The sequence below is a fragment of the Equus asinus genome, unplaced genomic scaffold (assembly GCF_041296235.1).
Source record: "Equus asinus isolate D_3611 breed Donkey unplaced genomic scaffold, EquAss-T2T_v2 contig_655, whole genome shotgun sequence".
NCBI classification, from domain to species: Eukaryota; Metazoa; Chordata; class Mammalia; order Perissodactyla; family Equidae; genus Equus; species Equus asinus.
The window spans coordinates 161,542-233,630 of NW_027225355.1; the positions used below are offsets into that span (position 1 = coordinate 161,542).

Genomic DNA, 72,089 nt, shown 5'->3' on the forward strand with positions numbered 1-72,089 from the left:
AACTATATGCTAACAATTTAGATGATCTGGAAGAAATGGATGAATTTCCAGAAATGTAAAATCTACCAAGACTGTCATGAGGAAACAGAAATGATATCTACATATACAATGTAATATTATTCAGCCATAAAAAAGAGTGAAATCTTGCCATTTGTGACCATGTTGTTGGACCCTGAGAACATTATGCTAAATACAATAAGTCAGACAGAGAAAGACAAATACTGTAGGATCTCTCTTATATGTGGAATATATCTATACAAACACACACTATTTATACACACTATGTACTATACACCATGTATATACTCTATAATATGTCTGCTAGATATGTATGCTATATACTATAGATAGATAGATAAATAGATAGATATAAGCTCATGGATACAGAGACCAGACTGGTGGTTGCCAGGGGTGGGAGGAAGGAGATGGGAGAAATAGTTAAATTGCTGTTTGTTTTTGTCTCGTTTAAATGAATTGAACAAAAAAGTAGAAATAAAAAGAAGTAGAAAATCCAAACAGACTAATATCAAGGAATAAGATTGAATTAGTAATCAAAAATCCTCCAACAAATGAAAGTCCAGGATCAGATGGCTTCACTTGTGAATCTGACTAAACGATTAAAGAAGAATTAACACCAATCCCTCTCAAACTGTTTCAAAAAACGGAAGAGAAAGGAGCACTTCCGAACTCATTTTATAAGACCAGAATTATCCTGTTACCAAGCCAGATTAGCACGCTAGAAGAAAAGAAAATTACAGGCTAATATTGCTGATAAACATACATGCAAAAAGTCTCAAACAAAAATTAGCAAACTGAATTCAACAGCATATTAAAAGGATCATATACCATAATCGAGTAGGACATATCCCTGCGATGAAAGGATGTTTCAATATGTGGAAATCAATAAATGTGACATTAACAAAATGAAGAATAAAAATCATACAATCATTCCCATAGATACAGAGAAAGTATGTGAAAAACACTTACCATCATTTCAGGATCAAACATGATAACTATAGTTCCCACTGCTGTGTGATATATACGAATGTTGTTAAGAGAGTAAATTCTGAGTTATCACTACGAGAAAAAAATATTATTTTATTTCCATGTATTTTTATTGTATCTGTGTGAGATAATGAATGCTAGCTAAATTTATTGTGGTAATCACTTCTCAATATATGTGAGTCAAACATTTATGCTGTACACCTTAAACTCATACAGTGATGTATGTTAGTTATATCTCAATAAAACTGAAAAAAGACCTCTCAAACTAGATATAGAAAGAATGCAATTCAACATAATAGAGACTATGCATGACAAACCCACAGCTAACATCATACTCAACAGAAAAAGCTGAACACTTTCTCTCTGAGATTAAGAACAAGACAAGGGCACCACTCTTGCCACTTCTACTTAACATAGGACTAAAATCCTAGCCAAACAATTAGGAAAGAAAAATAAATAAGAGGCATCTGAATAAGAAAGGATGAAGTAAAATTTTTTCTGTTTGTAGTTGACATGATCTTACATATAGTAAACCCTAAAGACTCCACAAAAAACTGTTAAAACCAATAAATGAATTCAATAAACTTGCAGGATATAAAATTAATATGCAAAAATAAGTTACATTTCTATACACTAACAATATACTACCTGAAAAAGAAATTAAGATCTCATTTACAATAGCATCAAAAAGAATAAAATATTTAGGAATAAATTTACTAAAGGAGGTGAAAATCTGTACACTGAAAACTATGAAATATTGATAAAAGAAACTGAAGAAGACTCAAATAAGCTGAAAGATATCTTGTGCTCAAGCATGGAAAGAATCGATGCTGTTATAATGTCCATTATACCCTAAATGGTCTACAGATTCAAAGCAATGCTTATCAACATCCGATGGCATTTTTCCAAGAAAATAGAAAAAAAATCTTAAAATTTGCATGGAACCCATAAGACTCCAAATAGCTACAGCAATCTTGATCAAGAAGAACAAAGCCGATTCCAAGCTGGGTTACAAAGATATAGTAATCAAAACCATATGGTAATGGCATAAAAAAGACGTAGGACACTAAAAAAAGAAAAAAAGAGAACAGAAATAAACCTGACTAACATTTTTACAAAGGCACTAAGAAGGGGCTGGCTCCATGGCCGAGTCATTAAGCTTTGCCAGCTCAGGGTTCTGCCAGTTCGGATCCTGGTTGCAGACCTAGCACCACTCCTCAGGCCATGCTGAGGTGGCGGCCCACATAGCACAACCAGGGGACCTACAACTAGAGTACACAACTATGTACTGGGGGCTTTGGGGAGAAGAAAAAGAAGATTGGCCACAGATGTCAGCTCAGGTGCCAATCTTTAAAAAGAAAAAGGCACTAAGAATACACAGTGGGGAAGGGATTGTCACTTCAATAAATGATGTTGAGAAAACACAATATCTGCATGTAAAAGAATGAAATTAGACTCCATATTATACCATGTACAAAAATCAACTCAAAATGGATTAAAGACTTACAAGTAAGACTTGAAGCTAACAACTCTTAGATGAAAACAGAGAAAAACTCCTTGACATTGTTCTTGGCCATGACCTTGTGGTTTCGACACAAAAGTATAAGCAAAAACAGAAAAATATAAACAAATGGAACTACATCAAAGTGAAAAGTTTCTGCATGGCAAAAGAAACAATCAACAAATAAAAAAGTAATCTATTGAATGAGAGAAAATATTTGTGAACCATATATACCATAAGAGATTACTATCCAAAATATATAAGAAGCTCATACAACTCAAAAGTTAAGTAAATAAATAAATAACCTGATTAAAAAACACTCAAAAGACATAAATAGACATTTTTCCAAGGAAGATACACAAAAGGCGAACAGACATGTGAAAAGATGCTCAATTTCACCAATCATAGGGAAAATGAAAGTCCAAACCACAATTAGACATCACCTCAAATCTGCTAAGATGGCTACTATCAAAAAGTCCAAATACATCATATTGGTGAAGATCTAGAGAAACGTGACCACTTGAAGACTGTTGCTGGGGATGTAATTGATCAGCCGTTATGGGAAACACTATGAAGTTTCCTTAAAAAATTAAAAATGCAACTACTAGGGGCCAGCCCAGTGGTGCTGCAGTTAAGTTCACATGTTCTGCTTCAGCGGCTTGCGGTTTGCCAGATAGGATCCCAGTTGCGGACCTATACATTGCTTGTCAAGCCGTGCTGTGGCAGGCGTCCCACATATAAAGTAGAGGAAGATAGGTATGGATGTTAGCTCAGGGCCAGTCTTCCTCAGCAAAAAGAGGAAGATTGGCAGTAGTTAGCTCACGGGTAATATTCCTCAAAAGAAAAAAATCATTAAAACTCAAAAAAGTAGCACAAATCTCCCTGGTAATGGTAAATGTATAGCCATAGTTAAATCTGCAATATGGTAATGGTGGTGTATAACTCACAACTCTAGTTTACAAGGTAAAAAAGTCAACGTGGCAAAAATAACCAAAAATTCAATAATCTGTCATTAGTTACACAATACTAAAAAAATTTCAATTGTAGCAGCAAAAATCTAAAATTTGAGGAGGAGAAGAAACCAAAATATAAAGAATGTAAAATATATTGATGTTAAATTGTTAACAGTTCAAAACAGGATGTTATAAGTTTAAGGTATTTTATGTAAGCCTCATGGTAATCACAAAGAAAAATCTCATAGTAATTCTTCAAAAGAACATGATAAAAAGTCAAAGCATACAGTTACCAAAAACCTGAAAACACAAAAAAAGGACAGCAGGAAAAGGAAGAGAAACAAGGAACAATGGATATATAAAACAGCCAGAGAACAATTAATAAAATAGCAATAGTAAGTCCTACCTATATATAATTACTTAAAATTTAATCAAATTAAACTCTTCAATCAAAAGATAAAGAAAGGGTGAATGGATAAAAACAAGACCCAGTGATATGCTGCCTACAAAACACTCATCATAATTTTAAGGACACACATAGGCTGAGAGTGAAGGGATGAGAAAAGACATTTCAGCAAAAGTTAAACAAAAAAAGAAGTGGTAGCTATACTTATCACAGACAAAATAGACTTTAAACTAAACATGATCAAAAGAGATAAGATTATTACATAATGATAAAGGGATCAACACATCAAGAAGATAGAACAATTGTAAATATTTATGCACCCAAGATCTGAGTAGCTAAATATATAAAACAAAAACTAACAGACCTAAAAAGAGAAAGAAATAGCAATACAATAATTATTGGGGACTCTAATACCACATTCTCAACAGCAGATGGATCATTCAGACAGAATCAATAAGAAAACAGTAAATTTGAGCAACAGTATAGATCAAATGGACCTAACAAACATATAATGAACATTCTGTCCAGCAACAGCAGAATACACATTTTCTCAAGCTCATGTGAAATATTTTTCAACATATCATATGTTAGGCCACAAAATAAGTCATAGTAAATTTAGGAAGATTGCAATCATCCAACTATCTTCTCTGACCACAATGGCAAGAAACCAGCAATCAAAACAAGAGGAAAACTGGAAAATCCAAAATCCCATGGAAGTTAGATAACATTATCCTGAAGAACCAATGGATCAAAAAAGAAATCAAAGAGGAAATAAGAAAAGTTTCTTGAGACAAATGAAAATGGAAACACAACATACCAGAATTTATGGGAAGCAGCAAAAAGAGTTCTAAGAGGGAACTTCAAAGCAATGAGCCCCTACATTAAGAAGCAAGAAAGATCCCAAATAAATGACCTAATTCTACATCTTTAGGAACAAGAAAAAGAACAAATTGAGCCCAAAGTTAGCAGAAAAAAAGAAAATCATAAAGATTAGAGCAGAAATAAATTAAAGAGGACAGAAAAACAATACAAAAGATTAGCCAAACTGAGTTGATTCTTTAAAAAGATAAACAAGCTCTTAGCTAGATTAACCAAGGAGAAAAGAGAAAGAACCCAAATCAAGAAAATTATACATTAGAAAGGAGTTAGCCTAGATTCACCAAGAAAAAAAAGACTCAGATAATGAAAATCAGAATTAAAAGAGAAGACGTTACAACTGATACCACAGACATTCAAAGGATCAAAACAGGCTACTATGAATATCTATATGTCAACAAACTGGACAACCTAGAAGAAATAAAAAAAAATTCTTAGAAACATACAACTTACCAAGAACAAATCAGGAAGAATTAAAAAATATGAATAAACCAATTACTAGTGAGGACATTGAACCAGTAATCAAAAATCTCCCAGCAAAGAAAAGCCCAGGATCAGATAGTTTCACTGGTGAATGGTACCAAACTTTAAAAAAGTCCTTCTCAAATTCTTCCCCAAAACTGAAGAGAAGTAAACACTCTCAAACTCATTTTACAAGGTCAACATTAACCTGATACCAAAACCAGAAATAGATATTACTAGAAAAGAAAATTACAAGCCAATATCCTTGATGAATATCGATGCACGAATTATCAATACAATACTAGTAAACTGAATCCAGCAGCGCATTAAAAAGATCATTCACCGTGTTAAAGTTGGGTTTACCGCTGGGATGCAAGAGCGTTTCAACATATGCAAATCAATCAATGTGGTGCATCACATTAATAGAATGAAAGAAAAGAATCCTGTAATCATCTCAATAGACACAGAAAAAGCATTTGACAAAATTTAGCATCCATTCATAATAAAAACTCAACAATTTAAACATGGAACATATCTCAACATATTAAAGGCCATATATGACAAGTCCACAGCTAACATCATACTCAATAGCAAAAGGGTGAAAGATTTTTCTCTAAGATTAGAAACAGGACCAGAGTGCTCACTCTCACCACTCCTATTCAACAGAGTACTGGAAATCCTAGCTAGAGCAATCAGGCAAGAAGAAGACACAAAAATTATCAGAATTGGAAAGAATGAAATAAAATTGTTCCTAGTAGCAGATGACATGATTTTATATGGAGAATATTTTAAAGATCCAACCAAAAATCTGTTAAATCTAATCAATACATTGAGTAAAGTTATAGGATACAAAGTTAATATACAAAAATCAGTAGCATTTCTTACACAAACAGTAAAATTTCTGAAAAAGAAACAAAGACATTGATCCAATTCACAATAGCATCAAAAACAATAAAATACTCAAGAACAAATTTAACTAAGGAGGTGAAAGATCTCTGCTGAAAACTACAAAACATTGATGAAGGAAATCAAAGAATGCAAGTGGAAAAGTATTCTGTGTTCATGAATCTGAAGAATTAATATTGTTAAAATGTCAATAGTATCAAAAGCTATCTATAGATTCAGTGGAATCACTATCAAGTTTCTAATGGCGATTTTTACAGAAATAGAAATAATACTCCTAAAGTTTACATGGAATGACCAAAGACCCCAAATAGCCAAAGAAATTCTGAGAAAGAAGAACAAAGCTGGAAGAATCTCAGTTCCAGATTTCAAGATATAGTATAAAGCTATCGTCACCAAAATATTACAATACTGGCATAAAAACAGATGAGTAGAAGAGCTTTGAGAGCCCAGAATACACCCAAGCTTGTGTGGTCAACTAATATCTGACAAGGGAGTTGAGAATGCTCCATGGTGAAAAGACAGTCTCCTCAATCAATGGTGCTGGGATGATTGCATATTCACATTTAAAAGAATGGAACTGAGGTCATGTCTTACACCACTTGCAAAAATTAACTTGAAATGGATTAGGCTTAAATGTAGGACCTGAAACAAGGAGATTCCTAGAAGAAAACTTAGGAATAAAGCTCCTTGACACGGATCTTGCAATAAACTTTTGTATATGGATTTTTTTGACGCATAAAGCACAGGAACAAAATAAAAAATAAACAAGTGGGACTGCATCAAACAAAAAAGCTTTTGCATGGCAAAAGAAACCATCAACCAAGTGAAAAGACAACACTTGGAATTGGAAAAAATATTTGCAAACCATGTATCTGATAAAGCATTAATATCCAAAACATAAAAACTCATACAACTCAGTGGCAACAAACAACGAAATTAAAAAGTGGGCAAGGGATCTGAATAAACATTTGTCCCAAGATATACGAAAGGCCAACGTACATAAAAATATGCTGAACCTCACTTGTTATTAGGAAAATGCAAAGGAAAATCACAAGGAGATATTATCTCATGCCTGTTAGAATGACCATGGTCAAAAAGACAACAGTTAAGAGATACTGACCTGGATGTGGAGAAAAAGGAATGCCTGTGCCCTGTTAGTGAGATTGTAAATTGGTACAGTCGCTGTGAAAAACAGTATGGAGGAGTCTCAAAAATTAAAAATAGAACTACATTATAATTCAGCAATTTCACTTTTGATAATATATCCAGAAGAATAAAAGCATAAACCCAAAGTTAAAATAATACTCCAAAGTAACCCCATTGTTAGCCTCCAATATGGTTCTTTTTGCTTATCATCACCTAGAATATCAATACAGATTACAAGATATCCTGCTAAAACTGTATGCTGCTTAGTTTCATATTTGGAGATGTCTTATAAATGTCATGGCAATAAAGTATTCTTTTATATTTTGATTTTAATACTCAACTTCAAGTCTGTGTTCTTCGTTTAGGTTCATTAATGCTGCTCTGTTTGTGATTATCAATTTTATAGAATATTCCATTGCACGTTTTGCACTATTCCTTGTATTAAACTAAAAAGTCGAATCTAGTACACAGGGTATCAAGTCTTGAGGCACATTTTTCCCCAAAATAGTTCTCTCCAATTTACACAAACTCCAGCAGTGTTAGAATTTTAATTGTTGCCAAAGTAATGTGTGGGCATACTTGAATCCCTCGTTTGTTCAATTTGCATCACCTTGACCTCTAGTGAGCTTGACATGCTTTTAAAATGTCTGGTAACATTTTGATCTTCCTCTTCTGTGAATTGCATGTTGGTATCCATTTCTCTTTTCCTATTTATTTAGGTATTCATCTTTTCCTATTGAATTTTTTGGAGTTTTAAAAGGCTTGTTCTTTATACCAATCCTTTTTCCATCACGTATGTTGTCTATATTTTCTTCTGATATGTCTTTTGTGTTTTGACTTTGAATATGTTGTCTTAGTTGTTATTGCTGCTGATTGCAATAATTATGTTAATATGCACTTAAATATTGAGGGAAAACCTCCTCATCTTCAGCTCTCTGCCGGCACCATGAAGCCCATCATAAACATCACTCGGCCTACCTGGGACGGACACCATGACCTGAAAAAGAGATGGTGGTGGGGAGGGGGTGAGACGGGAAATGGAGTCCAGTTGTGTTACTAAGCCCCGACTTCTGAACCAGTCTTCTCTGTAGGGATTTTAATTCAACTTGGCAGTTTGGGCTCATTCATGCCCCTCTTCTCACTGGTCACACTCTGGCATACTGCCGTATGAGGTTCACTCTGTGGTGGAAGTTCCTTCTTTAGGTTTAGAGTGACACTTCTTCCATCCTGGGAAAAAATGAAGCCTATTAAAGGAAAATGCCACAGATAAAATTATTTTTGTGGCAAAAAGAGGGGAGATCATGCATGCATGTATGAATACCTGCTAATGTACTCCATTCACGTGTGGAGATTCTGCCCAAATCTGAGCCCTTTTGGTGAACTAAGTGCTATGGACTGAATATCTGTATCCCCTCAAATGAATATGTTGAAATCCTAGCTGCCAATATAATACTTTTGTAGATGATTATGTCATAAGGAGGCAACTCTTAAAAGGGATTAATGTTGTTGTAAACGAGATGCCAGAAAGCTCCCTTACCCCTTCCACCATGTGAGGACACAACAAGACTATGGTCATCGATGAACCCTCACCAGACATCAGATCTGCAAGACCTGATCTTGTAGTTTTAGCACCCAAAACTGTGAGAAATAAATTTTTGTTTTTTAAGCCACCCAGTCTGTGAATTCTTGTTATAGCAGCTGAATGGACTTACACCAAGGAAAGTATCCTTTGAGAAGTTGGAAAAGATCACAGCCCCCAGTACAAGGTAGACGTGCAGACAGGGAAACTGCGGAATGCAGAAATTATGCAATGTCGACAATTTGCTGCTTTGGGGCCTACTGTAGAAACAGTTCAGAGCTGGGAATGTCTGGGTCATAAGGAGAAGGTCTCTCTGATCGCTCACCAGGGGAAGCTGGTGATAACGGCCCCAAATATGACGGGACACTAGACAAGTTCTTTCCTATGCTAAGGAAGGAGAAGTCACCACAAACCTGGAAACTATTCAGTGTATACTCCAGCACAGCTCCAAATCCAAATCTTGTCTATGGTCTTGTTTCACTCTTCCTCAAAGCTTCTCTGAAGAACAAAAGGTTCCCTCAAGTTTTGAGGGGAGGGTGAAAGCAGGGTGGTAAGCATCTTATATAAGCTTCTCTCCCATAATCAACTTAAAAACTAGTCTCAGAAACACACCCAACCAGAGACAGTGGAGAAGGCAGACCCTAACCCCCCACACAGGCTCTCTGACCACACGTAGCAGCTTAACATCTGGTTGTCCTGGCCGCTCTCACATCACAGGACAAAGATAGTATGATAACAAGCAGGAGACACTGCTTCAAAGTCCATTCTGCAGACTGCAACTCGGTCTTCCTTATAATCTGGCTAAGGCATAATGGGAAGTGGGGGAGAAAGGTGATACATAGGTGGGGGGATGTTCCTGTTGTTGGATCTTTGCAAGCCAGCTGTTCCAGTCTGGTTCAAGCTCGCTATAAGCAGAGTATTCAGTCGGCAACCATATCCACCTGCACAATCATCTGGGCCACCCCTTGCCAGACCCCTTCCCTCCCATCCCCCAGGGACTTAGTGGAGGGCTCTCCCTTTTCCATACAAATGTGGCCCTCCTGGTTCAAGAAGTAATTGGCTGTGCCCCTCTTCCATGAAAAAATGAATTGTACACAGCAACTGCTCAGCCTTCTCTTGAAGGGTGTGAAAACACCACAGAGGACAAGTGAAGGAAACAGAGGGAGGCGTGAACTGTATGTGACTCCTTATGACAGGCCTGCTTCCCCTTGGCTGGCGAACTCTCCTATATGTGCTCCATTTAAAAATGATGTGACATGAAACATGGCAAACCACAGATAATCAATGTTAAAACTAATGCCAACAGTTCAAACATCCAATGAGGTAGCAGGATGTCAAACTAACATGCAACAGTCAGTAGCATTCATGTAACAAACAGTAGCCACAGCATATAATAGATGAATAGACCTTATTTACAATAGAAATAAGGAAAGATAAACTGAAAAAGCTACCAAGAAATGACCTGGACCTCTATACACAAAAGTACAAAATAACCTATAAATGCATAACAAACACAGAGACAGGATGGTCCTCTCTGCTAAGTTCAACCATAAAACCTGGACAACCATAAAAGAAGAAATTTAGTGAGAACTCTGAAAGGTGGTAAGAAGAAGGCAAACTGACTTGGGACTTCAGGACTGGAGGAACAACACAGTGACAGGGTGTCTTACCCCCCAACTTTAGAAGGAGACCCAGATTCAGTAATCTCAGATCCTGACCTGCCAACAGAACTCAGCGCAGGTAGGCTTGTCCTCCTCCAGATGTAATGAGTCTCAGGAATTGTTCCAAATTAGCACAGCAACACTCCCAAGGGGGTCTTTGGAAAGTGTCACTAACAAAGGAAACAAAGAGAAGATTCTCCTGCCCTGTCACCCATGAGACTTTCCTCCTTTCCCTGGAGGTACCAAGCCTGCTGGGCAGCAGCAAGAGGCACTTTGCCCACTGGAGGGGACAAAATGACTTCCTCCTAGGTTTTTAGGTTCTGTGGCTGCTCTGCAGATTAAGTTTGCGTGAGACAAATTAACAAAAGAAAATAAATTGATTACACAGTAATTTAACTATGGCTTGAATTTCATAAAATATAACACTCAAGAATGTAGCCAGATGACTCAGATTTTTTTCAATTTTTACCAATTTATTAAAGTAATGTTTCTCTAATAAACACTAACCGCCACTTGAGTGAGATTCATAATCATTCTTGTGATTGTGTTCACAAATTAGAGACAGTTTACTTACCCCTACTGCTGTGAATAAAATCAATTTTGTCAGTGCTGTTGGCACGTCATAACTGAAAATTCTGTAAAGTTGAGATTTGGGCCTACAAAACGCTATTTAAGAGAGCAGGTGGGTCTTGACAGTAAAGACAGTACCAAAAGCTGCATTAAGAACTTCATCCAGGCAGTTTGCTGTGACAAAACTTCAATGCTATCATACATTGTCTGGGATTTCTTCAAGGTCCTTTTCATTCCTCTGAGAAATGATGATTCACTTCCATCCTGCTCTGTGTGCTGCCAGCACTTTTTCTTTAATTCACTGGAAGATCAAGACCCCTCTGAAATTTCTCCAGTCATAACTACATTTGAATGTAAAAGCAGCCCACTAAAAGGTGAGGCAAGACAAGTCACTATGATAACTCCAGCATGGGGTCCATCTTTTGTGACAGCTCCAGCTGGAAAGTGCACATGGATGTCTGTGTTGTTAAGATCAAAACTTCCAGAAGCACAGGGCAGATGGTATTTCTCGGCATTGCTGCAGAGCCTACTAATAGCAAGATGGGTGGACTCTTCTCATGATATCCCCTAGCTGAGCAGTTAGAGTTAAATGACCTTCACCATCCATTCAACTTGCCTCCACAAATATGATTTCTCCACCTAAGGGAGTCCAAGCCAAACTTATTGCCATTCCTGGTTGACTCAAATGCCCATTTTATCTATCTGGAGCCCAAAGATGTCTTTTGGAGCATAGAAATCAATCAAAATTGGCATTTCAGGTGGTAGGGCCAAGTAAGTGCTGTCATTGATAGATTCAGATTTTGCGTCTTCTAAGATGTTTTCTCTGTAAATTTCTTTCTCATTCACATCAAAATGGTCCAACTTGACTTCCTTATATTGTTCTTTTCCCACCTTCACAGCAACAGCTGGGCAAATGGCCCCAAACCAGCTATCCAGAGAATGACCCCCTGCCTCTCTGGTACACCTGGTGAAGATGTGAAGAGGAGTAACCTGAGAGATCTGAATCTGCTGAGGACTCAGCCCATGCTGTTCCAGTTGCTTTGGGATCAAGTGCTTGCTGGCAATCTATCTTCTCTTGTGTATACCCTGGCACCTGAATGTCCTCATTCTGTCCAAGAAGACAGGTGGAGTAGTAGCAGTGGTATTGGCGATAGTCATTAAAATAACTTGGGAGAGGTTAAAGCCCACATTTAGAGACTGATTTGTGAAGCTATGGTTTTGTTCATGATCCAATACCTCAAGCAGAGCTGCTGCAGGATCACCTGGACACAACTTTTTCTAATTTGTGAACCTCATCTAATAGAAACACCAGATTGTTAACCTCAACGGTCTTCAAGTCATTGATTGTATGACCAGGTATACTGCCAACATAGGTGTGCCTGTGTCCTCCAATGTCAGACTATTCACGTTCTCATCCAAATACAATCTTGTGGAAATCTCGATCTAGAGTCTTGGCCACAGACTTTCCAACATTGTTTTACCAGCTCTAGGAGGGTCAGCAAAGCAAAGAGTGGGCCCTTCAGATTGGTTTTCAGCTGTTTGACAGCCTAATATTCCAAAATTCTGTCCTTCAATTTTTCAAGGCAAAATGCTTATTATCCAGAAGAATTTGGGCTTCTTGAATGTCTGGATGGTCGGTTGTACTTTTGTTCCAGAAAGTTCCACCATAAATTCTAAATAATTTCTAATCTGAACATATTCTGGCATTGCTTGAAGCATCTTTTTAGTCTTTTTCTCTTTTTGACACAGACCTAATGGGCTTCTTCTGACATATTGGATGCTCACTTTTTCTTCTAGCATGACAATATCATGATTATCTTCTTCCTCATGTTCATCTTTTAAAGTACCTAGGATGCGGGCCAGCCCGGTGGTGTAGCAGTTAAGTGCTCACGTTCCGCTTCAGCAGCACAGGGTTTGCAGGTTCGGATCCCAGGCATCGCTTGGCAAGCCATGCTGTGGTAGGCATCCCACATGTAAAGTGGAGGAAGATGGGCATGAAGGTTAGCTCAGGGCCAGTCTTCCTCAGCAAAAAGAGGACAATTGGCAGCAGATGTTAGCTCAGGACTCTTCTTCCTCAAAAAATAAAAAAAATAAATAAAGTACCTAGGATGTGTGAAATCCTATTGAGGCATATTCATATAATGCATTTATTATTATCTTTCTTGCTTTTTCTGTTTTATTATTATTATTATTATTATTATTATTATTTTTAGGAAGATTAGCCCTCATTAACATCTGCCACCAATCCTCCTCTTTTTGCTGAGGAAGACTGGCCCTGTGCTGACATCCATGCCCATCTTCCTCTACGTTATATGTGGGACTCCTGCCACAGCACGGCTTGATGAGCGGTGCATAGGTCTGCACCCAGGATCTGAACTGGTGAACCCCGGGCCACTGAAGGAGAACACGCAAACCTAACCACTGTGCAACCAGGCCGGCCCCAAGTTTTCTGTTTTTTTAAAGCAATTTCAATTCTTGCATTGGTTTCACAAGCAGTGGTATCATCATCTTGGACAGTTCCTCCAGAGTCACAGTATCTTAAATTTGGAGCATCATGAGTTTTACTTCCAGGAGCCCTACTAAGTTCTCACAGTGAAGAACCATGAAGAAACTCTGATGTTTCTGGCACGGGAGGGTGGGGGAGAAAGGTTACCATTTTGAAAGGATTTTGAAATATCCCCTGAGTGTGATCCGTAATAGAAGCCTCCACAGCAGGGGAAAAGAGTACCAAGCCTTATCCCACGTGGGTGAAGGGCAATTAACCAACTGCAGCCCCCTGTAGCCTTCCTGTCTCATCTAAAGAGTTCAAAGAAAAGAAAAAAAAAGCTTAGAAACACTTGTGAAGGTCACAACCCAGGGACACAGGCCCACTAAAAGATTTAATTATATCCCCTCCCTTAACACCTTCCTACCGTGTCCCCAGGGCTGCAGTATAGTGATGGGATCATAGCTGAAAGAGTTGCAAGGCATAGGCTCTGTTTAAGGAGGAGATTTAGGGGAACCTAAAGACACAGGAAACACAAAAACAAGGACACTAGAGGAAATTGAAGCCTCTGACATGCACAGCTACGGTAAATATTAAACACAGCCCAACACCTAGCCAGATGAGCATAAAACTTCACACTAAAGGTTTATTTATTTCAGTTCCTATTTCCTAATACAGCATGTGTGGCTTTCAACCAAAAATTACAAGGCATGCTAAAAGGCAAGAAAAAACAGTCTAAACAGACAAAGCAAGCATCAGATCCACATTCACATTGACACAGGTTTTGGAAGTATCACACATAGAATCCAAAATAACCATGATTAGTATGTTAAGGGCTCTGATGGAAAAAATAGATGGCACACAAGAACAGATGAGGAATGTCAACAGACAGAGGGGAATTCTAAGAAAGAATCAAAAAGGAATGTTAGAAACCAAAAACACTACAAGAAATGGAGAAGGCCTGTGATTGGCTCATCTGTAGATTGCATACGGCCAAGGAAGGAATATGTGAGTTTGAATATATGTCAATAGAAACTTTGCAAACTGAAATGCACAGAGAAAAAGAAAAAAAATTTTAAAGCCCAGACTATCCAAGAACTGTGAGACAGTTTCAAAATATGTCGCATGTGTAATTGGCATACCAGAAGGAGAAAAGAGAAAGAACAGAGTAGAAAAATATTTGAAGTAATAATGGCCAAGGATGTTCCAAAATTAATGACAGGTTAACCATAGATTGTAGAAGCTCAGAAAAGACCCCAACAAGATAAATACTAAAAAAGTCTATACTTGGACATATCGTCTTCAAACTGTAGGAAACCAAAAGATATATCTTGAAAGAATCCAGAGGAAAATAAACACCCTACATCTAGAGGAACAAGGATGAGAATTGTGGGATTCTCATCATAAACCACGCAAGCAAGAAGAGAGTGGAGTGAAATATTTAAAGTGTTGAAAGAAGAAAAAACACCACCCACCTAGAATTTTATATCTAGTGAGATTATCATTCAAAAGTGAAGGAGAAATAAAACCTTTCTCAGACAAACAAAAACTGAGGGAATTCATCAGCAGCAGACCTGCTCTGCAATAAATAGTTTTTAAAAGTTCCTCAGGGAGAAGGAAAATGATAACTTGGATCTTCATTAAAAAGAGGAAGAGAAGGAATAAATTAAGGTAAAATGAAACTTTTATTTTTCTTATTCTCAATTGAGCTAATAATAATAGTGACGATGTATTGGGTGATTATAGTATATGGATAAGTGAAAGGAATGAAAACAATGTTACAGAGGACTTACATTACTTATAAACGTATATTACAAACTCTACAGCAACCACTGAAATTTTTTTTAAAGAACAATTGATATAGTAAGAGATGAGAGAAAATGGAATCATAGAAAATGCTTGTCTAAAACCAGAAAACGCAGAAAAAGAGAAGAAAAAAGAATAGATATAATGAATAGTAAACAGTTATAGACATTGTAGATATGAGTCCTACCGTATTTTAAAAAAATCGCTAAATATAAATCGTGTAAATTCACCAATTAAAAAACAGAGACTGTCAGTGGATAAAAAAACAAGACCCAATTAAATGTTGTATACAAAATGCCCACTTTAAAAATAAAGATACAGATAGATTACAAATAAAGACAGAAAAAAATGTACCCTGCTAACACTAACCAAAAGAAAACAGGAGTAACTATATTAATTTCAGACAAAGCAGACTTCAGAACAAGGAAAACTATCAGGGATAAAGAGGGGTATTACATAACCATAAAGGGTCCATGCTCCAACAAGACACACAGTCCTCAACATGTATACATCGAACAACATAGTGTCAAAATATGAGGCAAAAACTGGTAGAACTGCAAAGAGAAATAGCTGAATCCATTGTTATGTTTGGAGATTTCACCCTCTCTCTCAGAAATGGACAGATTCAGCAGGCAGAAAATCAGTATAGATGCAGTTGACCTGAACAGCACCATCAGTCAACGTGGTCTAATTGACATTTTGTAGAGTACTTCATCCGATAATACTCATTCTTCTCAAACGCTCATGGAACATTCACCAAGATAGACCACGTTCTTGGCCACAAAACACACTTTAACAAAAATAAATAGAGATTGTACAAAGTATGTTTTCAGACCATAATGGAATTAAACTAGGAATCAATTACAGAAGGATAGCTGGAAATCCTAAAATGTTTGGAGATTAAACAACACGCTACTAAACACATTGGTCAAGGAAGAAGTCTCAAAGTATTTTAAACTAAATGAAAATTAAAATAGAACTTATTAAAATTTATAAGGTATAGCAAAAGCAGTACTTAGGGGGAAATTGATAGCATTGAATGCATCTATTTGAAAAGAAAGATTTGATATTTCTGAGGGACCTGATTTACTTACCTGATTGATGTCTCTCTCTTTCCGAAATATTGGGAAACATGGACTCCTCTTTAGGTAGCAGAGTGACAGAAGAAGGAGCCCCACCCCACACAGGAAGGCAGGGATGGGAATACCTAGGAACTCAAGCTGGAGCTCAGCCATGGTGCATTAACATTCCTCAGACAAAGAGGGTGATCTGCATCACCAGAAGTGCACTGCCACCTCAGGCAGCTGGGCGTTAAGAGTGCACATTCTAGACTAGAGTTCCAGGCCCACATCACAGAGCTTTAGCATAGACACCAAAGGTTCTTGAAGGTCGGGGAGGGGAAAACACAGAAGTGATGAACCCACAACCCTTCCCCCACCATCCAGGCCAGCAAATCAGTCCACCCCTCTGAGGCCCTTTAGATCCTTCCAACTTACCTTCCAACTCCACATGTTCACCATAGCATATATTTCACCTTGGTGAAATTTTCTATTTATTCTGTTACCCAGCTGTTACCTAAGAGCCTTTTATTGCTTGGTGATCTCCTTTTGGACCCCCACGTCATCTTTGAAAGTCGGTCCTGTGCCCAGGGATTTACATCCCCAAGATCTACTCGGCCTTCAACTAAAACTTCCCCTCATACATGATGTGTTTTTACCTGTATGAAACCACAAATACACTCAGCAGCAGCCCCACCTCCCGTTATCTCCTCAAAAGAATCCACTATCACCCAAAAGCATGAGAGAACAGAGTAGTCTGTATCAACCAACAGAAAGCATGAGAAAGAGGGCCACAAGGGCGTGGCACATCCGTGGACCCAGGGCAAACAACTTGAAAATGTTTGGTAGTTCTTCTTTTCCCCGAATCCCTCTTAGGCTAGTCAGCCTCTAAAGGTTCTCAAATCTGGCCCCCTCCACCCATACGGTGTCTCACCCTGCTGCTCCCTCTTTTTCTCTGCCAAAGCCCGTCCTCCCAGCAAAATTTTAAACTTTTCCATTATTTTACAGAGCAATTGTGCTGGACCATGACCTGCAGGGTCAAACTCATCTTGATTTAGGGACTAGGCTTCTCTTTAGCATAACTTCTAGTGAGCACAGTTGTAATCATATTTGACAGTACCTTTAGATTTTTTTTGAATCACACCTATGGTTACTTCTTCCATGAAAGGTTTTATGATTTTTTTCCCCATCTACTTTCTATCTTTTCCCCAAAATTCCCATTGACATCTCTGTAGCTTTTTAAACAATAATGTCCTTTTTGTTGATGGTGTATATATGTTTATTTCATCTCCCCCCACACTAGCTAGTCATTTAATAGTTATAACTTTTACAGCTTCATTGTTCAGTGCTAAACTGCTGGAATGAAGCCCTGTGTCATGTCCTCCCTTTGCCTGCCCGCATTCCCTCGCTGAGTCTGATGAATCTATCTTGGCCGCAGACACCCAATCCTTTCCCTCCCATGTGAGAGGGTTTACCAGTAATGACAGCTCCTTTCTTTCCCTGTCTTCTCCCTCATCCACAGCTTCACCATCGTCTCTACCCAAAAGGAAGGTACACTTCAAGCCCACCCCTCTCATGTACCCTCCCTCGACTGCAGGAGGTCTCTGTTCAGACAAATCCCTCTATGTATCTTTGCTTCTCTGGCATTGTTTTTTTTTTATAGCAAGTCTGGTCCTGACTGCCCCTAAGGTCCCCAGGACTCATGATTGTCAAATCATCCTTTAAAGTCTGAGCAAGATCAGCTCCACCAACAATAGTTTCAGGTGGGGCCAGCCCCATGGTCAAGTGGTTAAGTTTGCACACTCCGCTTTGGTGGCCCAGCGTTTCACCGGTTTGGATCCCGGGCGCGGACATGGCTCATTCATGGACATCCATGTGTGCGTGTGTGTGTGTGTGCTGATATAGAGAGAAAGGGGAGGGAGGGAGCGGAGACAGAGAGAAAGTGGAGAGATATCGAAAATGGGTCAAAATACTAATGGGTACACCTGGATAAAGGGTATATGGTTGTTTACCATCCATGCAACTTTTCCACAAGTTTATCTTTAAATAAATACATTTTATAAATGGACCATTGGCTGTTGTCCCAAATTTTGCCTAACCTTTGAAATTTCTGGCTTTGATTCCCGCACCTGCCATCGCTAGCCTACCCAGACCCCAGAAGTGTGCAGTGGTGACTTTAAAACAGTTGTCGCAGGTTCTGTCCCAGGCAAGAAACCCTGGATCCTCTTTGCACATTTAAAGTGTGCTAACATTTCAACAGGGTTTCACAAAATACTGGAAAAGAGCATCCCCCCCAATTTTTTTTTAAAAAATTATACATAATATAAAACAAGAACCAAAGGAAAGAACAAAATATTCAACATGTGTACAGCATGAAACCCTTAATTTCTTCCTTATCTGGTGCCACTGGGTCGTCCGTCTTCTGGGGTTTTGTGGTGTGAGTTGGTTTGCCGGCACTGCCTCTGCTCTGCTAGTCAGTTACCACTCCTGCACCGGATTTCCGTCTTCAAAAATTGTGTTGACATCTTTTGTCATATCTTCTCCCCTTCTTGTCATCCTCAAGGGCCTTATTCTTTTTAAATCCTTTACTTGTTTTAGCAGCTTTATTGAAATATAGTTCACATACCATACAACTTACCCATTTAAAGTGTACAATTCCATGATTTTTAGTGTATTCACAGATGGGTAACCATCACCACAGTCAATTTTAAAGCATTTTCATGACTTCAAAAAGAAACTTCATAACCTTTAGCTGTCATTCCCCTGTCCTCTCATCCCCCCAGCCCTAAGCAACCACTAGTCTACTTCCTCTCTCTCTAGATTTCCCTGTTGTGGACATTTCATATGAATGGAATCATATGAGGTTATTTGTGACTGGCCTCTTTCACTTCTGCATAATGTTGTCAGGGTTTGTGCATATTGTAGCATGTATCAGTACTTTTTATTGCCAAAAAATATTACATTGTGTGGATATACCGTAATTTATTTACCCATTCGTCAGTTGATGGACGTTTAGGTTGTTTCCGTCTTTTGACCGTTATGAATAATACTGCTATGGACATTTGTGTACAAGTTCTTGTGTGGACATATGTTTTCATTTCTCTTGAGTGTATAGCTAGAAGTGGAATTTCTAGGTAATATGGTAATTCTGTGTTTAACTTTTGAGGAACTGCCAGATGGTTTTCCAAAACAGCTGCACCATTTTTCATACCCACCAGCAGCATAGAAGGGTTTCAGTTTCTCGGCCTTCAAACACTTGCTATTATCTAACTTTTTGATTCTAGCCATCCTGTGTGTGAAGTGCTATCTCACAGTGGTTTTGATTTGCATTTCCCTGGTGACTAATGATGTGGAGCATCTTTTCATGTAATATTTTACTTTTGGGGAAGGAGAGGAGATAAAAAAGTGTTTGATCTCCTGTGTTTAACTCATCATACAGTAGCTCGTTTTAAATGTATTACAGGAAAGAAACTTTCTTCTAAATCTTTGAAAGCACTTGCATGGTGATGTGAAGTCCTTATCACATGTACAGTTTTCTCCTTCTGTGCTCTCTACGTGCTGCAGTCACTGTGTGACTGAGGGACTGCAACACCGTGCACTGCATTTGCTTAGGAAGATTCCTTTCTGCGTGGGGTGGAGGGAGGAGTTAACTCAGTGACTTCTCAGGCTTGACTACAGGGCTGAGCAGAACTGATGGCCAGAGCATCTGAAGCTCAGTGCGTTTCCTCCCCATGGCTCTGTCCATCTGTTTTGGGTCAGTGAGCTCCACAGGTAGTAAATGTCAAAGAAACGTGAGAGCTGTGACATGGGCACAAAGCATACACCTGAGAGACGGATGGCAGGATGTTCCCATGGGCTTTTGCCCCTTAACCGTACTGTAGGAGACGGGCCGTATCACACGTGCCAGATGATAACTGTGAAAGTGGGGTAAGGGGTACCTGGGAAGTCCCACTGCTCTTGTGCATGTTTAAACATTTCTGTAATAGAAAGCTTAAAATAATGAAAGAAGCTGGGTGTCTCCTAAAGAGAGGGAGGGGACGAGAGGATACCTGGCAAGGGGGCTCAGTCCGTCAAGACGAGGGTTTAGCTCTCTCAATAAGGACATTTCAGGAAGTGTAATCATTGAGGTTAGGAAGGAAACCTCTTTTCATATAACAGGAAAGAAGGAAAGGAGGAACGGGAAAAGGTTTTTGTGAAGGTTTATTGACGGAAAGTTCCTGTCTCCTGACTTCTAGTTCCTCTGTGATCAGTGGTCCAGCACATCTACTGAGCAAATGGAGACAGCCTAAATTTGAGGAAAGTGAAGGAGATTTGAAATAAATTTGAGTGTCCCTGGAGAGAGAATGGAATAAGGAAACAGCGACCTAAGCTCCATTTGTCTTGTTCTCATGTTAGTAAGCATGGGATAATTCTTTGTGGAATGAGTGAGTGATTTCCAGCTAGTGCTGGGGCTGAATTTACTGTGGCATCGGTAGACTCCATTGTGAGATTTAATCCAATAGTGATCAGTTAGTTATAGGAAGGCATTTCTGGGAAAGGCAGAGAGATGGGATTTTGCCAGACAGGCAGGATTAAAAGGGATTGGATGGGGCCCATTAGTAGCGGAGCTTTTTAAATGTTGGTTAGCTGACAGACCATCGAGTCTACCCCGGAGAGGGAGGAAATGTAAACAAGAGCTTGACCGACAGACAAGGAGTAAGTGGAAAAATGAAGGGCCTGGAGTTGAAAAGTTAACAAGGGGCATATGAATCAGAAGAATGAGAGACGAGGCCAAGGGGTGGAATGTCCGACTGTAATAATCTGGATGGCTGAAGTGTTCCTGGTGATAAGCTCTGCAGTGTGGCAGTAACTACACTGGAATGGAAGTAAAGGACCCTAAGATGAGATGATGTAGAAACTGAGAGGCTGGTCTTTGGCTGGTCTATCCACATCGATGGTAGAGCCCTCCATGGCCACCTCACCTCTTCAAGTCTCCTGCCCTGGGCCCCATCCCCCTCCCAGGACCTCCACAGAATCTGCATTCTTTCTTTGACCTCAAGTTTCAGACATTGTGGGTTCAATGGCATAACTCTGGACAAGAAGATACAAGTGTGGAGTGAGAGAGGCTGTAGTGGACACCGGTTTTGTTTTTGGTTTTTGTTTTAACACCTAGCATTCACAAGCCTTTCTGGGAAAACTACCTCCAGTGCCCTCTGGGATACTCACCCCATTTGTGTGGTGTGTGTGTGTGTGCGCGCGTGCGTGTTCGGTTTTGTTACAATAGTTACCATTATACTTGTATCTTTTCTAATGTCCTCAAATTCCTTTCCCTTACTCGGAGTCTTATTTCGTTTGTCACCTATATCTTGACCCCCTCTTATTACTTATAGAACAATCATTTTATTCTATTTTTCCATTTTTCTCCTCCCTTCCATTTTTAAAATCATGTTGTTTTTAGAAAACAAAATTGGTATTTTATTTTTCCACCCTTGTAGCCATCTTTATTTTACTTAGACGTCTACAACTTAATGTATTTAATGCTCACCATCATAATGCTGTTTGAATTTTGCCCCAGTTGACACTCAGCCAATTTTTGAGTCCCAGTCTGTCTAAGTGGAGTTGCCTTTCCTCCAAACCCCTATTTTAAGGGTGGGTATGTGTGCAGTCCATGGTGAGACCCCCATATATCTGTAACCTGGTGCACAGTCTGGGACTCACCTCTGGTTCATGAGCTGCAGATGTTCTGGGGGAGACCAGCCATGGCTCCACCAAGACCGTGAATATCAGAGGCGGCACTTCCATCCTGATAGGTGAACTGTACACACTAAGGGCAAGATCTTGTATATTCCTATTAAGCATAGATGGAAGGAAGGCAGCAAGATCACCTTCCCCAAAGAGGGGGATGCCATGCCTGATGACCTCCCTGCAGATATTGTTTAGTATTCAAAGAACAGCCCAGTGCCTTTTTGGAATAAGGCATCAGTGTGCTGTGCAGTGCCTGGATCAGCCTCAAGGTGGTGATGCCTGGATCAGATTGAGGAGGGGGCAGGGGGAACAGGACAGGGTCACCATATGGATGATGAGGCATAAAGCTTTGTTCTACCAGCAAGGTCCTCCTTTCCCCTCTTCATTTTTTCTTCCCTCCTCGCTTACTCCAAGTCATCTTTTCCTCACTCTCCGCTTTATTTTATCCTGGGAGGTAGGTGGCTACCTGGTCAACATTGTTACTACTGGCAGCTGAGTGATGCTTTTGCTCTGCAACAAAATATCATTTGGCAGTCTGAAGAAATACCTACAGAGGGGAACCACTTCCCCCAGGTGCCTTTCCAGTAGGGAAACCTCAATGTAAAGTTTAAAGTATTCTTCCCTAACACATTAATATGACTCGCATGACAGATTCTTAAGCCGCGTCTGTGCTGTTCCTAGCCCCTCCCCCACCAGCCCAGGATCCACTGCAGCAATACCCTCCCCCACCCCCCAAATCCCATTCAGGGTTCACCCACCTGTGGGGTCCTCTGGTCACTGACCTCTAAATCATGATGAAGCCACTGTTTTTTCTTCATTGTTGTTTTATGAATTGCATACCTATTCTTGACCCTCTTCGGATAGAGAACACCTGTCTTCCCTACTCTCTGAAGGATGTAAAACATTCAGTGAGCGGAAGGTGTGAGCTGCTCTACACTTTCGTTAAGGCTAAGCGAAGAGGCAGGAGGCAGAGCCCACCTCCTTAAACTTCATCAGGGAGGAAATGGGCTTTTGGGGGCACGTGATATCTCTTTGTCAACAAGAGCTCCAGAGCACTGGTGACCTTTTAGAAGCCAGAGGAAGCAATCAGTAAGAGCTGAACTCACTCCTCCTTTTCCCTAAGCACAAGCCCTGAGTTACCTGAAACCCATGCCCCCAACACAGGACACAGAAAAGACATCACTATTATTAGAGAATCATTTATTGGGGAGAATTAATATTCTCCACAAGAAGGAATTATTTTGCGGTGGGAAATTTTCCGCTCTCGAAACGCTGGAAAAGCGTTTTCTGTTGACATAGAGACGGATCCCTAAACATAGTGCCTTTAGCAGTGGTGAGAACAGCTGGAGGCCCCTGGGCCGGCTTGACGCCTGCAGGTGGAGCTTGGATGGGGCACATGCTCCCTGCGGGGCACAGATAAGGGACGCTTCTGATCCAATAGCTGATCTTTAAACGCCATGACTTTCTGAGGGTGTCTGTTCTGGTCCCTGATCCGTCTAGAACATGTAGGATAATTCTGGCCAGCAAAGACAACTTCTTGGTGGCGGGACTTGGTGCTTGGCACTTTACAGGAGGGAGCCCTGTAGTTGGAAGGATGTCCCTGGACGGGCTCTGCCTGGGCCTGCTCTTCTGCCTTCTGGTCAGTTTTCACAAACTTCCTCAGGGAAGGAAGGGGCTCTTGAGGGCGGGTGACCTCTGCTGCACACCGCTGCCCCAGTTTCTCCACTGGGAACTTCCCAGGGACCGTCCTGGTCTTCTGAGCCGTGGTGGTCCCAGTAACGGCAGCTCTCCCTTTAACCAGGCCTCTGCTCTGTGCAGATGATATGGGGCTGCCCTTTTCCTGGGGATGTTCTTGGTTTTTGCCTTTTGTCCCAGGACGAAGCCATTGAAAAATGTGGTTCATCTTTTTTCTGAACAGACTTTCAGGAGGCGGCTGTGCTTTCTGTGATGAGGTCTGGGAAGACTTGCTCCCAAGCGTCTCCTCTGATGCTGTGATCTGAGTAGGGAAACTCTTTCTTGTAGGTTGGGATGTCCCCAACCCTGCATCCCCTCCACCAAGCTCTTCTTTGTTGCTGCCCGGAGGGCTCACTCTCATTGTAGCTGGTGGGAATTTCTTATCCTCGTACCTCTTTCGGTCTTTCTTAGGGACCCAAGGCTCCTGCCGCTGCTGCCTGCTGATCCCAGTGTCCTCCAGATGGACATGCAGCACCTGGGAAGCTCCCATGTCCCCACTGGAGACACCGTGGGCATGAGTCAGTGAGGCCTTGTAAGTCAAGCTCTCTGAGGCAGGGGACCTGTCAGTGTGTTGGCCTTGGACCTGGCTCTGATTCCTCTTCTCTAGTTTCGACTTTAATTCCCTAAACAGATGTTCCTTAAGATCCGATGACTTCGGGTCTTGGGGAGCTTGTCTTTTTGGTGCAGGGCTTTCAATGGTCCCAGTAATTTCTATTTTACTGTGATTCTCACGTATCCTTTGGGAGCTTCCTGGCTTGCTGGTTGTCAACACATTAGCAGTTTTTGACTGCAGAGCGTTGAGCTCCTTGGCCCTGAATATGTCCCTGGCCGTGCTGTGCACGGAAAAGGGTTCCGACTTCATCTTTTTGTCCTGTCGCCCTTCTCTTCTATCACTGGGACTCACTCTCTCATCCTTTGTCTCATGTTTGGCACCAGCTTGCCTTGCAGGCAGCTCTGGGGGGCATCTGTTGCCTAGCTGAGTAAATTTCTGACTCGCTTTGCCTGTGATGCCACACGTGACAGGCAGATGAGTCTGCCTGGCACCCTTACTCCTCTGAACAACCTCTGCAATCTCTTGGTTGATACCAGAGGGTGATTGTCTCGGCACCCCTTGTCCTTGCCTGCCCATAGGTGAAGTAGCAGGGCAAAGACGATCCAGGACCAGGGCTGAATTTGTTGTTTCTGCTTTTTCTTGAAGAACAGATTTAGAGCTTCCTCTATGGGGCTCGAAGCCCTCGGATTTGGAGTCCACTTCCAAAGTTGGGTTATTTGAGGGGGGACAGTAGAAATAGGTCAAGGACTGGGATGCAGCATCTTCCAATTTAAACGCCTGTATGGATTCAAGGACCCTGCAGGGAAGGCCCCACTCCATTCTCATACGAAAGCTTTTAATATGGGTTTCCATCATCTGTTGCGCACTGGAATCAATGAAGCAAAGCTCCTGGAAGGTATTCAGGGAGGAGTCCCCACCCACTGAAGGAGGCAAACTCCTCTGTGTTATTTGGGTGCGGGATTTGTCAGAAAGCAGCAATGTCTGCTTGCTGGCATGCCATGAACTGCGCACCGTCCCAGGGAGCCGAGCCTCACTGATTTCCTCAAACTTCTTGCTCAAATGTGCTTTCAGGACATTTTCAAGTTGTTTCTGATCTAGACTTTCCTCCAAGGCCCTTGAATTTTTCCCTGACAGACTTGCCACGTGACTATTTAGGTCTTTCTCAGAGTCATATGCCGGATCCTTATCTGAAGAGCTCTCTGGGTCACTCAACAGATGAGCTTTTGGGCCGTTCTCTGGGCCATGCCCCTGATCCTTCCCCATCTCCTTCTCTACCTGAAGCAGTTCTGAACCCCTCTCATGGAAGCTTTTGGACTGGCTCAATCCAACATTTAGATCTTTGTTCACCGAGATCCGTGAGAGTCCACGATTGCTCTCTGCCTTAGCTATCTCTGAGAAATCTCTTGGAGGCATCATCAGTGACAGACACTCACAGATCCTGCGGGGCAGGCCCCACCGGTGTTGGATGAGCCTCTTTCGAAGGTGATGTTCCAGTTTCTTCCTCAGCTCATCACTGAGAGGAAACTCTACGGGAAGGATGGAGATGGAGGCATGGGCCTGGGAGGCCCGATGGTAAGGAAAGTTGGGAGCTGAAGAACAAAATTCTTCCTGAGATCTTTGGACTACAGAGGGGGAACCCCACAAACTTTCCTGTTGCTTCTGCAACACTTTCCATTCCAGCTGTTGAATTTCAGATGAGGTGAGAGACTCTGATTCATCCTGGGGTCTATGGTGACACACTCCACAGATCCTTATCTGGGGTAGAGGACCAGATGGTAGGATTGGGAGTGGGGATTTAAGGTGGGCCTGGGACTTGACCTGAGTGAGAGGTAGGGGCTGGGATTGGGGCAGGGTTTGAGGCAAGGGTTGGGGCTGGATCTCAGGCAAGGATGGAGGTGGGCGCTGGAGAGGTACTGGGGATTCTTGGCCCATGGAGGCATTTGAGATGGTATTGAAAAGGAAGATTGTGGTGCAGTCACTTGAGTCACGGATAGCAGAGGGCAAGGACTCGCTGTGCAGAGATGGGAGACCCCAGAAGAGCTGCATACATTTTTCCTGTAAATGGTCCTCCCAGATTTTAGGATATGGGGGCTGCTCATGCATGTGCAGCTCCTTTGGTTTGCCTGCACTGCTCCAAAAAGGAAGGGAGAATGCTGAGTCACACTCATCAGCATTTGACTCTAGCATTTTCCCCGAAGGATTTAGTTGGTAGTCTGGCCTAATCTTTTTTGGAAAAGAACCCTTCTCCTTCTCCTTTTCCTTCCACATCAGGAAATCCCTCCTCTTTCAGACTTGTCTCTCCAGGAGTGCCAGGACATGAGGGCTGAGAAATGAGAGGTTACCAGGCTCTATAAGGTTAGCTGTAGGGTGTCTCTCCAGAGAGGACTCTGAAGAATGGAGGGCAAGAAACTCTCGATTAAAATCACATGGTGCCAAGGTGGAAGGTGCTAAGAACAAGTCTTTGGCAGAAGCTTGCCACCAGGATAATTCTGAAATTGACAGGCTTGAATGGTCAGTGCCTCTGACTGTTGGGACATAAGTGGACAACCCACCAGGGCTATCTGGAGATGAGTTCTCTGGAACAGACTTCAATAAGATGGAAACCGATTTAGATTGAGTCACAGTTAAAGGGTGGTCTGTCGGTGGTGAGACAGACAGCCTTGGTGGTGTGTGATGACAAGCCAGTGAATCAGTGGGATTGATTATCTGGGACAAATTTGGTAAGGGGTTAATATCTTGGGAAAGGGTGCGGTCAAGAGAGAAGATCGTATTCAGAGACAGAGTGGCCTCTGGTTGGAGAATAGGACCCGTTGCCTGGGTGTCATGTGGTGGCAGAGGGGGAAGGGCAAGGGGTTGGGGTGGGGAACGGTCTGCTGGGAATTTGGACTCCAAGGGAGGAAAAGGCTCTGGTGGCATAGAGTGACCCGGTGGTGAGGGTGAAAGAAAGTCAGCTAAGGGTGTCATTGGGTTAAGTGAGAGGACGGAGGGGGGCGGTGGGGAAGGGTCAGGTGGAGGGGATGGTGTTAGGTCTCCTGGAGGGACTTCTGAGAAGGCAGAGGACAGAGTGAATGATGACTCAGTCCCAGAAGCTGTGGAAGACAGAGAGGACACAGAGGCGTTATCATCTTCCAGGTCCTCCAGGAGCCGATTGATCTCAGCAGTTGTGCTATTACACACCTCACAGGAGGGGTCTGGGCATAATAGTTGACGAAAGCGGGTGGTATCGAGAGGCCGGCCTAGGGGCCTGCGGGAGACAGGAAGTAGAAAACTGTAGCCTGGACCAGAACAAGGAAAGGAGGACCTGCTGGCCTGTCAGGGGAGGGGCCACCTGAAGCCTGCTGCCCCTTCACAATGCCCCACGTCTATGACTTCACCATACACTCAGCAGCCCTCACCCCAAGGCCTTCATTCACATACCCACTCCTATGGCAAACCCCTCCCATGACTACTGCAGGCTGTACTGAATCCCTGGAATTGCAGAGAACATGTCAAAGAGGGATCAGGAAAGAAAAGACTAGTCACCTTTTCAGAATAGAAATTAGCCTCCTTTTCTCCTCTGTTTCCCTCTGGTAATTTCTCCAACCTGGGAAACCAGAAGAGTGAATTACATGTAATAAAGGCAGAAGCATAGGTGTTACACAGGAGTCCCTTTAGGGGAGACCCTTGGGATATTAACGGGCTGTTAACTCTGAAAGCCCCAAGAACCAGTAGATGTGGTCAAACGGTCAATGATAATATTAATAAGGTTCACATGTGTTTGTTGCTTCATTTATAAAGTACTGTCACATACATTATCCCATGGGATGTTCAAAACCACCATGTGAGGAACATAGGTCAATGGTTACCTCGAGGAGTCTGATCATCCAGGAAGTCAACGTAGTTTCTACAAGGTCAGGAGACAGAAGTTCTGACTCTTGACGTCTCCCACGGCCACCCACTGGGCAACACCCATTGTCCAGGCCCATCACTGCTTCATGCCCAGAGCTGGGCAGAGCAGGAATCTGAGAAATGTCTCGGGTTCTGACTACCTTCCCATGAGCCTTTCCTCTGAGGCCTCTATCTTCTGAGAGGGACTCTATCTAGCGACTGACATCCTCAGAGACCATGGACCTGGGACCTCATGGAGAGGACAGGAAGGGTCACCCTTGGAGAGCTCAGGTGGGATAGGTGGAACCTTACCACTTGATGTTCCACCTCTTCTTCTCCTCTTGGCTCTGCCCTGACGCTGAGAACAAAAAGAAAAGAATGAGGAGCGAGGACTTAGTTGGCTTGCTCCTCTCTCTAGGAAACTCAGATATTCATCCAAGATTAATGTCACTCTCCATTTTTATTACTAGCACTTTGTGTTCTTTCCCTTTCTGAATTTCTAAAGGTGATAAGATACTTTCAATTTTTCCTTCTTTGAAAAACTCGAAGGAGGATTTTTGGCTAGAGTCCACACTTGATATTCTCAGTCAGAAGTCCTCTGCTCAAGGAAGGCATAGACTCTGAGGCCCACAGTCACATCTGTGCTTCCTCAGATAGGACCCTGTATCCTGGGACAGAGCTCACACTCCAGTGTCTGCTCAGAGGCTCAGCCCTGCTCTCCTGATCTGCCCAATACAAAGGACAGTTTGGTCGAATGACGCCCGACATGGGAACGTGACTCATGATCCAGTGTTGGGAACAGTGTTCTCCTACACAGATCCCAAACTCTCTAAATAACCTAATGCAGGGCCGTGAAATCAGTGATGGGATTTTATCCAGGAATCCTCCACCACACCCAGATGGTCTGTGAGTTTTAAATGGGAAACAGTCCCAGCTGAACCCCTAGTCCTGCCTGGCCTATTCCCCTAGAAGGATGATGTTCTATCCTCTATTCAGACTTGCCATCTTAGGAGTCTCTCTGGACCAACTCATTTAAAAATGTGGGACTAGAAATGGAAACAACAATAAAAAATCCCTGTTGGTGGCTTGCCCAGGGATCCTTACCTTTTGGTAGATTTTGGTTTTCCAGAAGGTTGGTAAAGATGGAATCCCCACCAGGAAGCACAGGAACAGAAGAAGCAACCACAACCCACACACGATGGTGAGGTTGTGGTCACTATCTAAGAATGTTGAGCAGATGCTCAACAACAACTCAATATGGCTATTCAGAAATGAGAGAACATTCCATTGACTGAACTCCATTTTCTGAATCGCAAGGCTGCCTGAGGCAACTGAGCTCTGAGAGTGTCCACACTTGCCTATAATCCCAGGCCTGCATCACAGAGCACTGAAGAGTCACAAAGGGTTTCAGAGGGTGGGGGAGGGGACATGAAGAGGGTGTGCCCATGGCCCCTTCCCCCCACCAGCCCAGCTGATCTCTCCATCCATCCTGGGCCCTCCAGGTCCCTCTGCCCTACCCTGCCATCCTATTTTCCAACTCTGTCCGTTCATCATATCATACAATTACATTAATGGAATTTTCTGCCTGTTCCACCTGTACTCCAGATATTGCCTGGGCCCCCTTGACTGTTTGGAGAGCTTGACTTTGGTTTCACCAATTCCACTGCCTCGAAAGTCTGAAATGCTCCCTGGAATTTTTGCTAGTACCCAGACATTTATACTCAGAATCATATATGTCCTCAAATCCATCTTTCCTTTAGAATGTTTTTGCCTTACATGAACCCTGATATAGAACTTAAAGTTCTTTACTCATTTGGTTTTGTGAATGTTGAATAACAAATTTTAGTTTCTTGCTTCAGTCAGCCTTTACCGTCTTCAGCCAGTGGGGCTGGCTCAAATAATTGAAATGAATAATTCATTATTCAACATTCACAAGACTAAAATCAGTACGGGCATACCTCACTTAATGAAAGGGACATGTTTTGAGAAATGCATCATTAGGCACTTTCACTGTTGTGTGAACATCACACAGTGTACTTACACAAACCTAAGTGGTAGAGCCTACTACACACCCAGGCTATGTGGTGCTACCCGTATGGGACCACTCTCATGTATGTGGTCCATTAGTGACCGAAACATCGTTAATATTGTTACATGGTGCGTGACTGTGGTGGATGACAATGACAAAATGGAGTACCATTTTCAAGGCTTCTAAAATGGAGCTGGGAGGCCATTAAGGAAGTGGGGCTTATGCTTGTACACCACATCCACCACCAGACGTTAACTGAACTTTTGAGCTTTACCTGACAGCAGAGGTCACATCTTGAAGTATTTCCTCATTCCAAGAAGGGGCAGTCTGCCTAGGACCAACTATGTTCTGGCAAGTCAGCTCACCCCATGCCAGAACCAGTCATTAACTGTTCACTGTAGAGCTTTGTAAGCCTGTGTCCTTTCCTTTTATATACCCCTGCCTCCTTTGTCTTCCTAGGAGCACATTTGAGCTTCTACTCGAATCTACATCTCCTGAATTGCAATTCTTGAGACCCCAAATAAACTTTTTGGTTCTTTTGCAGTTTATGCCTCTTATTTGCTGACTTTACGTGGTGACAGAAGTGGGATCCCTAGCTACTGACCTTCAATTCTGGTGCCACTTCACAGACACAAGCAAGGTGCCTGCAAAGAATCTTTTGTGCTCTGTCGTCTCCTCCTGGTGGCTCTGGTTCCTGGTGGTAAGTCCTCCTGGGCCTGGACCACCCATTTTTGGTAGAGGTCCAGACTCTTTATGTAGGCGTCCTTTGATACTGGTTCTGGCCATCCTTCCATTGTCAGCTTTGTTAGAAACTTCTGTTTCTTTCACTCCTTTTCTGGGCCTTTGATCCTTTGGTAAGTTCATACAAATGAGAAGTCCATTTTCTAAGAGGACCACCGAAGAACAGCCCCACTCTGGGACTCCTGCTGGTTTTGTCTTTAAAGAATACAGACCTTCTACATGTAGATTTCTGTCCCACTGGGCTCAGATTACTCAGGGTGATTTAAAGCTTCGCTGGCCTAAATGGGGCTCCTTTGAAATACCTAAATTGGTTTATCTGTGCACTCAATTGGAAAAAGCCTATCAAACCAAACAAATAAAATGGGAAACTTTTTAAAATTGGTATCTTGAGGCCTCTAAATGAAACACTGAAAAGGACACTTCCTTGCAAGCCATAACAATGTCATAACTAAGAATTTCAAATGATTAAATGTAAATGCCATCGAGAAAAGAATATTAACTCCTCCTGTATTTGTCAGGGTTCTCTGGAGAACCAAGGAGATTATCTATATATATATAATATATATTAATATTGATATATAATAGAATATATAATCCATTGTATCTATATTTAAATTCATTTATTTAGTTCTATAAATTACATATATACACATAAAATTTATATATAAAAGAAACTTTGGCCTCGCCCCTAACTGCCTAAAAGAATTTAAGACAGAAGGCCTGTTCCAGGAAGGAGCTGTCAACGTAGGGAACTCTAGATGTGGTAGAGAAGAAGGTACCTAGCCGGGCCCATTTTACACAAGTTCTCTCTCATTTGTTTAGAGATGGCCCAGCAAACATTTGGTTTCCTGTCTCCTTGTGAATCGGCTTCCTCCTCTTTGAAGTCCCAAACCATGACCCCCAACCCCGCGACTTTGTAAAATATCTAAACCCTAACCATAGAGCTGGCAGACACGCTGTAGACTGAGCAGCAGCATGAAGACCAGGGTCAACCTGATGACATTGTGGGTGGGACTACTGGCTGTTTGTCCACATCCTTGTCCTGGGTGCCCAGGAAGGCAGTCACCCAGCAACTTGCAGTGAGGTGTGGCGTGTGACTATGTTTCAGCCAATGCAATGGGAGTGGAAGTGGTGTGTGCCATTTCCAGGTTGGAACTTTTGAAAGCAGGTGTGTCTTCTCCGTGTTCCTTCTTTCTCCTTGTGCAGATTGGTTGCAGACAATGATACAGGCATCAGGAATGGCAGAGCCAAGAGACGGGAATTCATGGGTGACTGACACACCCTGTGGAAGAGAACCACCTGCCCAACACGAAACCCACCTTGGCCTGTAAGGTAATCACACATAAATTTCTACTCTCTGGTTATTCTTTTTCGGGATCTGCTTGTTATTTTCTTAACTATTATGGAAATATTTCAAATATGCAGAAGAGTACATAGTATGACCTCTATCTCCGGCCCCAATACCCAGAAAGAACAGACGTTAAATTCTGCCCTATTTGCTTCCGATGTTGCATTCATTTGCTGGGGCTGCCATGACAAAATACCACACGTAGGGTGGCTTAAACAATAGAAATTTATTTTCTCACGGTTCTGGAGGCTGAAGTTCAAGATCAAGGCGTTGGCCGGTATAGTCTCTTCTGAGGCCTCTCTCCCCGGCCGCTTCTCCCTGTGTCCTCAGACGGTCTTCCCTCTGTGTGTGTCTGAGTTCTAATCTTCTCTTCTTACGTGACTATCAGTCACATTGGATTGGAGCCTACCCATGTGACCTCACTTTACCTTAATTACCTCTTTAGAGGCCCTCTCTCCAAATACAGCCCTATTTTTAGGTCCTGGAGTTAGGACTTCAACATATGAATTTTCAGGGACATGATTCAGCCCACAACGATATCTCTGTTTTTAAGAAGCAAAATGTTGCCGTCACACCTAAAATTCACATTTCCATCCCGTTCTCCTCCCTCCCTCATCATAGGTATCAATATCCTAAAATTAATTACATTCTTTATGATTCCAAGAATATCCATGTGCATGGCTCCATTAACAAAAGATTACATTTTTATGCAGAGTCAAGACATACATGTGTATGTCTCCGTTAACAAATTCTTACATTGTTATGCACTTAAAAAATGTGCAGGAACAGCATCACACTGCACATGTCCTTCTTTGATTGGCTTTGGGCTATAAATGGGGAAGGAAAAACAGCAGCCGAGGGTAAGAGAATAAATAAACGGCTTATGCATAAAAACCCAAAAGGACAGATTTCCAAGAGCATCCAGGTTGGTGACCACGTGCAGGTTCTGGGAGAGTGGTTACCTGGAGAGGGCGTGGAAGCTCAGTGCCCTTTCCCCATGTCTTGCCCTGTGCGTCTGTTCCATCGAGCTATTCCCGAGTCATATCCTTTTCTAATAAACAGGTAATCTAGTAAGTAAGAGGTTTCTCTGAGTTCTGTGAGCCACCCTAGCAAATTCGTCGAACCGGAGTAGAGAGTCTTGGGAACCTCCTACTGACAGCCAGTTGCTCAGAAGCATAGGCGACAACCTAGACTTGCTGTTGGCACCTGCAGTGGGGGCAGTCTTGTGGGGCTGAACCCTTAACCTGTGGGGTGTGATGCTGTCTCTGGGTACATAGTGTCAGAATCGAGTTGAGTTGTAGGACACCCAGCTGGTGTCCCAAGAATTGCTTGTTGGTGGGGGGGACTCCCCCGACCCACAACCCCACACACATTGGAATTGGTACCAGAACCTAGGAACAAACTGTGAAAGATAAGCATCTTAGCTTGGGTTCCCATAACAAAATGCCATAGCGTGGGTGACTTAAACAACAGAAATTTATTTTCTCACCATTCTGGGGGCTGGAAGCCTGAGAGCAGGATGCCAGCATGGTCAGGTTCTGGCGAGGGCTCTCTCCTCAGCTTGCATAAGGTCCCCTTCTCACTGAGTCCTCAGATGGTGGGGTGTGTGTATGCGTGTGAAGAAACAGAAAGAGAGATCTCTTCCACTTCTGATGAGGCCGCAGTCCTATCTGATTTAGGTTCCACCATTATGACTTCATTTTCACCATAATTACTTCCTAAAGACCTTGTGTCTGGACATGGTCACAAGGGGGGGTCAGGGCTTCCATATATGAATGGTGGGGAGAGAGAATTCAGTCCATAGCAATAAATAAAGAGCAAATAAATAGAAACAAAGGTTTGGCATTTCTCTTTCTCATTTCCTTTCTTCCTGACTTTACTGTCTTGCTCTTTGTCTAGCTTCTTGAACAAGTAGCTCATTGGTTTCTAATTTTTCTTTTTAGATACGTATGTTGAAGGTATCTTTCTTCTAAGTATTGTTTAATTCCATCCACCAGATTTTGTCATGTAGTGCTTTCAGCTATAAATATTTCCTGAGTTCCATATGAGATCCCTTTCAATGCAAGGTTCTATAAGTTCCCAGCCATTATTATTATTTTCTCATCTGTCGCTCCTTTTACAAGTATGTAATGTTCCTCCTTGTCACCATGTTGGTTTTGTCTGGAGCTTTACCTCCAGATTTCTATAGATATGCTTTTTTATTGACAGGTAAAGGACAAAATGAGGAAATATTTTTGCTATATATAAGCATGGTATCTGTCTACACTCCTGGGACAGTGTAGACTTCTAATCTGTCACTTATCCACCTTTGTGAAAAGGAATTCTAATATTGGCTCACTGAAGTCATTTTGGTCAACAGCACAGGAAATTGGTAATATGTATGTGTGGGGACCTGGAAATGGCCACCCCAAGATATGTCTCTTTGGCATCAGGATTATTTGAGGCTGATTGCTTTTGAGAAACTGGGACAGGGAAGGAGGAATGGAACTTGCCCTTTGTTAGGGCACATTTACATTTGTAAGGTAAATCTCTATCTGTAAAAGTTGCCTCCCTCCCTGTACCAGGAAGAAGAAAGGAGATGACCTTCTCTCTAAAAACTCTTAATCAATACCAAAGGCAAGGACTTAAATCTGCATTTTATTGTGCTAGTCTGGTAACCTCCTGTAACTGACTTTCCTCCCCCTCCCAACGTTGGCATTTCTTAAGGATTAAGCATCTTTCCTTAGGCTAGGAACTGATTGCTGAGCTCACCTGTGACCGCCCAGCTCCAGACAATCGACTTGAGTCCTGCTATGCCCACTGAGATAGCAGACCCACTACCTGCTGTGTCCATCAAGTGCCGACAGGGCAATCTTGTGACTATTGTGGGAGGGACATTTCAATCACATGTGAAACACCCCATTTGGCGGTATATAACCACTATGTGCACCCCACTTCTTTGGTGCCCTTTCTTCCTTCGGGAAGAAAGGCACCGGGCCACGGTTCCTCATAAAGCTTTGTCCAATTTTCTCTTGCTTTTCTGTCTCATGTGAATTTAATTCGTTCTCCAGCCAGACGAACCCACATTTGGGAAGAGGAAATGTCTTCCTCCCCTACATATGTTTTCACCAGTCAGATAGTCCATGTTGTGCTGTATTCACAACAAACTCCTAAGTCTCAGCTAAAAATAACCAAGGTTTATTTCTCGAACATGCTCCATGTCATCAGGAGCTGGCTCTGTATTATCCTTGCTCAGTCTGGAGGATTGAGTAGATGGCAGCTAAAAGATGCTCGATCCAACTTCTTGCACAACTGCCAGGCAGGAAAAACACACTCCTACTGTTTGCCAAAGGTTTGTCTGGAAGAGACAGCCTCATTTTTGCTCAAGTTTCATTTGCCAAAGGCTCACAAAGTCACATTTGACTTTAAGGGGCCAAGAAGATACATCCCTTCTGTGTGCCAGAGAAGAGCCGACAATATTTGGTGAACGGCAGTAATAATAACTATACACTGTGCTCTATTGTGTCTTCCAAAGCTTATTTTTGCTTTTTGTTTGTTGATTTTTTCAAAAATTCCCTTCAGTTATGTGAGTTACCGTAAATCCTTCTAGTCAATTTCTTTAATAAGAAAACTGAAGTTAGCCAGAGTTAGCTTCTTTTGCTTAAAAAAAAAAAACAACGGTCTAACGCATTAGACTTTGCGTTATAAATGTTACTGAGCAGCTTAGGAAAATGAACTTCAGTTTACACCTTGGGCTGGTCTTCAAGAAAGGGTACACACCGATTTTTGAAGGATAAGGTTTTAATAGGAAAAGAAGCAGGGCATGGCATGAGCCAATATTTAGATCCGAATAATTATTGGTGACTGCAGCATGTCAGGCAGGGAGCCAGCTGTTTTTGCATATGCTCTCTAAGTCAATTTTAATTCTTTATAAGAACAATATGAGGTGACTCTTACTATTCATCACTTATATATGCAGAAACTGAGGGTCAGGGAGGTGAAATGACCTGTGCAAAAGTCACTTAACTAGCAAATGATGGCTTTGTTTCAAGTCCATCATCTGATCAGGCAGAGGTGAAAGAGAAGAATGCAATGTGTGTTTTTGGGTAGTGGGTACTGTTCGGTTTGGCAGGACTGTGGGATACATGAAAGGCGGAGGGGCCCTTGAGTGCTAAGGCAGAGAGTTGGAGTCTATCAGGTAGGCAGTGAGAGGAAGGTTTCCGCATCAGAGAGGGCACTGGTGGAGCCATGCCTCAGAAACATTGATCTGCTATTGTCCTCTACGATGAAGAGAAATGAGGCACGCTGGAGGCCTGGAGACCAGTTGGAGGAGCATTGTAAAAACTCACATAGGCCTGAATGGGCATGGGTGTTGGCAATGGAAAAAGAAAAAAGTATTCTATCGAGTCTCCAGACGCCCAGGAAATTGCTGAACGAAGTCTGAGTTCTCCCTATGTAGATAGCTCATACTTTTCATTATAGATTTCTCAAGAACTTGCTCCCAGGAGAAACCCTGGATGGAGAACAAAACAGGTAAGTGCCCAAGTGAGAAATCTACAAAGCTCCTCTCCCCCAAAATCACCTCTTCCCCATCTGGCATGTCTGGTTCTGGCATGTCTTGCAGGTGGTCAGTCATGTCCATCACCTGGTTTCGGTGTGTGCGACACCTGTATCTGGTGTATCCGGCAGGTGTTTCTCACAAGACTTGTAGGTGGTTCAGACGTGTCCAGAAGGTGGTTCTCGCGTGTCGGGCACCTGGTTACAGTGTGCCTGGCATGTGGTTCAGGATTCTCCATCTAGTGGTTCAGGCTGGTCTAACAGGTGGTTCAGGTGTGTCCAGCCGCTGTTTCAGCTGTTTCTGGAACCTGGTTCTGGCCTGTGCTGGACCTGTTTCTGGTGTATCCATCATATGGATCTGGCATGTCCAGCACAGTGTTTGGGCGTGTTCAGCAGGTGGCTTCAGCGTACTGGGCGCCTGGTTCCATCGTATCTGACCGTTGGTTCCGTGGTGTCTGGCAGGTAGTTCCTGTGTGTCTGGCATATGGTTCCAGTATGTTCTGAAGGTGGTTCCGGCGTGTCCGACTGGTGGCTACCATGTGTCCGGAACCTGATTCCTTTGTGTGTGGTTGGTGCGTTCAGTGTGTCCAGGTGTTGGTTCCGGCGTGTTTGACAGTTGGTTCCCGCATGCCTGGCGGGGGATTCCAGGCTGTCTGGCAGGCTGCTCTGGCCTTTTCTGGAAATTGGTTCTGGCGTATCCAGGACCTGGTTCCGGTTTATCCAGCAGGTGATTTTGGCATGTCCGGCAGGTTGTGCTGGCGTGTTAGGCTGGTGGTTCCGGCTTGTCTGGCAGGTGTTTGTGGCATGGCCAGCACCTGGTTCTGGCGTATTCGGGAGGTGGTTTCAGTGTATCTGGCACATGGTCTCGGCATATCCAACAGGTGGTTGCGAAGTGTGTGACAGGTGGTTCCTGTGTGTCTGGCATGTGGTTCTGGTACGTTCGGAAGATGGTTCCAGCATGTCCTTTGGGTGCTTCTGACATGTCTGCAAGGTGGTTCTGGCGTGTCAGTGTCATGGTTCCAGTGTGTCCGGTGGGTGGTTCCAGGTGGTTCTGGCGTGTCTGGTGGGTGCTTCTGGTGTGTATGGCGGGTCATTCAGGCATGTCTGTATGGTGGTTCCAGAGTGTGCGGCAGGTGCTTCTGGCATGTCTGTTGGCTTTTTCCGGCTTCTAAGGGGCCTGGTTCCAGTGTATCCGGCAGGTGATTTTGGCTTGTCCAGAAGGTGGTTCCAGCGAGTGAAGCAGGTGGTTCAGGCGTGTCCAGCAGGTGGTTCATGTCTGTCAGTGATGTGGTTCCGGCATTTCCAGCACATGGTTCTGGCACTCTGAGAGATGGTTCTTTCATGCCCGTCATGTGATTCTGGAGTGTCCATCAAGTGGTTCTTGTGTATCCGGCAGGTGATTTTGGCGTTTGAGTCAGATGGTTCTGGTGTGTCCTGCAGGTGCTTCTGGCACGTTTTGGACCTGATTCTCACATCTGCGATGGGTGGTTCCACCGTTTCCAGATGATGCTTCTGAAGTGTCCAACAGTTGGTTCCAGCATTTAAGGCAGGTGGGTCACACAAGTCCCGCCCGAATCATTTGGCTGAGGCACGAATGATTGTCCTTCCACATGCTTAGGAGGAGAGAGACAATAGGATTTTAACCAACCACTCTTTGGAAGTTAAGAAAAACTCGCTTTCCACAGTGCTCTTACAGCATACTGGCAACCTCTCATGCCGCCCTTGTGCATGGGTGGAGAGAGTGTTCACAAAGCAGCTATGGAAGAAAGGCCAAGTTTGCTCAGCAGAGTCCTACATTGCCCTAAAATTGCAAGGCACGAAACACTGCCTCCAACCCTCAAGGGGAGATGAGCAATAATCCATCTTGCTTCCAGCTCTTTAGGAAGCTGAGAAAGAACTCACTTGCCACACTGTTCTTATAGTGTACCTTGAACATCTCATACAAAGGCACCTGAAATGCTGTTTATTTGGAGCCCTTAACTCATTGCTTTAGAACTTCTGCTTTTGGGGCATTTCCATCTTGCCAACCCGGCTCAGACAAAATGCCTACATCTTCTCCTTAAGCAAGGAGGCTGAGGCCCGAATGATTGTGCATCCACATGCTTAGGAGGAGAGAGACAATAGGCTTTTAACCAACTGCTTTTGTGCACTGGAGGAGAGAGTGTCAGAAAGCACCTATGGAAGAAAGGCCCCTTTGCTCTCAGCAGTGCCCTACATTGCTCTAGAGGTGGAAGGCACAAAGCACTGCCTCCATCCCTCAAGGGGAGACAAGACACAAACCATCTTGCTTCCAGCTCTTTAGGAAGCTGAGAAAGAAGTCGCTTTCCACAGTGCTCTTATAGCATATTGGGAACCTCTCATACACAGGCAGCTGAACGCCATTTCCTCCCAGCCCTTAACTCGCTGCTTTAGAACTTCTGCTTCTGCCACATTTCCCTCTTGCCAACCCGGCTCAGGGGTAATGGCTACATCTTCCCCTTAAGCAAGGGGGCCAAGGCCCGAATGATTGTGATTCCACAAGCTTAGGAGGATAGAGACAAGAGGCTTTTAACCAACTGTCCTTGTGCATTCGTGGAGAGAGTGTCAGAAAGCCCCTATGTCAGAAAGGCCCATTTGCTCTCAACCATGCCCTATATTGCTCGAGAGGTGGATGGCACAAAGCACTGCCTCCATCCCTCAAGCGGAGACAAGCCACAAACTGTCTTGCTTCCAGCTCTTTAGGAAGCTGAGAAAGAACTCACCTGCTGGATATGCTTGAACCAGGCACCTTAGAGGCTGGAAAAACCCGACAGGCATGCCGAAAGCACCCGCCGAACACTCTGGAACCACCACACAGACATCCCATAATGACCCAGCAGACTCACCGGAAGCACCCACCGGACACACCAGATCCACCTGGAACCACCCACTGGACACACTGGAAACATGAGTCTGACACACCAGAACCAACTTCCAGACATGCTGGAAGCACCTAACGGACAGGCCGGAACCATCTTCTGAACCTACCAGAACCACATGCCACACACTTCGGAACCACCTGTTGGATATCCCAGAACCAAGTACCAGATACACTGAAACCACCTCCCAAATATGCCAGAACCAGGTGCCAGACACGCCACAAACACCTGCCACACAAGCTGGAACCACCATCCTAACACGCCAGAACAACAGGCTGGATACGCCAAAATCACCTGCCAGATACACCGGAACCAGGTCCTGGATACGCCAGTACCAATTTCTGGAAAAGGCTGGAAAATCTGCCAGACACGCCAGAATCACCCACCGGACATGTGGGAACTAATTGCAAGACAGGCCGGAACCAAAGCCAGGACACTCTGAAAGCATCAACCGGACAGGATGGAATCAGGTCCCAGACACACTGTTGCAACCTGCTGAACATGCCGGAACCACCTTTCGAATGTACCAGAACCATATGCCAGACACACAGGAACCACCTGCCAGACACCATGGAACCAACTGTGAGATACACCGGAACCAGGCTCCCAGTATGCTGAAGCCACCTACCGAATATGCCAGAACCATGTGCCAGACACGCTGGAACCATGTGACGGATACACCAGAAACAGGTCCAGCACAGGCCAGAACCAGGTGCCGGACACGCCTGAAACAGCTGCTGGACACACCTGAAACACCTGCTAGACCAGCTTGAACCACTTGACAGACAGTCTGGAACCACATGCTGGGCACACCAGAATCAGGTGCCCGACATGCCAGAACCACCTGCTGGACACGCCTGAAGCACCTGCCAGTCTTGTGAGAACCACCTGCCAAGAACTCCAGAAACAGGTGTTGTACACGTCAAAACCAGGTGCTGGACATGAATGAACCACCTTAAAGAAATGCCAGAACCAAGTCCCAGACACGAGTGAGTCACCTGCAAGACATGCCAGAACCAGGTGCCTGACATGCTGGAACCACCTGCCGCTCACGTCGAAATCACCTGCCGGATACGCCGGAACCATGTGCTGCACAGGCGGGAATCACGTACCAGACATGCCGGGACCACCTGTTGGATATGCCAGAACCAGGTGCCTGATTCACTGAAACTACCTGCCGGGCACACAAGAACCAGGTGTCAGACAGGCCTCGACAACCGACAGGGCACGTTGAAATCACCTGCATGATACCCCGTAACCATGTGCCAGAGAGAATGGGACCACCTGCCGGACACACCGGAGCCACCTCTCAGATATGCCAGAACCACATGTTGGACACGCCGGAACCATCTCCCGGACAGACCTGAACCACCTGCTGGACACGCCAAAATCACCTGCCCGATACGCTGGAACCAGGCACCTTGGGTGCTGGAAAAACCTGGTAGACATGCCGTAACCACCCGCCACACACTCTGGAACCACCACACAGACATGCCAGAACGACCCGCCAGACACACTAGAAGCACCCACCAGACAAGCCAGAACCACCTGGAACCAAATGACGGACATGCTGGGACCATGACTCTGACACGCCAGAACCAACTCCCGCACATGCCTGAAGCACCCAACGGTCACGCCTGAGCCATCTTCCGAACGTACTAGAACCACATGCTAGACACTTCGGAACCACCTGCCAGACACTTCGGAACCACCTGTTGGATGTGCCGCACCCAGGTACCAGATACTCTGAAACCACCTGCCGTATACGCCAGAATCAGGTGCCAGACATGCCACAAACACCTGCCACGGAGGCCGGAACCATCAGCGTAACACATTGGAACAACCTGCTGGACACGCCAAAATCTCCTGCCGGATACACCAGAACCAGGTCCTGGGTACACCAGAAGCAATTTCTGGAAAAGGCGGGAACAACCTGCTGGACACACCGGAATCACCCCTGGACATGCGGGAACCAACGGCCAGACATGCTGGAACCAACACCTGGACACTCTGAAAGTACCAACCGCACACGATGGAATCAGGTCCTGGACACATGGTAGCCGCCAGACGGACATGCTGGAACCACATTCAGAGCGTACCGGAACCACATGCCAGACACGCAGGAACCACCTGCCAGAAACCATGGAACCCACTGTCAGATACGCCGGAACCAGGCACCCAGTACGCTGAAGCCACCTGCCGAATATGCCAGAACCATGTGCCAGCCACGCTGGAACCATGTGATGGATACACCAGAAACAGGTACAGCAGAAGCCAGAACCAGGTGCCTGAAATGCCAGAACCACCTGCTTGACACAGCTGAACCACCTGTCAGTCTTGTGAGAACCACTTGCCGGATACACCAGACGCAGGTGTCGCACATGCCAAAACCAGGTGCCAGACACATCTGAACCACCTGCCAGTCTTGTGAGTACCACCTGCCAGATACACCAGACACAGGTGTCGCACATGCCAAAACCAGGTGCCGACATGACGGAACCACCTGCAAAACATGCCAGAACCAGGTGCTGGACATGCTGGAACCACCTGCCGGAGACGTCGAAATCCCCTGCCGGATACGCCGGAACCACATGTCACATGTGCTGGAATCGCCTACCAGACATGCCGGGACCACCTGTTGGATACGCCGGAACCAGGTGCCTGATTCACTGAAACTACCTGCCGGACACGCCAGAATCAGGTGTCGGACACGCATGGAAAACACACAGGATATGTCGAAATCACCTGCATGATATCCCATAACAATGTGCCAGAAAATAAAGTACCTAGGATGTGTGAAATCCTATTGAGGCATATTCATATAATGCATTTATTATCATCTTTCTCACTTTTTCTGTTTTATTGTTATAATTTTTTTTTTTTGAGGAAGATTAGCCCTGACTAACATCTACCACCAATCCTCCTCTTTTTGCTGAGGAAGACTGGCCCTGTGCTAACATCCATGCCCATCTTCCTCTACATTATATGTGGGACTCCTGCCACAAAATGGCTTGATGAATGGTGCATAGGTCTGCACCCAGGATCTGAACCGGCAAACTCCAGGCCACTGAAGGAGAACACGCAAACCTAACCACTGTGCAACCAGGCCGGCCCCAAGTTTTCTGTTTTTTTAAAGCAATTTCAATTCTTGCATTTGTTTCACCAGCAGTGGTATCATCATCTTGGACAGTTTCCTCCAGAGTCACAGTATCTAAAATTTGGAGCATTTCTGTTGCTTGTTTGGATAAGTGATGTCAGAATGTCTAGTAAATCTTCCCTAGGAGAACTGTCTAAAAGACGTCTCAATTTAGCAACTGCAGGGACATGTATATTCAACATTTCAATCGATAGTAGTTCATTTTTGTAGAACTCTTCTGATAATTCTCCCAGCTTCTCTTTAGTTTTACAGGTGTTGAAAAATCCCTCAAGTCAGTCCAACAGTTCCACTTTAACAGCAGGATATGACTTCTCTTTTAAATCTGTACCATCTGCAAACAGCACAGGCGTGTGGTCAACAAAAGTGAGTGGGAATTGGGCTGGGTACTGCCCACAATCTGAACCATCAGTGCCGCGGCCCCAATCCTGTGCAGTGGTGGCAGATCCTGAGTATTGCTGGCCAGGTAGGTCATGCTGGGGATGAGACTTAGGATGGGGCTCTGCAGCCCTCGAGCAGGCAGCTCCACACCAGCTGCCAGTTGCAAGTCCAGTCCACACTGGGTGCACATGGGGGAGCTTGGAAGCAGGCAGCCATCTGGGTGAGCAGCAGCAGGAAGTGGATGAAGGAAAATTATGGGAAGATGAAGGGAGAAAATGTATAATAAATAAAGCTTGCCTTGTTATGCAGATAAATCTCTCAGTTAAAAAAATTCTCTAGGGGTTGGCCTGGTGGTTCACTGGTTAAGTGCGCACGTTCCACTTTGGTGGCCTGGGGTTTGCCGGTTCTGATCCCAGGTGCAGACATGGCACTACTTGGCACGCCAGGCTGTGGCAGGTGTCCCACATATAAAGCAGAGGAAGATGGGCGTGGATGCTAGCTCAGGGCCAGTCTTCCTCAGCAAAAAGAGGAGGATTGGCAGCAGTTAGCTCAGGGCTAATCTTCCTAAAAAAAAAAAAAAAAATTCTGTAGGGGCTGGCCTGGTGGCACACGGGTTAAATTCACACATTCTGCTTTGATGGCCTGGGGTTCACCAGTTCAGATCCCAGGTGCGGACCTACACAACACTTATTGAGCCATGCTGTGGCAGGCATCCCACGTATAAAGTAGAGGAGGATGGGCACGGATGTTAGCTCAGGGCCAATCTTTTTAAGCAAAAAGAGGAGGGTTGGTGGGGAATGTTAGCTCAGGGCTAATCTTCCTCCAAAAAAAATTCTCTAAGAGTCATTCTCTTTCTGGTGCAGATGCTTTTACTAATGGAAATTTCCTTTAGAAACATAAATTTCCTTTCCAAAGAGGAAGTCTATCCTTCATTTAAAGCAGTCAAGGTGGAGATCAAGAGTTTTTCCTGCATCTGCGGGCTCTCGATTGCTTTTGGCTCCAAATAATTTGTATGTCAAAGTACCATACTTTGGGCATCTTCAGCATTCCTTCAAGAAGAAACAACTTGTTCTTGGAAGTCTCTGTCTCCTCCCCAACCCAGATGCACTCAAGCTGTTAGAGGCCAACAGCAAACAGGGTTCTGCCTCAAGAAGCTTTGGGGAAGCCTCTTCACCCTCAAAGGCCTGAGACACACGAGAGGGATAGATCACTGCAGGTTCTTCAGCCATTGAAAATAATATAAACAGTTCCATTCTCATAAATTTAACAACTTGAAAACAAGGAACAACTTACCAAAAATTTCAAACTAACAAAACTCAACCAAGATGATAGTATTTTCCTCAATCGGGCGCTGCTAGCCAAGCTTTTTGCCACAAAACTCAAGACTTGGATTCATGGGACACACCTGAAGAAAGCACAAACTCTGGGGGGAACTGCACATCATTTGGTGACTTAAAAATAAAGATTTCTCCAAATGGAAGCAGACAGTATCTGATGCGAAGGTTTCCAAGGTGTCTGGACCAGGTCTGTTGGAAGTTTGTCTGCCAAACCTTTGAGGATGACATGACACTTCAGATCATCTCCAATGCCTATGATCTTGATAACATGCAAACTTCAGGTAAAAAGTGCCAGAGAGTTCTCCCTCCTCTCACTCCGTGTTCCTCAAATGTGGCCACAATAGGTTTCCAATCTGTGTGTTTTTCCTCCAACCTGGGACATGACTCCCAGAGAAGCTCCTTCCTGGCCTCGAGGGACGAGAGGCTACTGAAAGTGGAAAAATCTGACTGCAGATCAACAGTGCTTTCAGAGAAAGATGGCAATCAAAATGGGGACATGTGAAAGTTAATAAACGGAAACGTAGTTGAAATAGTGTTGGAAGGCTAATAGAGGGAGTTCTCATGCCCTATGTCAAAGGCGCAGTGCAACAGGAAGAATAAAGACATCCTCTTCCTGACCAGTCAGAAACTAACCCAAGGAGAGACTGTCACAACTCTGCCGATGAAAAGCCACTGCCCTCAAGACTGTGTCCAATAGCCCCCACAGTTTTCCCCACTCTGAGATAAAAGAGCTTCTCCTCTCTTCCTTGCTGGGTGCTCCTGCATGGCTTGCCATGGTTGCACACTCCAAATGGCTATTCTTTGCTAATCCCAGATAAACCAATTTTTGCCAGAGAAATAACTGGCTGTCTATTTGTTTAAGGGCAAGACTTGTTAATAGGCAAGAGATGTAGAGAAAACATTTGATACAATCCAACTCCTGTTTGTCATAAAATTTTCTAGCAAGTTTGAAATAGATGGAAACTACTTTCACTTGTTGAAGGTCGTCTACAGAAAATGCACAGTTGACTTCATGCTTAACAGGGAAAGACTAAATGATTCTCCCCACAATAAGGAACACGGAAAGGAATACCACTTTCACTACTCTTATTCAACAAAATACTGAAGCTTCTGGCAATAACAGAAGTAAAGGAAATAAAAGCCATAGAGTTTAGAAAGGAAAAAATGTAACCATTCCTAGTTTCATTGTTGTCTGTGTAAAAAAACTCTGGGAATCTACAAAAAAAAAAAAAATCAGAACTAATACATGAGTACAAAAAGTTCACCAAGTACAAGATCAACACACAAAAGACCATTTTATTTCTACAACTAATGATGAACCTGCAGATGATAAACTTGAAAATGCTGTATTATTTAGAACCACTCCGAAGAACATGAAATATTCAGGCATAAATTCAAGAACATGTGTACAGGATCTGATGCTGAAAATTATAAAATACCGATTACAGTGATTAAAGAAGATGCAAATAAATTGAGAGCCTTACTATTGTCAAAGACAAATGCAGCAGAAATTAGTTAAAGTGGTGAAAGCAGATTTTATTCAGTAACAGCTGACAGAAGCTGAGCTGCGCTCAGATTTGTACGGAGGTGAATCTAGAATTTTAAAGACGGAATGAAGGAGCAGGGTTCAGGGGCTCAGTAGAGTCAAAGAAGTAAAAAAGTACAAAGGTTGGTCAGTGTAACTGTGATTAGACCCACTGTGTTCGTTACTTTGCAGTTATCAAAGTTAGGATTCTATCCTCACTCAGAAGTTGAGAGAAAGAGGCTCTATCTGTCTTAATGATCGTATTTCAAAGGAGTGGCTCTTAGGTCCTTTAGAGAATTGTGAGAGATACATATCTACAGTTGTAAGCCCTCTTTAGTAAATACTCTAAGAAGGGGGATCAGAGGCCTATAATTGGGTGTTGACTAAAATAAATAGAAAATTTTTCTGTCAGCTTTGAGCTCTCAGGAAGGCATTTTAATGGTGGGCTGGAGTCATTCCGGTTACACAGACTTATGCAGCTAGAAGCCACGCCAGAGTTTGGTTGAGTCTCCTCCTGGTGTGGGGGTTTGGAAGGAGTTGTTACGTGCTGAGAATTCTGCAGTCCTCACCATGTTACTGGATAGAATAATGAGGACAGGTCTCAATTATCCCCAAATTGATCTATAGGTCTAATATTATTCTAATAAAAATTCCACCACAGTTTGTAGACAGAGACACCTTTTTCTAAAATTTATATAGAAAGGCACATAGCTGAGAGTAGCTAAAACAATCATGACAGGAAGAATAATGCAGCAGTAAACACTTTAACAATATTTAGTATTGCCTTGTACATACTGTAATCACAGCATCATCATTTTCATTGTAGGACAGCTACATAAATCAATGGAACAGAGTAGAGAATCCAGAAATGGACCACAGAGTTATACCCTAGTGATCTCTGACACCAAGAGTGAACCTTAATGTAAATTATGGACTTTGAGTGATAATGGTGTGCCTATGTATGTTCATCAATTGTGAAAAGTATACTACTCTGATGAGGGGTATTGACAACAGAAAGGTTATGCATATGTGGGGGCAGGGACTATATGAGAACACTGTGTATTTCATTAAATTTTGCTGTAAACGTAAAACTGCTCTAAAAAATAACATCCATTGATTTTTTAATAGGCAATGCAAGAATACCTTGTAGTGATAAAACTGGTCATTATTTTAGCTGTGATGGATACAGAAACTTGCACATCTGATAAAATTGTACAGAACTAAATACACAGGAACAAATTAGTACAAGTGAAACTGGAGAAATCTGAATAAGATAGTGGATTGCATCAATGCCAACAAGCTGGCTGTGGTATCGTCCTATAGTTTTGCAGAATGTTATCATTGTAAGGAACTGGGTAAAGTGTACACTGGAACTTTTGGAGTTATTCCTTACAGCAGTGTAGAATCTACAATGATCACACTATAAATTTCAATTAAAAATAGTTGGCAAATGGAAAGTCAGTCTATGTTTTAAGTTAGGAAGTTTCATTAAATGGTCAGTCCCATTACTTTATAAATTGAATACAATGCCAATAAAAATTTTAACGAGCTTTTCTGTTGAGTTAGATAAATGATCCTACATGGAAAAAATAAACGCATAAGCTAAGCTAGGAAAATATGGACCAGGAAGAACTCTGAGGGAGGAGCTGGTCTATCACACGTTAAAAATATTGCAGAGACTGTAATGCGACAGGAGAGGATTGTCGCATGCACAAGAAGAGGAGAGAAGGGAAAGGGAGGGGAGAGGGTGGCAGAGGTCAGGGGAGTGGGGGAGGGGTGGCCTGATTGGAATTTGTTGACACGGGGAAGCTGGAGCTCACTAAATAGAAGGCAGGCATCCTATGTGATGGTTTAGGGAGCACATGTGGCTTTCTCTGGCGGTCCTGTGTTGAAAGCAGAACGAGAGTTTTGGAAACTGGCAGTTACTGACCAAGTGCTGACTGTTCTGTGCTGAATGCTGCAGGGGCTGTGACTTGGCTTCTTGGGATGTTTGCTTCCCACGTTGGGGGGTCAGAGTTATACTGTCATATATGATCTGTCCTTTGTCCATTTGTATATTCAGTCTCAAAAAAACAGTTGGTGCACAAATTCATCAGTTAGCTCGTCATTAAAAAATAGTCTCTTGGAAAGTTAAACCTTCGAAAGTTAAAAAGATGAAAATGTTAAAAAGATGAAAGATGCCAAATAAGTTTTATAGATGAATATGAAGAAATTGAATGAGAATCTCAAAATTATCCTTCAACAGATTAGGGTGTCATGAAACAGGTTTCTCAAAGTCCTATATTAACATTATTTTCTAAAAAAGAAATTTGGCAAAATGAATTGAAGGAATTAAAACGTCCTTAGCGTTGACTTCATGTTTACACTTCTAGTAATTTACAATCAGGAAGTAATTCTAAATAGCAATACGTTTTATCTCCTAAATTGATTTTTTTGTGTAAATTATTGATTAAAAAAAGAAAAAAAACGAAATCAAATCTCCAGCAGTGAAATATATTTACTTGAGAATATATGATGCAAACTATGTTTCAGTAGAGTGTCATTTTTATTATCAGCATAGGAGAAAAGATGAGTTATGGAAGGGATTCTGCTCATGCTCAGTTATTTCCTTTACTTAACATTAAATCTTGAATAAAGTATAATGTCAAGCTGACTCATTTACTCCTTCATTTTAAAAGCTGAAGACTATTTCCTTGGTTTTTAAATAATGAGGTGTAAAGGAGGGGGTGAGGTGTTGAAAATAACTTCCACTGAGATTGACAGTAGCAACTGCTCTTGATTTTTTTTGAGAGTTGTGGGGTCACCCATCAAAGCAGGAATGCTATTTATGTTGAGAAATTAACAATCTGAATTTTATTAGAAATTTTGACTTTTATGCACCCTCAAAAAGTAATTAGGAATTTATTTGAATTTTTAGCTCTGTTGAGGTATGAGTAATAGACAAAAAATGCACACGTTTTCTATATGTGTATTGATTAGTTTGGACATATGCATACACCCATCATATCATCCCCACAACCAAGTGCTGAACACATCCATGACCTCCAAAACTTTCCTTGTGATTTTTGTGTGTTTTTTTAAGCTTAGGAATTTCATGGATTTTAACCTAATGCTCAGATAAAAGAGGGAGAAGATGAGGTGTACGTTGTTTCATTATGGTACCTTAAGACATAGACTTTCAACATACACATGACTTCTGAAAAGCAACATTTATTACTTTCACAATGAAATATTTTCTCCTATTTCCTTCAAATATATGGCCTTCTTATTCTACCCCCCACCCACTTCCTTTTTGAGTAGGGACTCAGGAGAAATTTCCAATGGTACTAACAAACAGGGTCCAAGGGGTGGCTGCCCCTCAGCCCTGCAGGCTTTTCCCTTGTGAGAAGCGACCACTTTGCACATGTGTGAGCCAGTGTGGAACAGGACAGAGTATGTCTGCAGACTGGTTCAGCCTGCTGAGCCCCTTTGCTGCTTCTAACCTATGGCCACGAAAAAGGCTAAATGGAGGGAAATTAAACTTTGATGTGTTGATGATTGAAAAGGAAAGTGCCTTGCTCTCTAAGGGATAAAGTCATTTGGAGGAAAATCAAATAACTATCATAGTTATTTTTTCCTATCTTATTTTTCCGCTGAAGCCACTAGATATTTCAATCTTTCTGACTTCCTAACAGAATCCAGTAGTACTTTCCTTTTCTAAGGCCAATGAACTGTTATGTAAGGGGCTTCTCTTGCTTTTTCCAAACCCTCCTGGGATTCTGTTTATCTACTGTTCGTTTTTCACCCCCTGCTTTTCAGATTGCTTTGTTCACTGTCCTTGTCAAATAAATGTGGCTCATTAAAATAAGCAGCATTAATATGTATCTCTTTCACGGCATTTTATCTAATAAATATGCTGAAGATTTTCTGTATTCTGCATGTGAATCCTTTGTTGAATATTGGAACTGGGACAATCTCTTCGCATCCTGTGACTTGCAAATTCCCTCTTGTAATGTGTCTTATGATGAACCGAAAGCCTAAATTTTAGTGAATCCCAGTTTACCGATATTTCTTGTATGGAGAGTGTGTGTGTGTCTTCTTTGAGAAGTTTTTTCTACCCTGTGGTCCCGAGGATGTTTTCTTATGTTGTCTTCTAGAAGTTTCATTATTTTACCTTTCCCCTTTAGGTCAAAGTGTCCAGGAATTGAGTTTTGTGTGTTGTGAGGGTAGGGCTCAAGGTTTCCTTTACATCCATATGCCCGTCTCTACGAGTAATAACAGGCAGCATTGGGACAGGTGGACACAAGCCTGGGAGTTAGGGGTCCTGTATTCTCAGCCTTACCCTCCCTTTAAAGCACCCTCTGAACGTGGGCAGGTGACTTTCCCAGTTCTCCCTCCTCTCAGACTCCTTCCTTCCTCTCTTCCTCCTATCCTTCATTCCTCCCTCCCTCGCTCCCTCCATTCTTTCCTTCCTTCCTTCCATCTATCCACCCGAGCATCTGTCCAGGTATCAATCTGTCCAACTGTCCTCCTGCCTGTTCGCCGGTTTGTCCTTCTTCTCTCCTTCCATCCTCTTTCCTCCCATGTCTCAACTTCTCTTCCTTGTCTTTGTTCTTCCTGCTTTCCCTGTGACCCTCCATTTGTCCGCTCTTCCTCTGTCCATCCAGGTATCCCCTCTATCTGTGCCTCTACCTGTCTCTTTGTTGCGTCTCTCTCTTCTTCAAGCACACTGTCTCTCTTGGGTTCATCTCACTCACAGGCTCGAACATCCCGCTACTCACACAATCCCTCCTTCTGTCACTCACATTTATGGCTCACCTGTGAATGGTTGTCCTGGGACAGCCACTGTTGGAGTGCAGATGAGCCTGTGGGGCTTCACCCACTGTGTGGGGTCTCTGTGTCTCCCAGACGACAGCCCTTTCCACAGCTCCTGAGCTGGGCAGCATGTTCCTGCCTACTTCCTCATTGCTTGAGCAACCAGAAGCCACCACAGGCCTAGGGGGCCCCTCTTCCTTCCCCAGAGGAGCTCTCTAGCCCCACACCTCAACTGACCAATTCTTACTGGGCAGCTGGGAAGCCGAGGTGTGCAATTCTGCTTTGAGGGCAAGCATGCTGATCACAAGGATTATACCAATATTTCAATCTGACGCAGCCCTCAGAGAGCCCCTGGTCTTGTGAAAGTCACAGAAAATTCTAATACAAGGTGGGATGTTTTGAGGAGAAGCACCTGGCATCCTTTGGGTGGGAAGAGCTCTCTGGAGGGAGTTTTGCCCAATTGGGGTCTTTAAGAAGGAGTAGGAATTATATAGGGAAATAAGGTGTGGAGCGTGTTCCTGGCAGAGGAAATTGCATGAGCAATGGCCCTGTAGGCAAAAACAGCATAGTGTACGGGAGAAGTGACAGGAATTTGGTTTGCCTGAAGCACAAAGCCTAACTCAGAGTGAATGCATCAATGAGGCTGAAGAGTCAGCAGGAGCCAGATGTGCAAGGGCTTTGAGTGCCAGGTCAAGAAGTTTGAACTTAACCCTGAAGGCCTTAGGGAGCCATGGGTGATGCTAGAGCAGGAGTGTTCTAGTGAGATCTTCATTTCAGAAAAATGCTTCTAATGTTCAAGGCAGAGAACATCCTTTAGACAATGCATCCAGTGAGCATGTTAGGGTGTTGGTTCCGGTGAGAAAAGATAAGACCTACCTGGGACGTGAATGAACAGAAGGAATGCATTGAGGAGCAATCTGTAGGTGCAGTTGGTGTTACCGGCAGGGGAGGGAGGAGGAGCTGAGAGATATGCTGGCTTCAACTTGGATGAGCGCAGCATTGAGTGGTGGTTCCACTGGGAGCAAAGGCAACAGATGATACTGAGTTCAGGCTTCTGATCTGGTCTCAGCCCAGCTCTCAGTGATGGCCATCTCTCTCCCTCTCTTCTTGCAGCCAAGGGGCACGACCTGAAGGCCCTCACACTCAACTCCACCATCTCCAACATCCAGTATTTGACAGACATGAGCAAGAGCTCAGCCACATTGAACTCCACTGAGAGAGTCCTGCAGCACCTGATGAGACCCTGGTGCCAGCAGCTCCCGGCAGGATGAGTCCCAGCCAGGAGCACCCCACCTGCTGTCTCTCCTGCTCGTCCTCCTCCTGCCTCCTCCCCTGCTTGGATCCTTGTTCAAGAAGAGCAGCCTGGGCCCCTTGTCTTGGGCTGTAGACTGATCTCCCTCAGGGAAGTCCCTTTTCTGAGCATTTGAGAGTCATGAACACTTTTGGTGACCACCCCAATTATCACTCTTCCCACTGACTGCCAATTTGCTCCTCCCTCCCTCTGGCCCCCATTATCAGAGGATTCAGGACATCTCTCTAGAGTCCCCACATTCCTCTCTCCCCGGGCCTGCGGAGGAAGGGGCAGCCTCCAGCATGGAAGCTGTCTGCACCTACCACCCTGACCCCATGGCTCATGATGGAGAATGTGACAGAGACCCCATGTGACAGAGAGCAGCATTCCTGGGTGCGGAACCAGCTGATCCACCATGTGACCCCGAGGGGCCTCTACTCCCTGGTCAGGGACAGCCTTTTTGTCGGTGGTGAGTGCTCGTGCTGAGCTGGATTGACAGTGATCGTTACTTATGCCTGTTCTGCTTTATTTCCTCTCTAACACGTCAGCCCAGGTTCTGAGTGGGGGACACAGAAACCACATATGTAAAAAGTTTCAACTTACAAACGGAGACTATGTAAATGGATTTGTTGATCCCAATAAAAAAAAAATGTGAACTATCTCACTATTAATTTTCATATAGATTGCCTGGACAAATGGTAATATCTTGGTTATAATGGGTTTAAATATCCCATTAAAAATTAGTTTCACTTGTTTATTTTTACTTTTTTCAATGTCAGTATTTAAAAAAAGTTTAAATTTCATTAGATAGAGTGTGAAATTCTACTGTTGGACAGCACTGTTCAAGACGTGAAAATAAAGCCCAGAGAAAGTGGTTAGGGACAATTTTTCCCAGGAAAGGAGTCAATCTGACCCACGTGGCAAGATGCAGACAACAGTCTCATACACACATACATACACACACACACACACTTAGAAAGCAAGACCAACATCATCATAGAGTTGAACCACTACTTCTCATGTGGCAAGAGCTTGCAGTCCTACATTGTTCTAAGTGGACGAACCTCAAGAAAGGAGCCAGGAGTCAAGAAAATTTACCAACCAGGAAGATCTAAAACCAGAGAGTAAAGGTCAGGATCTTTGGTGAAGTTCCCAGCAGTGGATTCTGTTAGAGACTCAATACATTAGCGAGAACTTTGCAAGAAGCGTTGTTACAGAACTCACCTATCCTTTCCTATGTAAAAGTACACAAGTTTCGTAAAGAATACTAGCTCCTGCCAATCAACGAAAAGATGGTAGAACACGAATATCGCCCTTGTAAATCACTCCTGGATTAGTGAGCCAGTCAGGGAACAAATGACAGTGCATTGCGCTGGACCTCATTAGGCTGATTCTGACTTCATGACCATCCTGTGGATTGTCTCATGCCAGGAACTCTAAAACATGCTGTCCCCACCACTCTTTTGCCACCAAGGTCCACCAACCAGACCTTGCTGACAAATGCCCTGGCTGGGCCCCTTCTGACCACACCTGGAGGACTCTCCACAAATCCTACTCCGTCACGGCGCTCTTCCACCTGCCACTGGCCAGGGAGGCATTTCCTCCAAGGCTGACACTCTGTGTGCCCAGCTCTGGGAATGACACGTCTCCCTCAAGTGAAGAAAAGGATCTGAGTTCAGAGCCTGTGGGCTGCAGTCATTAGGACAAGGCCTGGGGTTTGCTGTCAGACAGAAGAGAACCTGTGGTGGGTGTGGGTCCCAGGGTTCAAGAAGCCCCCGTGATTCCTGGATAGAATCCCAGAAGACGATGCAGGAAGGAGGAGGGATGCTTGGGTGTGATTGTCCTTGGGAATGTCCATAGGGAGGCGGATTTGCCATTGGTAATGCCTTCAACAGGGTTGTTCATTCATCGATTCATCCTGTCTCAGGGAGTGCTGTCTACATCCTTCCAGCCCCTAGTCTCCCGTCTGGAGCAAACAGACAGCGTCAGAAGAACATTTACATTTCATTTGTAATGTATGCGTACAGGGCATGCAATGTGCTGGATGTTGCAAGTGTTTTGAAACATTAACTCCTTTAGCAGTCTCCATATCCTCACAAATTAGGTACGCTTATCCTTCTTGCCAACAACAGATGAAGAAACTGAGGCACCAATGAGGTAAGTACTTTGCCCTCTACCAATATCTAGGAAGTGATTGAGGTGGAATTTGAACATAAGTTGTGGCTCCATATTCTCTGCTCTTAACCATGTTCTTTGCTCCCTATGACTTCACACCATGAAGACGTTGGCTCAGTGTATCCATTTTCTTGTTACACCCGGTAGCCCCACTCTTTGATCTCTGTCTGAAAAAGATGCTATTCGCATCAAAACTGCTGCACATACACAACCAAAATGACTTCTCCCCATATCCCATGTCCTGGAAAATACATAGAGAACATTTCAAAACATTTCTTGCCCAGGCTGGGAGTGCTTCTGGGAAATCCCACTGTTCCTGTAAGAAGCCAAGGGCAGGCTGGGAGCTGTGTCTTAGCGGAAAGGTGAGATCAGGAGATACTATGGGGTTACAAAATGGATGGGGGACCTCAGCAGGAATTGACTTCAGGATCTGGTGGTGTTTCAAGCTGGGTGCTAATTTTCTGGCTTTGGGTGTAGGGGCTGGTGCCGCATTCCAGGGAGAGGCCAGTCTCCCTGTGTTCTTGGGGAAACCAGACCCTTGAAAGCAAGGGAATGAGAATTTCCTTTCACGATGGACTTGGGAGGGGAAACATTCAGCCCAGAAGAGACAGTCATGATCCTGAGGAAACCAGAAGAAGCTGCCTCCTCGTCCGCCAAGCAGAAAGCCCTCCTTCATGGACTCACTTTATCCAGATGAGACCAAGAAGGAGGACATCATGAGATGCCCTTGCAGGTGGGAGACCTGTGACAGTGGAGCCTGTGCCTGGGAGGCTCTGAAAGGCATCATAGGGGTGACATTTGCTGTCAGCAGGGTGCCAGATGAGAGGCACGCCCGCTTGTGTCTGGGAACAGTTTGAGTGTCAGGGAGAAGGCACCGCTGGCGCAGAGGCTCACAGGAAGAAGTGGGTCTGACCAATGTCTGAAAGAGGGCAGTGTAGCTGGAAGGAGCCTGAGAAGAGAGAGGAGGGTAGATGGGGACAGGCAGGGCCAGAGGGCAGGAACTGGCAGACTGTGCTTTTCCCGTCGCTCTCTGATGACACTGCTCTAAGACATTGCACCTAGAAAATACAAATCCTTAACATCTCACAAATTCTGTGTGCCAGGAATGGGGCACAGCTTAGCTGGGTGCCTCCGCCTCAAGGTCTCTGTGAAGCAGGGGCTGCGGCTATATTGCGGCTCGACTTGTGGAGGGTTTGCTCCCAAGTTCACTCACATGCATGCTGACGGGGTTTGTTTGGACTGAAAGTCTGAGTTCCTGCCTGTCTGTTGGCCAATCATTCCCTCCGTTCTCTCCTATGGAACATCTTCATAGGGCAACTGAAAACATGCACACTTGCTCCCCCAGTTCCAGAGATATAAGATGCAGAGAGAGAGAGAGATGGAAACAGAAGGAGGGAAAGACGGAGGGGACTAAAGCCAATGAGTAAGAAGGAAGGGCCAGGCTTTTTGTTCTTAACCCTGGGTTGCAGGCCATCCCATCACCTTGGCTGCATTCTATTCAGAAGGCAGTTCCTGACCACTTGTGGTTCCACAAGGACGTGCACAGGAGAAGACAGTGAGCACCAGGAGCCATAGTGGAGGCTGCCCACTACATAGGCCGACACGAGGCACTTGGGTCTGATTCTAAGTCAAACAGGAGACCTTGCAAGGTTTCATGCCAGTGAATGGAAGTATCTGAATTTCCCCTAATTTCCACCTCTTAAAGGTGCAGACCTGGAAATGAGGCCCAGAGGGGCAGTGACTTTCTCAAGGTCACAGAGCTGGAACCCAGTCCTGTTTTGAGGGGTACTCCACACTACATCCCACCCCTTCTTGTCATTCTTTCATCTCTAAGTGTGTGCATCAGACACATGCAAACCAGACCACAGGTGTTGTTGCTATTGTCTCTTCTACACCTGAGGACGTCCCGAGGGAGATATTTCTGGCCTCGTCCCCATTGTGCAGGTTGGGTGATTGAGGAGGCCCTGGGAGGCCCATTGGCATTTCCAGGACACAGAGCTTGTAGGAAAAAAGAGGTCGGAACTCAGCTGCATGTCCTCAAGCTGGAACCCTGGTTCCATCTCAAGGTCCTGTGTTGGGATCTGTGCTGGCTATTTGTGTACAGTTCTGGAGGTGACATGGGCAAGGAGGGTGAGCAGCCAAGATCCCAGAGAGGTTTTCGGTGGGTGTGATTGAAGAAGGCGCCCAGGTAAGGGAAACTTGAGGAAGTGACCTCACTTCCTTGGAGACAGACCCCAACAGAACTTAGCACACTGGTCTCCAGGCGCCCACATTCTAGACATAGCATCCTATTGAGCCCACTTGAGTGGCGACACTGAAGACAAGAGGATGTTCTCCTGCTGTCTCCCGAGTTGTGGAGGCTCTGGCTTCAGGAAAGCCAAGAAAAAGAGCCTTTTCAGTCACTATAGACACTGGCTTGGCCCTCACCTGCACCGCCTCTGTCCAACTGGCAGGAGGAGCACTCAGGTAACACAGGGAAAGCCAACCGGGTTAGGCCACAACTGGATGCCACCCGCACAACAATTTGAGCCTCCTTGTGTGTCGGAGGGGAGTGAGAGATGGGCGGCGGTGCTGAGCGGGGACCCACACTGGGCAGGAGCCATTTGCTCGGTGTTGGAAGCCTGGCAGTGTGTCGTGTCCCCAGCCTAGGTGGTGGCTAGCAGGATGGGAGAGTGGGTGCTGGGAACCAAGCTCCTCTACCCATAGGTTAGTCCCGAGCCATCCAGGTGTCATCTCATTCCCTCCCTGGCTAGAGGTCTATGCAGATGCTGCTCGGTACCTGATCTGTGCTGGGGTTTCCTCCTGTGGCCAAGTCGAGGCATGCCCCTCAGGCCTCCCGGCCCGGCTCTCGGGCACTGTCTTTGCAGAGCTGCACGCAGGAGGTGGTGGAAGAGCTGACGGATGGCTTCGGGTACTCCATCTCCCTGGACAGGGACCAGCTGCACCGCGCCACCATCAATAACCAGGGCTGCTCTGAGGTGAGAGTGGGCACGGAGGGGTCTTCCCACCCAGGCCCCTGAGATGACCAGGGCCGGCCCAGAATCCAACCTCAAACTGCCGTTCTCCTGGGACCCTAACAGGGCTGTCCCCCATGAGTGTCCCACAGTCCCATTCCCAAAGGAATCTGGACTTCCGCTCCTCCCCACCAGCTGCATAGGAGGAGGGTAGGAGGGCACTCTTTGCATTTTCCTAGGAAGATTAGAGAAAACGTTGATGTCGTTGTCACTTCCCAATAGGCCCTGAGTATCTTTGAATTTCGCCTTTTTTGGAAAATGAAACCTCGATAACAAGGGTCTCCAAACTCCCTTTAATGTAAAAGAAATAACCATCAGCGTGTTTGAAAGTCAAAGGGATTCTCAGAACGTGTCACTGCCCTGTACACTGTTTCCAGACCTGGGAGGGGTGAGGTGGCCACATAACATTTCCCTCCAGGTCAGGGTCTGATAAAGCCTCAGGCAGTTACAGGGGATGTCCCTCAGCCCTCACTTTGGGCGGTTCTCAGTTCTGAGCCACAGGACCTAGAGAAGCCACTTGGCATGCCTAAGCCTCTGTTCTCCTCTCTAGAGAGGGGTGTCTGTTGAGGATTCACTGGGCTGGTGCTCTGCACAGACGGAGGTCTGTTGTCCCTCAGCGAGCAAATGGCCTTGAGGGAGATCAATGTGGAATCCTTCGCAGGACCAAAGTCAGATTGTGCTTTGAGAACCCAGAACTTTGCTGAGTTGGGACCCCTGTCTCTCCTGTCGCACACGTCTGGGAGGGGCTAGGAGTTCCTGGGTCAGCTGCAGACCCTGATAACGCTGGTGGTTGGCAGTGGTGACCCTGACGCTGTGTCCCTCCTCGTCCCACCCAGAGTGAAGATGAGTCCACTCTGTCTGTCACTGAGGCCTGCAGGATGCGTGCCCTCCGGGCAGGCATGATGCAGAGGCTCTCAGAGACTGTGCTGCCAGCCTTCCCCAGCAGAGTCCTCTGCAGTGTCATCACCTCCCTCTGCAGCTACTCAGGCTCCAGCACAGCCCACCAGGTGCTGGACCAGCTGTTTCCCAGGTGACTGCCCGCCTCCTCCTCAGCACAGTGGTGACTCTGCCCACTGCCAGCTGTGTGTCTTGCCTTGGGAATGTCACCGCATCTCTCTGAGCCTGAGTTGGCTCCTCTGAAACGTGGGGTGGGAGAGGATGAACTTGCTAGGCTTCTCCCAGGGATGAATGGGATCAGCCCTCCAGGTGCTGCCCTGGTGCCCGGCTCTGCAGAGAGGGTGGTGGGCCATGCTGTGGTTGCTGGTGGTGATTATTTCTCTGTCCCCCACGGAAAGTAGTCTTCCTCTCCCTTCACTGGCTTGTGGCTTTTTGAGTTTGGAAAAGCACCTGGAGAGCACCCTGTCAAGGAGTTTGAGATGCCATCCAGCTGGTCCTGGTGCTTGTCCTTGGTGTAGCCACTTAGGGATCTCTAGGGCCACAGAGGGGCCACAGGCCCACTCAGACACCCGGGGTGGTTCTGGTTGGAGGTCATTCAACAATGTCTATGAAGGACCTACTCTGAGCAGGACTTCTGGACACACTAAGTGTCACTCAGTGACTGAAGCAGACAGCCTCCCTGGCCCTCCCCTCTAATCTGAGAGTCAGACAGTCACACTTGACAGCATTCACAGGTCCCATCTACCCTCCATCCCGGGCGATGCCCTCATCCCCTTTGGGACACATGGAGGCAGCTTGGCCCATTGCGTGCGGGATGCTGGAGGACAGGACCACCTCCCAAAGTGAGTGGTCTTTGGGTCGAGAAGGAGGGCCTCCTGTCTCTAGCAAACAGGGTGTGGGGAGAGGATGGAGGCTGTGGCCGGGTCAGGCCTGGGAGAAACCTGCATCTCACCCATCTTGTGATTCCCATGGGAGGGCTGAGTTCTGGTGGCTTCCACTCCGGCAGGACTGGACTCAAAGAGAGCTGTGCATGGGTCCCAGGCCCCTTGAGAATTGGAAGGGAGGCTGGGCTGCGTTGTCCCCAAGAGACCCACTCCCAGAAGAGTCCCAGCCCCTCCTGCCTCCCTTTCTCCACATCCACACCTTGTGAGCACCACCGCCAGGTCCATAGTAGGAGGTGTGTGAGCAAGCTGCTCCCAAATCTGCTGGAGTCTTCATTCCAGTGGCCCACATTCATGCAGGGCTTGGGTGGGCTCTGTCCAGACCCTTGGGGAGGAGAGTATCGGTGGGAACAAGAGACTCTCACAGACTCTGTGTTCAGCCTGCTGGATGAGCAGGCCTGCCACAGCCAGGACAGCCAGCCAGGGCTCAGGGCTGGGATGGGACCCTCCTCTGGAGGGGGAGGGTCTGGCAAAGGGGCGCAGATGCTAACAAGAGTGCCTTGGGAGGACGGTGTTTAAGGAAAGGCCAGGCCACTGACTCTCTGGCCCATCTGCCTCCACGCAGTGCTATCTATTTCCTGCTGGGAACTTGGCTGGGCCAAGGGCAGGATTGCAGGGAGCCCCTGCGGTTTCCCTCTTGGACCCTGCAGCTGGCCACTCTGCACATCAGCTTTGGTGGCTCCCACGTGGAGGGCCATGCCTACCTTCTGCCAGGCCACCTGGAGCATCTCAAGGCCATTGAGGCCGAACGGAAAGGTGAGGGGACTGGAGTCTGGGAAGACTGTCTGTGTTGAGGTTCATGGGCTAGCGTTCCCTTAGAGGCAGTGGAGCCCTTCCTATCTTTGGAAAGGCACAGAAACTGTCAGGTGTGTGGGTGCAACTTTCTCTTTATCCTGCTCCAGAGCCAGCTCCAAAGCTCCTGCCACTTCCAAAGCCAGAGCCAGTGCCAGCCCCCGGGCTGGAGCCAGCTGCACCTCCAGTCTCACCACGTGTGGTAGAGCTGGAGCCAGCAGCCCCTGAGTCGGCCACTCCAGGACCAGAGCAAGGGCCACCATTAGAGGCAGCCCCAGAGCCCAGCTGCCCCCGGGCCGTGACCACCGAGGACCAGCTGCGGGAGGAGAAGCTGAACATCTTGGACTTCCCTCCCCAGCTGGTGGCAGAGCAGCTGACGAGGATGGCTGCGGTGAGCAGAGGAGCTCACGGGGCGGGTGGCCCCTGCCTTCCCGGTGCCATGAGCCGCCCCACACCTGCCATTCCCTGCTCGGGATTCCGATGATCTGGGTCCAAATCCCTGCTCCCTCCCTTATCAACACTGTGACCTGGGCAGCTTTCTTTCTCCCCAAGCCTTCACTGTCCCCTAGAGAACAGAGGACAGTAGAGATGGACACTCAGAGCACCTGCTGTACAGGGTGGCTGTGCCGGTGAATGAGGTGGGAGAGAGTGGAAGGTGGGCAGAGTCTGGCCCTTTGGTGGGGGATGGGCACTCACTGAAGTGCTGCCAGGTCCTTGGGTGGATCCCCCATCTGTGCAGGTGGCCCGGACAGCCTCAGCACTTAGCAGGAAGGTGATGTGTATTGACTCCAGTGGAGACAGTCAAACAAAGCCGGGGGTTGTCCCTGCCTCAGGGGGAATGTGCATGGGAATGGGGAGTGGGACCTCAGGGGCACTGGGATGGGTGGATGATGGCCCTTCTGGTGGGCATGTGTGGGCTGCCTTCTGGAGCTTGGAGGAAGTGAGACGGGGCTGGGAGCAAATGTCCCCTCCCTTCCCCACAGTACTGTGTCCGGGGTCATCCTGGACTGGGTGCATTCAGTGGACACAGACAAAACCCAGGGACTCCCACAAGCCTCAGGCCACATGCTCTGCTTCCTGAGCTCCAGTTCTGATCTCAGCCTGCTGGGCCTATGGGGGAATGTGGACGCCGAGCTGGGGTGCGGCAGGACCGGGTGACACTCCGAATCTTCTGCAGGAGCTGTTCAAGACGTTGGTGCCCGCCCACTGCCTCGGCTCCATCTGGTCCGAGTGCGACAACAGGGAACGAGAGTACCTGGCACCCACTGTCCGTGACAGTGTGATGCACGACAACACCGTGGCCAATTGCATCCTCGTCACCTGCCTTGGGGACCCCAGCATGACAGCGCGGGACAGGGCCAGGGTGGTTGAGCTGTGGATCAGGGTGGCTGAGGTAAGCCTTGGCACGCTCTGTCTGGATGCGTGGGAATTGCCTCTTGTTTCTCAGCTCTCAGGATTGAAGTCTGGGGTCTTAGTCCCTGGACTGTCCCTTGACCCTCATGCCAGGGCCACGTTGACCTTGACTTGAGGTCCCAGTGGGGACAAGCTCACTTCCTCCCTTGTGTTGAGCTACAAATCCTTGTGCCTGGCAGTGTTACTCATCGGGTGGCAGGTGTGCCCTCCCTGGCTTCCCTGGGCATGTGTCTCCTCCAGGACAGGGGAAGTCTGTGAGGGGACAGAAACCAGAGGCAGCAGAGCTTCAGCTCCCCCTCACGGCTCCATCTCTTCGCTTCCCCAGGAGTGTCGAGGCCTCGGGAACTTCTGTTCCCTCCACACAATCCTTTCTGCCCTGCAGAGCCCTGCCATTGCCCGTCTCCAAGACACCTGGGGACAAGTTTCCAGGTGGGTAGTGGGTGGTCTGCTCTCCAGCCAAACACCATGAGGGTGAGGTGGCCCAGGCAGCCTGATTTGGGCCGGCATGTCCCCCAAAGTCAGGTGAGACCACCTGGGAGACAGCGAACGCCGGGCACAGGGACTGACCTGGGTGCTGGGTCTCTGAGTCTCTCAGCGCCCTTAAGCCAGCAGTTCCATCCCAGGGATTCATTTCCTTCCAGACCAGATCCTGGCTTGAGCCCAGGTGGAGATTCTCAGGTGTTTCCTTTGCAGCAACAGAAGCCTCTATGCAGCTGAAACCAACACTGTTCCAAAGAGATCTGTTTGGGACATCTGGGAATGGAGGCCCCAAGGGACAAGAGGAGAGGCCCCTCCGCAGTCCCATGGGGACCTTAGAGCTCAGAACACCCCAGTGAAATCCCTCATCCAGGCCCCAGGCAGTTTGGATCTGCTGGGTTCTCAAACAAATGGGATTTGCCTTCAAGCATCCCACAGTTTTTCTTGCTTGCTTGCTTTCTTTCTTTCCCCACCCCGCAGGGAGAGTTCTCGAACCTGGAAGAAGTGGGTCAGGAGAGAGAAACGCGTGAGCAGGGAGCTGCTAGTGCAGGTAACCTGGAGGCTGGAGATCTGGAAGGAGGCCAGAAGGAGAGGGGAGGGGAGCATCCTGAGGGGATCCTAGGAGGTGAGGCTATGGCAAGGCTTGGCCCAGGCTGGGTGTCAGACAGCCCTGTGAGGGTGGGGCAGGCCGGGGCCACTCGGCCAGGTCCCCCAAGACACCCTGCCCTCCCCCTCCCTGTCTGTTCAGCTGGGGTCTGGACGCACCCCTGGAGTCCAGAGGTCGGGGCCTTGGTCAGATTTGGAGCCAGGGCTGGGGTGAAGGCAGCGGGGACAGGGCCTGTAGCTGGCACGGGGAGCAGCCTCTCCCAGTGGGTCCTTGAGCCAGTCACTGCCCCTCTGGGGGCCTCCGTCTCCTCCTCTGGGAAGTGGAGGGAACTGATCAGTGGTGCAGACCTCCCAGCGAGGTGCTACCATCCAAGGGAGGACAGGAACGCAAGGAGATTTGTGCCGGCTCCTCCTCGAGAGGTGAGGGGAGAGCAGTGATGACACACAGATGACTCTGAGTGCTCAGGAGACTCCTGGAAGCAGGTGACATTCTCCTCACACTTTTCAGCTGAGGAAAGAGGGCCAGGGAGGCCTGGGCAGGCCCAAGGTCACACAGGGCTGAGTCCTGGAGCTGGGACTGGTCTAGAATCAGAGCACCCTGGAGGTGGGAGCAGCAGAGGCAGCAGGGGACTGGAGCCGATGGCCAGGGTCTGAGATCAGGGGCCTTGGGGGACATGCGGAGGGGAGTATGGGCGCACTGACCCTGTCCTCGGCCCCGACAGGAGGCGACCTCCGTGTTAAAGACTGCAGAGAGGGCCCGCCAAGGAGCCCAGGAGAGGCAGCGGCAGCAGGTGAGGGTGACTGTGGGGGAGGGGCCTAGGAGTCAGAGGAGAGGGGGCTCCCCCTCCCAGCTGGAGACCTCCCTCAGGAGAGGGGCCTTCCTCCTCAGGCGAATCTGCTGTGGCTGCCAAGCATGACGGGCCTGCAGTGGCAGTGAGCAGGAGGAGGCCTGGAAGGGCTGGCAGCAGGGCAGATTTGGGGTGGGGAAGGGCAGGGGCCACTGCCCCTGGGAGGGGCCAACAGCCAGCCCTGGGACTTGACTGATGGAGTTTGGTGTTCCTGGCGGGGAGCGGGGGAGGGAATTGTGTGTGTTGGGGTGTCCCGAGGATCCTAGGCTGCTCTGTGTGGGAGCGTGGGGTGGGCAGGAGGCTGGGCTGAGGGGTTTCAGGGGAAGGTTCATGGGGGCACCTGAGAGCGGGAGCTCATCACCATGCCCATCCCGATGGCGGCACAGGGTGTCGTCCCCTCCCTGGTGACGTTCTTCCATTCCCTGGAGCTGCTGGACGTTACGATGGAGGATTATGTGGAGGTGAGTGAGCCCGGAGGTGGGTCCGGGGGCTCAGGCTCCTGAGGGTGGGGAGGAGAGAGTCCTGTCCTGAGCCCTGAGCTCTCTGCGTTTGGCAAAGGTCCTCTCAGCAGGGCCTCCAGCCTCGTGTGGGAGTTGGGGTGTCAGGCCCATCTCCCCAGTGGGTGATGCAGGCTCTGCATAAGCCACCGTCCAGGTTCCCTGGGCTGCTGAGGCTCAGAGCTGCCTGACTGTGTGGCCGCAGGAGGTGGTGTCTGAGCTGGATTCAGCGTCTCCCTCTGGCCCTGCCAGTGAGGGAAGAGAAGTCGGGCCCCTCCCAGTCAGGAAGCACATCAGACGCTGAGCTGTCCCTTCCTGCCTGAGGCCTGAGTCTCCCCACGTGTCATCAGAGAGGGTTGGGTCACAAGGTCTGTTGCCTCAGTTGCTCTGCGCCCCCTGCTCTGGAGCCCAGAGACTGGCCCAGGTCCAAGTCCGGGCTCTGGATGGGCCTGCCCACTGGCAGTAGTGCAACATTGCAAGAGGTGTGGACGGGGGCTAGTGCTGGCCCCAGGGGGCTGTTTCTGATGGACTGCGGCTGTCTGCTTTCCAGGGCAATGTGCTCAACTGTCGGAAATGGAATGAGGTAAGCGGCTGCGGCCTCCCGGTGGGGAGGGTGGGGGTTGGAAATCAGAGACCCCCCCCGCAGTGGGCAGGACCCCCTCTGGCCCAATCCCCAGGGTGGAACATTTATTTGCCCACTTCGATATACAGAGCTAGGGATCCTATGGCATTGGCGGGTGGGGGAAGGGCTGGCATCAAAGACTCCTTCCTGGAGGAGGAGCTATTTTGGGCCAAGTGTGAGAGCAGGCAAGCTCTGACTGGAATCGCAGGGAGGGAGGGCTCCCAAGTGGGCAAAGGCCCCAGACTGGCCCCTTGCCCCCTTCCTCACCCCCTCCACGAGCCCTGCAGGGTCCCCCACTCAGGCCCTGTGGGCATCCTGTGCTTGCTCTGTCCTAGCAATTCAAACTGATGGACGAGATCGAGCTGCTCCAGGAGGCTGCAAATCTGTACACCGTGCAGCCCGACGAGCACTTTGGGGCCTGGTTCCAGGCCGTGGAGCCCCTGAGCAAGGAGGAGAGGTGAGTCGGGTCAGGAGTTGGGGGAGGGCAGGGCAGCCTCTCTCTGCTGACCAGCTCCAGAGCCCATGGCCGTTGCTCCATGGTCAGCCCCTGATCTGACTGCATGGCGACCCCTGGGGCCCTTCGACCCCAGCTGCTGGCAGGCTCCAGGACGCACATGTGATGTGTGGCTCCTGAGAGCTCCCAGCTCCGCTCTGTCCCGTAGCTACAGCCTGTCCTGCCAGCTGGAGCCCCGATACCACTGGGTCAGAAAGATTCGACTCTTCTTCAAAGGCAAGAAGAACCGCTCAGTCCAGAGTGAGTGTCCAGACCGGCAGTGGCTGAAACCATGGGCTCAGGAAACATTCAGGCTGAGCGTGGGCCTGGGGAGGCAGACAGCTGGCCCTGGGTTCCAGCTCCACTGCTGAGCAGTCCCGTCCTGGGCGATTGCACTCACGTTTCTGGGACTGGTTTCCTCCTCTGTGAAGTGGGTGACGCTAAATATCAGCCCCTGTGTCAGGGACAGATGGGGTGCTGTTGGCTGACTGAGCACTGAGCACAGGGCTGGAGCACAGAGCGCAGTGGGGGCCGGGATGCGGTGTGCACTGTGGTTCCAGGGCAGGCCGCTCAGGAAATGCCTCTCTTTCTCCAGACACCAGACCCCCAACCAAGGGCCCAGTGGTGGTGGTCGATGACCCTCCTGAGACCAGCTGAGCTACAGCGGGGACACAGCGTTGATACTCAGGGTGCACAGGGCCACCTCCCCTGATTCTGATGAGGAGAACTTTGTGATCCATTTCTTGGGGTCCCCTGTTGGCCACGAGGGAAGGCACCAACCCCTCTTCCCCCTCCCCCCTTTTGCCCAGCACCTATTTCCCTATTTGGCGGGGCCATATTTTGTTGTCAATGGTAAATGCTCCGTTTGAGTATTATATTAAATTGTTGCTTCTTTCTAATCCTGGGAGTGGAGGTGTGAGTCTTTCGCTCGCAGCGCTCATGGAAACCAGATCCAGAAACTCACATTCCTCCTCGAATTTAGAAATCTCCCAGAGTGAGCGGCTCAGTTTATGTGGAGAAGGGAGAAGTGCCAGTCCCCTCCCTGGCTACTGAAGGACGTGCCCAAGTGCCCCTCCCGCCGAGAACAGGATCATTGCAGTGTGGTTCACCCTGTCCAGGAGCAGAGAGGGCCCCTCCGACCTCTTGGGACTAAGCGGTTGGAGGCGTTTTCTCAGGCAGAGCCACAACCACTAAGCTGGGCGTGTCTGTCAAACTAGCACGTGCCTGTCCCTAGCACACGTCCTGCCCAGGACAGTGGCTGCCTTTCGACACTCTGCCGGAAGAGGGAACATTTTCCCGGTTTCTCTTGCACACAGATTAGGACCTTGTTTTCTGATTCAGTCTCCGCAATGGCTTCAGCTCTAAGTGGGGAAAATACCGTCAAAAGCTCAAAACGTGCACATAGGGAGGACGAGGCCAGAGGAAGGTCCTGTGGACATGGACCATGGGCAGGCAGGACTCTTCCTTCTCGGGCCCACTAGGGGCTCCCTGTTCACCTCTGACCTAGACTGGATCCCCCTGGGCTTCTGGTCCCTGACTCCGAATACCATTTCCTGCTTGTTGCCTATCCAAGGGGAAAGCTGTGGGATGCAGCTTTTAGGGCCTCAGCCAGGTCTCCCTCCAGAAACCTAGTGCTCCCAACAATCTGTTCCAGAAAATATAACCAGAGACAACACTTTCCAACTCATCTTATGAGCCCAGCAGTACCCTAAAAGCAAAACTAGAGTTTAAAAGTAGGGAAAACTTGAGAACAGCAAGTCTCAGAAATGAGCAATTACTGTCTTCTACAAATATTAGAAAACTGAAGCCAACAATGTAAAACAATCATACACCAGGACAAAGAGGAAATTTATTCAGGTATGCAAGGTTGTATCAGCATTCCAAAATCAAATCAATGTGCATCAATTCTGTGTTTGTGAGGCTGTATTCCTTTGAAGTCTTTGGAACTGTTGCTGTCTTTCAGACAAGTCTGAGTTTACATCAAAGGTCATCAACTAAAAACAACTACAGTATAAATCTTTTAACAAATGAATTTGAGAGTCATACCCACAAACAGAATATTCTTTATAAAGAGCATTCAAACTAGATCTATTTTTTCTTTTTTAAGATAATGACTAGCTGGCATTATTGTTCAATCAGAAAAATACAACTCTGGGCAAAACTACTATTCCAATTCAAATAGACTTTGCTACTGTTAAAATTCCTATAGTATTTGGTGTTTGTTCTCAATAATCAGATATTATCTTGAATTTATATTCTTTTCAAGTGCCTAGATCTTGTTTCCACAATAAAATGGCATTCCACGGTTCAGAGTATGCTTTATATTATTCTCTTTCCCTTAGCACCAAACACATTGGTTTTTCTCACCTATAGAACAGTTGCCAACAACTTACCCAGAATCTGTTTTCCACAACATGGCACAAACTATCTTGTCAGCTTTCTCTTGAGTTCTCTGGACCCTGCATTTCAGTCAATTAAACTGTTACATGTTCTCCCACGCATTATTTGTTTTCTTTTATTTGCTCAGAATACCTTCCCACCGCATCTCTTCTTTGTAAATGATATCTGTCTATCGCTTGAGGGTCACTCCAAGGAAAGCTTCCTGCAGGTGTACCACCAAACTGGCAGTCGTCTTCCCCTTTGGAATTCTTATATCATTTTGTCACTTGCTCTGTCTTCCTTCTCCCTCTGCTTGTCCCTTCTTGGTCTTCTTTACAGGCTTCTTTTCCTCTGTCCATTCCTCAATGCGCACTGAAATGTTAGACTTCCTCGGCATTCTGCCCTATGCCGTCTTCTCTTCTTGCTCTCCATACATTTCTTAAGCAATGTATTTCACTCCTGTGGCTCTAATGGTGACCAGTATGCTAATGAGCCTGGCCTAGAGAAGCTCTCTTGAGATTCTGACTAGCATATTTAACTATTCATTGGATATCTCTACCTGATTGTCTTTACAAGTATCTTAAGCTCAACATACGCACAACTGAATTCAAGACCTTTCCCCACCAAACCTATTCCTTCTTCAGAGAATTTCCTGTCTTAGAGATTGGAGCCACCATCTACCTAGTTGCTCAAACTAGAAACCGAGGAGTCATTCCTTCTATGGACTACCCCTCCTTGCTGACATCCACTGAGTTACTCGATCATGTTAAATCAGGCTCCTAAATATTTAAAAACTTTGTCCATCTCTCTCCATATAAATTGCCGTTATTTCAGTCCAGGCCATAAGCACCTTTCCCCCAAAACACCATAAGGGCCTCCAGTCTTGGTCCTCCCCAGTGGAATTTCCACAATCCAGAGTAATCTTCTAAAATGTAGGGCAATTATGAGAACTTCCTGCTTAATATTCATCAATGGCTTCCCATAGAAGAAAAATGTCCAAATTCCTTAAACATAGCTTACAGAGCCCTCTGTAATAAGGGCTAACCTTGTCCCTGCCTATCTCTTCATTCTTCACTTGACATTCTAAACTTCAGGCATATGAAATTTCAGTTCTTCAAACTTGCCATGCATCACATCTCTGAGACTTTACATTCTGTATGCTGCCTTCTAACCCCACACCCCTGCTTTTTGCTCAGCAAACTCTATGTCAGTGTAAGAAGTCCTTCTTGTGGAAGCTCTCTTCACTTTGCATTCTTTTTTTTTTTTTTTTTGGGGGGGTGAGGAAGATTGGCCCTGAGCCAATATCTGTTGCCAATCTTCCTCTTTTTGCTTGAAGAAGATTGCCACTGAGCTAACATCTGTGCCAGTCTTCCTGTATTTTGTATCTGGGATGCTGCCACACCATGGTTTGATGAGCAGTGTATAGGTCCATGCCTGGGATCCGAACTTGTGAACCCCAGGCCACCGAAGGGGAGTGTGCAAACTTAAGCATTATGCCACCTGGCCGGCCCCCAGGATGCATCCTTATCATAGCATCTACCCCTTCTCACAGCATCCACCTTACTACTGTAATTGCTTGTTTAACTATTATCATTCTTTTATTTGACAAATATTCACTGAGAGTCCGCTATGTCACTGGTACTGCATTCTCCTCTGCATATAGAATTTAGTCAATTCAGGGTATTGTGTAAGCACATAAGGTATGTGGGAGACGGTCCAAGAAATGTCTCTTAATGACTTGCATTTCCATCTATTTCCCTACCAGTTTAAATTTCATAATCATTTCCGAGTTCTTTGAATTACCTAACACAGTGGATGGTAGATAAATATCTAATCTCATTAACTGTTGGATTTTAAACATATACAAACAATTTTTGCATTGTAAGAGGACTGCACCCAGCCATTACTTTCTACCTAGCAGAGTTTTTCTTTGATATCACTTTGGATATAATGGAGTGTAAACACTTAGGCAAACTTCTGCAGTGAAAAACGTGAGCCTCAGTATCAGAACAGTGTAATAATGCTGCCGCTTACTAGGCTGTGCCCATGGCCAAGAGCCTTAACCCCTCTGAGCCTCAGTTTCCTCATCTGAAAAAGTTAGTTACAAAGTCAAATGAGATATGAGAAAATAAAAGCATAGCACAAAATGTAAAGGGCTATCCAAATGCCATTATTACGATTGTTATTAGAGTGAACACAGATCAGGCCTCCCTGTCACTGGTCATCCCAGCTCTACAGGCAACGAGATTTCCAAATCTCATCCTTCACCTTCCCTTTATCATTTAAGAGGTAGGCTTCTGTACTTTAATAAACACATATTGATGGAAATGGTTAAAAAAAAAACACCCCACAACACCAGGAAAACCAAGCCAAAAAATTTAACAAGTAAATATTAAAGGGACAAGAGAGACAGAAGCACCAGCCTATGAAGTCTAGAATTTGGATATATGGACCAAAAAAAATCAGGCCACAATTACTTTTTTATTTTTATATTAACTAGAAGGGTAAGTGGCACAAAAGAGTAATGATCTGAATCACTTCTCAGTAAAATGGTAACCCACTGAGCTGCAAAGTCAGGAGATTGGGTTCAAGAACTAGTTTAGCTACGAACCTAACCAGTAATCCCCAGGCAGTCTACCCACCCCACACTCTGGTCTTTCAGCTCCTGATCTCCTTGGCTCCTATCATCTTTTTTTCCACCCTATCTCAGCCACACACTCAGAAGGCCACAAATATCAAATGGCCACTCCATCGAGCCCAGCGATGCTACCATGCTCCTCTAGTATTACTATATACTGAATGTTTGTGTCTTCTCAAAATCCTTAGGCTGAAATCCTAACCCCCAACGTGATGGTGTTAGAAGGTGGGGCCTTTGGGAGGTGATTATGTGATGAGGGCAGAGCCCTCACGAATGGGATTAAGGCTCTTATTAAAAGAGACCCTGAGAGCTCCCTTGCCCCTTTTGGCCATCCATGGACCAGGAATTGGGCCCTCAGCAGACAGCAAATAGGCTGGCACCTTGATCTTGGACTTCCTAGCCTTTAGAACTGTGAGAAATAAATTTCTGTTGTTTAGGGGCCAGCCCCAGGGTTGAGTGGTTCGGTTCGTGTGCTCCACTTCAGTGGCCTGGGGTTTGCCAGTTTGGATCCGGGGTGTGGACCTATGATCAGGCCGTGCTGTGGCAGCATCCCACATAGAAGAACTAGAATGACCTACGACTAGCATATACAACTATGTCCTGGGGCTGTGGGGAGGAAAAAAGATAAAAGGAGGAAGACTGGCAACAGATGTTAGCTCAGGACCAATCTTCCTCACCAAAAAAGTATACTTAGAGAAAAAAAAATTCTTAAATTTCTGTTGTTTTATAAGCCTATGGTATTTTTATAACAGCGTCCCAGACTAAGACAAGTATGATTGCCTTCTGTCCTCCCAATGATTATTTTCTACTTTCCCTTTGCCCCTTAAACTGCCTACCCAAACATCCCTAGTCTCCTCTTACTGATCATGCTCATAATTCATTGAGAAAAAGTGAATCAATATCAGGCAGAAACTCTCTCACCTTCTAATCACTGAATCTACCCATCCACCTGCATCTCTACTTATACTCATTACCTTTCTTCCTATTACTGTAAATTTTATGTTCATATTTCTAAGCCAATACTTCATACAAGTTCTTTGGATCCTATTCCTTCTTGTTTCCTCAAAGACTTTACTCCTCTAATATACACATTCTCTGTTATACTATAATTTTTCCCCCTCTCTACTGGATCGTTCCCATCAGCCTTTTTATCCCCATCTTTAAGACCCTAATTTGACCCCACATATTCCTCTGTTACCTCCGTTTCTCAACTCTTCATAGTAAAGTATCTTGAGAAGTCTGTGCTATGTCCATTTCTTCACGTCACGTTTCGTCTTCATTGTGCTTGTCAGAGCACATCACCATATGTTGCCAAAATCCAATGGTCAGATCTCTTTATTTACGTGACTCTTCAGCATGTTTCAATACCATTGGCCATGCTTTGTTGTCTTGGCTTTTAAGTCATCATACTCTTCAGGTTTTCTTCACCAGATACTCCTTCTCCATCTCCTTTGGTTGCTTCTTTTCCTCGGCGTTACCTCTGATCATTGGAATACTCTACAAACACACTTTCTCTAGGTAGTTTTTCCTACATGCTGATGACTCTCAACTTTTATCTTTCGTCCCTTACACAGAACTCGACTCCCAAATTACTTTAGATTTCTAATAAGCACATCAAACTTAAGGTGAGCAAAACAAGAATATACCCCCCCCCCACACACACACACACACACTATTTCTTCCCTAGTCTTTTCCATTTGGTAAAGGGCACAACCATCCACTCAAGCTCAAGATGAAAATCAGGAGCTCCCCTTTTTTTTCTCACCTCTATATTTAAAACATCATCAAGTCTGTAGGCTCTGCCTCCAAATCTATCTCACAGCCATCTACTTCCTACCACTTTAGCCCAAGCTACTGTCCTTCCTTCCCTCCTGGATTACTGCAAGTGTCTTCTGCTACTAATCTGCTCCCCATCCCTATGACCCATTCACATGACAGGTGGAACAAACCTTTTCATAAAGTAATCAGATTA

The 72,089-nt window shown here is 45.7% G+C and overlaps 1 long non-coding RNA gene across 1 annotated transcript; it reads left to right on the forward strand.

Annotated features, from left to right (window-relative positions):
• Positions 1 to 30,868: 30,868 nt before the first annotated feature.
• On the forward strand, positions 30,869 to 52,297 carry LOC139044186 (uncharacterized). The gene is made up of 3 exons (XR_011501212.1): positions 30,869 to 31,021; positions 32,269 to 32,394; positions 52,148 to 52,297. It is a non-coding gene; the product is annotated as an uncharacterized lncRNA (long non-coding RNA).
• Positions 52,298 to 72,089: the final 19,792 nt, after the last annotated feature.